This window comes from Lates calcarifer, linkage group LG23 (genome assembly GCF_001640805.2).
Source record: "Lates calcarifer isolate ASB-BC8 linkage group LG23, TLL_Latcal_v3, whole genome shotgun sequence".
Taxonomy (NCBI): Eukaryota; Metazoa; Chordata; class Actinopteri; family Centropomidae; genus Lates; species Lates calcarifer.
Window position 1 is genome coordinate 2,962,669 of NC_066855.1, and position 72,089 is coordinate 3,034,757.

General features: G+C 41.4%; 3 protein-coding genes across 6 annotated transcripts in view; 2 read left to right on the plus strand and 1 right to left on the minus strand.

Annotated features, from left to right (window-relative positions):
* Positions 1–2,927: 2,927 nt before the first annotated feature.
* Positions 2,928–33,898, plus strand: si:dkey-191m6.4 (rho GTPase-activating protein 22). 2 transcript variants are annotated; one of them, XM_018661164.1, is made up of 10 exons: positions 2,928–3,123; positions 10,390–10,589; positions 14,588–14,675; positions 24,504–24,632; positions 28,127–28,334; positions 28,426–28,558; positions 28,652–28,725; positions 28,869–28,990; positions 29,190–30,213; positions 30,814–33,898. In XM_018661164.1, the coding sequence occupies exons 1-10, from the start codon at positions 3,081–3,083 to the stop codon at positions 31,034–31,036; spliced, it is 2,244 nt and encodes a 747-aa protein (XP_018516680.1). In that variant the 5' UTR covers positions 2,928–3,080; the 3' UTR covers positions 31,037–33,898. The 2 variants fall into 2 exon arrangements, with proteins under 2 accessions (XP_018516680.1, XP_018516689.1); XM_018661173.2 differs by lacking the exons at positions 2,928–3,123; positions 10,390–10,589; positions 14,588–14,675 and adding an exon at positions 20,000–20,567.
* A 1,323-nt stretch (positions 33,899–35,221) lies between these two features.
* On the minus strand, positions 35,222–61,838 carry mapk8b (mitogen-activated protein kinase 8b). 3 transcript variants are annotated; one of them, XM_018661130.2, is made up of 12 exons: positions 61,547–61,838; positions 55,832–56,013; positions 53,654–53,783; positions 53,215–53,273; positions 51,607–51,745; positions 49,507–49,672; positions 48,395–48,466; positions 45,338–45,520; positions 43,754–43,878; positions 42,340–42,403; positions 41,332–41,409; positions 35,222–40,171 (listed from the first exon to the last, which is right to left on the minus strand). In XM_018661130.2, the coding sequence occupies exons 2-12, from the start codon at positions 55,951–55,953 to the stop codon at positions 39,951–39,953; spliced, it is 1,359 nt and encodes a 452-aa protein (XP_018516646.1). In that variant the 5' UTR covers positions 55,954–56,013; positions 61,547–61,838; the 3' UTR covers positions 35,222–39,950. The 3 variants fall into 3 exon arrangements, with proteins under 3 accessions (XP_018516646.1, XP_018516657.1, XP_018516627.1); XM_018661141.2 differs by lacking the exon at positions 48,395–48,466 and adding an exon at positions 47,359–47,430 and having other exon boundaries at positions 61,547–61,837; XM_018661111.2 differs by lacking the exon at positions 48,395–48,466 and adding an exon at positions 47,359–47,430 and having other exon boundaries at positions 40,028–40,176; positions 61,547–61,836.
* A 6,125-nt stretch (positions 61,839–67,963) lies between these two features.
* The window catches only part of frmpd2 (FERM and PDZ domain containing 2), an 11,275-nt gene continuing 7,149 nt past the window's right edge, over positions 67,964–72,089 (plus strand). The window contains 12 exon segments of the mRNA XM_051066548.1: positions 67,964–68,084; positions 68,382–68,545; positions 68,767–68,832; positions 68,923–69,075; positions 69,077–69,103; positions 69,237–69,312; positions 70,160–70,247; positions 70,548–70,698; positions 70,895–70,966; positions 71,092–71,266; positions 71,367–71,502; positions 71,610–71,748. Coding sequence (XP_050922505.1) covers positions 67,964–68,084; positions 68,382–68,545; positions 68,767–68,832; positions 68,923–69,075; positions 69,077–69,103; positions 69,237–69,312; positions 70,160–70,247; positions 70,548–70,698; positions 70,895–70,966; positions 71,092–71,266; positions 71,367–71,502; positions 71,610–71,748 — 1,368 coding nt within the window.

The following is a 72,089-nucleotide window of genomic DNA, read 5'->3' on the forward strand; positions in this document are numbered from 1 at the left end:
ACCAGAACTACTTCTTAAAATATGTCAAACCTTACCGTGACAACTGGTGCAAGATAATAATGAGACAAGGAGATAAACTACACAATATCATATACAATATCAATATCATATTAATACAAGACTTGAAAATGTTACCTTGTTTAGGGGAACATTATAAAAGTCATTCTGGGAGATGCAAGAAATCACCAACCTAGCTAGAAGTAGAAAACCAAAAGCAGATATCACAAACATGCAAATTACAAATCTCAGCACACAGCACTCCACCCTAACAGGGACTTATTCTGATACAGGCTGTCTCTTTCACATCAAGCTGGAGAGAACAGCCTGACGATTTCTGAAATAGACGTGGAAGCTTGAGTATACAGGAGTTATGGTGCCAGTGAAGTGTATACAGAGAGCAACCCGATGTTTATGGCTAAACAAAAACAGGAAAGCTATGCTCGAGTGCTGCTTCGGCGGTTTGCAGCACTGCCACTCGTCTTGCTGTGTGGCTTCAAAGTCTGCACTCTGACTCCCTGCTCCCTCCTTTTTCTCACCTTCCTGCCTCTTTTTCTTTAGTTAAACATCCCACTTTGTGATAACAGAACAGAATGATGATGGTTTTGGGGGAAACAACACCCAGAGCCACACCCAGAGTGGTGTGGCCACATCGCTTTCACCCCACCTCGGGCTTAAACCAAACACTGGCACTGAAGGTTTTTTTTATTGCTGTCTCATTTTGGCTTCTTGGTGTGTTTGTGTATGTGTGTGTCACTCCTCCCTCCTTCGCTCTGCTTCATCTCGGTTTCTTGTCAGTGTGTCCCTCCTCTTTCACTGTTTCATTTCAGCCTGTGTGACCCTATCTCTGTTTCTGTCAGCCTCATTTTGGATCCATTTTCTATGGCTCCGTGTGTGTGCATTAGATCTATCTGTGCAATTGCTGCTTCATTTTAGCTGCTTGTCGGCTTGTGTGTATATGTGCTTGTATGTTATCTGAGGGCACGCACACACACACACACACTCACACACACACCCCTCCACCCCCTTTTAGTCTCTTTCCCTCTTTGCTCTGTAATAAGAGCAGCTGTGGTTGACGCGAGGCCAGCTCTGATTCAATTGCAGTGCAGGACTTAAGGCTATTATCCTCTGTACACTGGAGGAGGAGGGAGGCCCGGCTGCTGTAGCACAGCTGCTACAGCAACGACAGGTCTGATGCTGCCTTCCAGAGGAGACTGAGGGTCGGAAATTCAGACTTCAGAAGGGTGGAAATGCTGAGAAACAAAGAAAAGGCGTGTTAGAAAGTCAAGCAAGTTTTTGGCAATAAAAATATAGCAATAAAAACAGGTGAAAATCTAAACTTGTAGAGGTGTAGTAACTGTTCCTGTTTTGTATCAAGTTGTTGAAATTCCTGTCTTTCAGATTTTCTGGTTTGTTCCTTTTTTCTGAAAACTATGTCTTGGTCTATTGCACTCTGTAGCACTTATGTGGTATAACGAACTCAATAATTAAGATTTTGAGCATCAGAATAGTTTTTTAAATTACAGGATACTGGTCAGAAAAATACAGCTAATTAGCTTTAGGTAAGGCTAGCTTTAACCTCACTCCAGCTAGACTTTAAGCAAACCATACATCCTGTTTTTTGTTTGTTTGTTTGTTTTTGTTCTCAGTTTTGTCCAATTAAGCAATTACTGCATTGTAGCAGAAAATTAGGCAATAGGCAGCAACAAAACGGCCAGGACAAACCGAACTAAAAACTGAACTCCAGCCTACATTTACTGATAAAATTAGCTAATGCTAACGTAACATTATTCAAAACTGTGTACGTTAATGCTAACATTACTTCATTCTAGCTATCGTTCATGTTTTTATCGGTAGAAGTAAGAACATATTTTAAAGTAGGCTGTCAACCATCTAAATCTATTACATCTATAATATATGTTCATTAATGTCTGACATTTTAGGGTGTAGAGTACACAACTGCAATAATGCTAACTGGACAAAAACAAACAAAACAAAAATTATACTACTACAAAAATGTAACTGATGAAAACTAGACTTAAATAAATGTATTGTTTATTTATTATATGTTGTGACTGAAACGAGCATAAATTTCTGTCACAAGACGACAAACAACTAAATCAAAATCAAAATGCACACATTTTTCCCCTTAGCTATAAATTTCTCTCTCTATCAGAGACACTGTAGTTCAAGGCAGCAGGGCAGCAGGTTTGTTAGAATCGTATTTTCTCCCCTGGTTTTTTCTGAGCTGCGCCACTGGAATGCCTGGAGGATGTAATTACGACCTACTGTACAAGTTGGGAATTTCCCACGTAGGACTCTGAATTGAAGGCAGCATTATTCTTAGAAAGCCAAAAGGGATGAAGACCAAAATGGATAAGTGAGGTGATTAAAGTGAAATAAGATGGGAATTGTTGCAAGAGATGTCGGGGAGAAAAGGAGATCAAACACTGATATAGCAAGATAGAGATAGTGGGAAGAAAAAGAAAGAGAAAGCAGAAGAAGGGAGGGGGAAATGAGTGATTAAGGGAAGGAGGTGGAGACAAGCTGAGGACCTCTACAGCTTAATTAGGTGCAGAAGGAGGAGACACCTGCCAGATGAGCACCCCCTCCCCTTCTCTCTGTTTCTCCTTCACACACATGCAAATCCTCATGAAAAAGCAGTCATTGCAACAAAAACAGAAGAACACTTAAAATCAGGCATCTGTTAGCTGGTGAGACCTGTGCTCTGCTGGTGGGAGACCTTCCCCAGAAACCTCCTCCTCCATCTACTCCAGGCGGATGTACCACTATGAATAATGTAACAAGGAGGGGTGGAGGCCATTGGGCGTGTGTGCACACAGAGAAAAAAAGGGGGTAGTTCCTCCTCCTCCTCCTTCACCACCCCCTTCTCTTTCCATTCTCCTCCCCTCCACCGTTCTCCCAACCCCCTAGCTGCCGGCCGCACTGCAGAAGGTCAGAGGGAGAAGAAGAAGAGGAAAGACACACACACACAGAGAGAGAGAGAGAGGCAGGAGGGAGAGACAGGGGTGGGGTGCGTGGATGTACACGAACATGCCGACAGGAGTGTGTGCGGACGAGCGATGACAGCAATGCTGAGCCCAAAGATCAGACAGACCAGGAGAGGTAGGACATGGTTTGCTTGCTCTGCCTTTACATCCACACTGCCTGCCAGCTGCATTAGCTGCCTGTTCATCCTAAACTCTGCAGTGACACATAATGTCACACCTGACAGGGACTGTGATGGGAGTGAGATCAGATCAGATCAGAGGACGTTACTGATGCAGAGACTCCTCCTGGACGCTGACCTGCACTACAATATATAGTGTTTTTTTTTATAGTGTCTTTTCTACTATAATTCAGATTTTACACAAAAATATGCAAACAGAAACACTTTTTCTCCACTCCATCTAATTCCCTGCTGCAGTCATGTATTTCTGAATGAAGCGGCTGATCTGCGCGTACATTAGCATTCTACTACAGCTGGCCGATGCCGCCAGTGTGAATTCTATTAAGAGGAGCGAGCAGCATCTCTAGTTTCATCACTGCGACGCTCTGCACTAACAGGCTGCCGTCAGCTGCTGCGTGTGTGTGCGCTCACACTCGTGCATGTACAGTATGTGTGTGTTAATGTGTGTCTGAGTGGATGGATGTATTAATATGTCCATTTGTGCAACTGTGTGTGTCCTTCCTTCCTTCCTTGACACTAATCTCCATGGCTGCAATTATACAGCTGGATTTGATTAAAATGAAATGAATAGTTCCCAAGAATGGGACAGTGATGTGTAAATCCTCTGCTGGGGGGGGCATGAAATTGGTGGCAAAGTGGATTTAATCTGCATTTGCATATATTAAGACAGCAGAACAGATTCAACTGGCTTGATGAGTAAGACTGGTTCACTGTGTACATTTTGTACATGAGCACTTAATTGATTACAACATCACGATTAAGCTGCATAAAATAATCTGAACAGACATGACCGTTTAAGTATAAGCAGCATTAAAGACCAGTTTCAAGCTCATTAAGTGAGAGAGGAGGTTTCACGTGGATTGACAGAAGACCCAAATACATAAAACAAAATTGATACCCTGTCTTGTTAAAATAAAGGAGGTGGGAAAACCACTCATCTTGCATTTCAGTTAAGACACTGGAAATTAAAGAGATTAAAGCGACACTGTGATTCTGCATGAGAAGCATTTTCCACATACCTTCTGCAAATTGGCGCTTCACTGCTGACGGCATCACATTTGTTGCATGAAGCCCATGAATAAACGGGTATGTGACAGATGTAGATGTGTAGTACGTACTCAGCCAGGGTCAGAGCAGGTCACCAAAGGGACACAACAGTAACCAGCGTGCCTGAGATACTGTGGAGGATTAGACTGCCTCTGAATGGCAAACTGGAATGTCAAAGAATACACTCAAAGTATAAACTGATAATATAAATGACATTGACTTATTTATTGATCTTTCATGGCTGCGACATTGATACTAGAAGGTCACTTGACAAGATAACTTGCTTAGCTATACTATATATGCTATAAGCCATGATTTATTTTATTTTGGAAGGTCAGGAACAAGCTAAACAGCTTAGCCACAATGTGCAGAAACTATGGCATATTTATTTTAGAAAGGACAGCAACAAGCTAACTAGCTTAGCTAAACTGTATAGAAGCTATGACTTGTTTTATTTTGGAAATGTTAGTAATAAGTTTAGGTACACTGTACGGAAGCTATTACTTATTTTAATTTGGAAAGATGAGTAACAACCTAACTAGTTTAGCTAAACTGTACCGAACCCATGACTTGTTTTGATTTGGAAACGTCAGTAACAAGCTAACTAGCTTATCTACACTATACAGAAGCTATGACTTCTTTTAATTTGGAAAGGTCAGAAAGAAGCTAACTAGCTTAGCTACAATGCAGAGGCTATGACTTCTTTTATTTTGGAAAGATTGGCAGTAAGCTTATAAACTAAACAGAAGCTATGACTTCAAAGGTCAGTAACAAGCTAACTAGCTTAGATATACTGTATATAAGCTGATTTGTTGGACTGTGGAAGGTTAGTTTGTCTTTTATCAGTCACTTTGTACCAGAACTCATGCTATCCAGCGCTTCATAAAAGAAAAAATCTTACTGCTTTGCCTCAGTAATTGTACAACCATCCACATATTAAAGCTGTAATAGGGGTTTGGCTGGCACCAGAAATCTAGCAGCAGCTTTAGTTGCCCACATATCAGCTGCTTCATTCTCTTGCTGTCTTTTTGATCTGTGTTACCATGGTTTTATGATCAAAGTCCTGCAACGTAGCAACACCCTGACATTCTGTCTTTTTTTGAGGCATATGAATGAACACCCCTCACAACTAGATACTGTGAGCAAGCTCATGCAGCATGGATGAAAAAAAAAATGCACACACTGACACACTCAGATAATGTGCACATGGAGATGATAACGTGCACAGAAATGCAGAGATATGCACACACCCCGCTGCTGCAGATCAGTTCCACTCCACTGCAGCTTTCACATACAGGCTGTATGTTACTGGCCACACCCCCAGCCTGTCAAGGAGGGCTGCCACACACACACACACACACACACACACACACATAATGGTTAACACATTAATCAAGAGTGATAGGCTAACTGGAAGTTACGCCATGATGCACCTGTAACTCTCAGCCATTTTCCTTGAACCATAAATCACTGCACAACAACAACCAAATTAATGAAATTGAATTCCTCCAACATGCTTGTGTGCACGCATGCTTCTGTGTGTGTGTGCGCGATTTAACCATCAGTGTACTATTGTCTAGCTATTGTGGAGTACCCGCTTCACCATGCTAATGGATGGGCTCCTCGGTGATGTGCATAAGAGCCATACATCCATTTCCCGCTGATGATAAATATACCAGACTATGTTAAGTGACATTATAGAGGCAGAGTGTGTGTTTAGGCATGTGTGTGTGCATCATGTGTCATGCCACTTGTGTTTTTGATTTCGGTCCGCAGACAACCATTTGTTCACATTGTAACATTACTTGCATACTTAGACATGACAGTGGCAAATCCAGCTTTTTATGGACACAACACTCACTCTGTGGCCTTTACGAGACTTATCTCTTTCATTTGTCTATTTTTAAAGGGTTAGTTTACCTAAGTTACACACAGTTTACCCTAACAGTATCTAGCTGTGCTGATCGTCTGCCCAGGTTTTGAGATTTTTATCTCTGGGATTTCACCCTCTTCTAAATACAGTGGAAGTGAATACAAGTTATACTCTACAACTCTCTCTTTGTGCAGCCCAATGTCCCTGAGAATTCCCGGTAAAAGTTACATTCAACTTGGATTATTCTGCAGCTCGTTATTTAGTGGTGGTGCAGTGAACAGTGTGTCGTTTATGCAGTGAGATAAAGATGAGGGTGCAGAGGTCAGGCTGGAGGAGGAGCGTGTTTTAATGTGGTTGACTGAGATTAAGAGAAGTGACATATGTAAATTTAGTTTGGTTTGTTTGTGAAGACAACTGCCACCATGAGCTGCTACTGGTCACAGCTCCCCCAGAGAAATTCACCCACGCCTCCTTACAAAAAAATGAAATATTGATATCATGTTAATAGTTACATACGGTACCAGTTCATCAGGTTGCATTTGTTGCCTTGGTTACAGACTTCCTCTCCACGTTCCTACGCTGGTATTTTGAGTGAGGCCAAAAAAAGACATAAACATAATTTTGGCTGAAAACTTTCTGTAAATATTTATATCATTGATATAAATTCCTTTCACCACGGTAATCGTTTTGAAAATCTGATCTGTGACAGTCCTAGGTGGCGCTAGAGGCTGTAGCTGATGAGCAAAGAAGCCTCGACTGTAGGAAAAAAAAGGCTCTCTAAGCTAGCTAACAGAGGATATTCAGAGGAGATTGAATAAAACTGAATGGTGCAACACAGCTAATGCTAATAGCTTCCTGTGTTGAAGTGAAAAAACTGCACACAGATTTACTTCACCCTCATGTTTGTTCAGTTTAAATCTGCGTTTAGTTTTGCTGTAAATCGGAGGTGAAGTATTACACACACACCCCTCCCACCAACACACACTCGTTCATGATATCATGTCTGACGTCATGGCTGAATGAGTAGCCAGCCCATCTGGTGTTCCTGGATATTCAGCTTCATGCTCAGAATTATTCATACATGGCCCTGAAGTAACACAACACAAGTGACCAATTTACATAGATTATCACCGGGGTACATCATGGTAAACACATGTGGGCGTATTGTACAGACAGGCGTGATGTCGAGCCCTATCATTAGAGTCAGCCCTTCCTTAACTGCTAGCTACTGTAAATGAACAAGCCACGATTACGCTCTCTATCTCAGTGAATTGCAGTGATTATGCATAAAAGCCCATTTTCAGTAAAGCAGCCTCTTTTTCAGCATTGTAGTTGATAGTTGTAGAAGTGACCACAGAGCAGCTCCACCCAAGCCAAGGAAGGTCTGAATCATTCTGAGCAGAAGGTCCAAATTGGCGCAGTGGGTAGTCGCGCTTGGCACACACACACACACACACACACACACACCACACACACACACACACACACACACACACTCAAAAATCAGTTATTGTGACTCAGGCGTGAATCATCGGCCAGTGTATGTTCCACTCAGCCTGTGATCCAGGCAGCTGATGTGTCGAACAGTGGCGCTCTTTTATGCTCAACACTGGCAAGAACAAGGAATCATGGAAAGACTCGAGGGACGTGATGGGGTGAGGAAAAACAGAGGGGTCAGGGAGGACGGGGAAGGTGAGTGCCACTTGTAGCTGTAGATGTGACAGAGTAAGAGCTGCTCAGAAGACCTGACACTTTACATTCATCATGTTTACATTCCCAAACAATCTCTACTTCTTGATTCATTGACAGGGAGAAACAGAAAGGACGGCAGAGGGGCTGACTGCCTGAGATGTCAATGATCACACAAGTGCAGTCTTAACCATAATGTCTTGTTTGGGGTGCCATTTTTAAGAGCTCATAAAACATACTGAACATTGTTTTGCCACCTCAGTAAATATGATTTCAGAGTTCAGCTGCAGAAAAAGACACATTACTTCCATTTGTCTCAGACTCCAGCTGTGCTTTGCAATGCTTAAAATTAACCTCAAAAACAAAACAATTATATATTTTTTAAATAGCCAACGAAAATGTGCCTCTAATCCAAGAGCTAATTTATTAGACAAAAACTGCTTTAATTAGCTGCCAGTGCTGAGAACAATGATCTTTTTCTGTGTGTGTGTGTGTGTGTGTGTGTGTGTGCACATGTGCCCTGTGTGCTCTCAGTAATGACAGAGCTTTGATTCAATGGGACCAGCAGTGCTGAACCTAAGGAGGGAGAGAAGAATTAGAGCGAGTCAAAGTAAGAGAAATGGAGGGAGACGAGGCAGGGGAGTGAAAATACAGAGCTGGAAAAGATTGGAATTAGCACAAGAGGGATAAATGAGAAAAAGCCGAGGTAGAGGAGTCAGAGGTTTACAGGGAGAGAGAGCAGGAGAGGGGAACAAAATAAAAAGGGAAGAATCGCTTGGTTTTCTCCGTCACAGGTTTTAATCTAAAAAAAAAAAAAAAAAGGGATTGGTTTTCTGTTTGGTTGATTGACGGATCCTTATCACATCACACTCAGCCACCATGTTTACTCAGATTAATTTTCTAGTTTTAAACATTTGGCAAGATGCCCCTGAGCCATCAAAAAGTTCAATTCAAAACCAGTGGAGGATGTCACGAACACTGCTCCCAATGTGCCAACTGGAAAACCAGGGAACCTGAATAATGTTTGGGCACTAGTAAGACACTTACACAAGATATTTAAGAATGAATATGAAATGGAAAACTACACATTAACGCAAAACTGAAACCAAATCCCACAAACAAGCTGATTATAAACTCAGGGAGTCCAGCAGGAATCACTCTGTAGAGTCCTCAGAAAACATTTAAAAATACTAAAGAACCAGACCTTTTCCCAACCAGGTGGTGGAGACCAAAACAGAGCTAAAAAAAAAAACAGTGTACTTAATCTGCCAGGTGAAAAACACAAATTTTACACTGGGACAAATTTTGAGTATTTATCTTATTTTCATTTATTTTCTGAGGCGACAGGTTTTACTTTAGGTATTACTTTCATGCATGAAACTTTACACAAAATTAGCTGTGAATTGTCTTGTAGTGCAGGTGATGCACAGTTAAAGGTGCCACTTTAAAGCTGCACCTTTTCTTTACATATACTCCATCCATTCTTCTCTCAGCACATCTCTGAGGATCAACAGGCTTTGCAGACTGCCTGTGCAGGCTGTGACATAAAATAAAAATGATGTGAACCATGTCCTTTAAGCTATATGTATGCCAGAGAGAGAGAAAGAGATAAGACAATAAAACAGAATAAACATTGATTTTCGTGCCCCTTCCCATTCATCCAGCCCCTTCTTCCCTCTGCGCCATCTGAACATTGATCGTGTGTGTGAGTGTGTGGCACACAACGCACACCAGCAGGGAGGATGTCTGCACAATTGATTTCTATAAATTATACATGATCATCAAATTGCATTGCCTTGTTTGCCTGACCAGAATAAAGCCCTCTGGTCTTTAATTCATCTGTGCAAAACCTTAAAGGGCGTGACAGACTTTATCCTCAATTTCTTTAAAAAAATGCAGAAGTCGTGTTTAAGAGTCAAATATGACACATGTATCTCTAATGGATTTTTTTCAAAGTTGATGTCATACAAGGACGATCTGATCCGGCTCAGCAGGGACGAACCTGATGTCACATTGCCATCTCTTCCCTTTTAAACCTGTCCTTGACTGAGCTCAGGTTACATACATTTGTTGAGAATGATTCAGTCAGCCAGCCAGTCACTCAGCCTGCCAGTCAGTCCCATGTGGTCCTATTATCTCAGCTCAAAAGCCTGAGCTATTCTATTGGCAGCACACAATAAGTCTCTTCCAAGGACCTCTGAAATCAAGGGGGGGATCCCTGTCACCTGAGGCTATGTGTACTGCCTCCCATCACAGCCTCTATTTTATCTGCTTTCTGTTATTATTTGTGCCTGCTGCCTCTCTGCGGTCCCTCTCCCGCTTCATCTAGAGGCGTAGAAGCCCGGGGGCAGAAGGTTGTGTGTGTTCATGACTGAGGAGCCTGGCAGAGAGAGTGTGTGTGCATACAGCATACACAATAAGGGGTAACGCAAGCTTCCATTAGGGAGAAAATGAAAAGACGTGAGCCACAGAAATGGGAGAAATATAGTAAATCAAGCAGAACACCCAGTTCAGTTTGATCTACCCCAGCCCTTTGCTTTCTGATCGCTTGTATCCACACAGAATAAAAATGCTCTAATGTGTGTGTTCGCAGCCAGGTCCAAGAGCATGGTGATGGGCGAGGTGTCGCGGGGCTCGTGCCGGCCGGCCTCCCCCAGCCTCCAGGAGGGGGCCCTGAAGGCCGGCTGGCTGAAGAAGCAGCGCAGCATCATGAAGAACTGGCAGCTGCGGTGGTTCGTGCTGCGCTCGGATCAGCTCTTCTTCTACAAAGACGAGGAGGAAACCAAGCCACAGGTAACGCTCACACACAGAGAGGACGGTGAAACTCAAAACTCAAACCGAGCTGACTCACTGTCCTTAGGCTCGTGTGATCACATTTATGCAATTAAACAAAGTGCTTTATCTTTGCCCCAGTGGTGCAGCTTCACCCTCTGAAGGACTGATGGGTTTTTTAGCTGGTGACTCAGATAGCACTAAAAACACAAGTATAGCTTAAGGCGAGGCTTAAAAAGAAGAGCAGGAAATGGAAATTTAAAGGATTATTTTATCTGATGAATAAGCGAGTGTAAAATCTGCAGCAGCTCTGAAGTTTTTATCTGTTTTAATCAATGTTATTCAAGGAGATAACATCTCCTTTAGGTCAAGGGAGAGTGTGAAAACATTTTGAGGTGGCTGGAGCTCAGGTGGTGGGGCAGGCTGGTCATTAATCATAGGCACTGGTTAGGATCCAGCGTCCTGGAGCAAGATCCCGAGCCCTGTTTAGTTCTCCGACCGCACTGTTCACAGTTAATTACTTCCTTCCAAATATCTTTTTCTTGTGGGGAAGAGGAGTCTGTGGTTGCAGCTCTGAAATTGGTGTCTTCAGCGAGTATTTAAAGCTCAGTAGCATTATCTCTTGCCTTCCATTCCTTTTCTGTGTATGTGGAAAGGCCCTGGTCCAAGATCTCAACAAATATCTCAACAGCTACTGAATGGACTGATATGAATTCAAAACAGACATTCATGATCCCCAGAGGATGACGCCTACTTAACGTCAATGAAATCTGACTCAGACATTTATATTCCCCTCAGGATATACTGTAATTACTTCAGCGATTCCTTGACTTTTCATTCGGCAACAGCACCAGTTCTCCTCTGTACACTTGGCAGGCTGTTGAGTCTTATGTTTCAGTTTTACTTTTGCTGCGATGGCAAAGACTTCCTGTATATTTGAGAAAACTCAACTGAGTAAGTGAGCTCTCTGGGTAGTAGCCATACACAGCACAGCCAAACCAACAGTAATCAAGTGATGGTGGTCATATAATGTTGGCTTTTAAATGTGCTATATGTATGTTTTTGCTACCGTTACGGGGCTAGCTTGTTAGCATGCTAACTTCAGTATGCAACACTATACACAGACATCTTTGATGTAACTGTTATTTCTTCATATTCTAATGATAATTGTAGTTAATTTTAGAATATTTAAAATTAAAATACTTACATATACTTACATATAGCACCATTAATAGACTGAATAATACCTGAATACCTAATAAAGCAGTGCCACCACACTGACATGTCAGTCAGTGGTGGAGCCCAACTTTAATCTCCTCCATGTGCAGACTAAAACAGGGCCCTCATTCATTTTTTTTGTCAGTGGTAACGATGACTCACAAGACATTTTAGTGCATCGGTAAAAACAGCGGCATGCGACGCCTGGTTTCCCTCTCCATTAGCGCAGCAACATAAAAATATTTACAAAGTAAATCTCTGATCGATCCCATCGCTTCTCTGATGAGACATGCACATCTCTTGTGGCCAGGTGCTGACTCACATTTTCCCATTAGAAGTCTGAAGTGATCACAAGCAGCAGTCTGGACTAACCACACACACACAATCATAGAAAGAACACAGTCACATAAAGCGTAATTATCATCTCTTTACATTCCTGGCTGAAATCCCGTCTTTTTTATTGATCTCTTCAGTTGTCACTCCACATGACTGCTGTTCATGTAATGTAGGCAGCAGCCGTCTGCCATCACTGTCTTTTAGTCCCTTGTATCACACACACACACACACACACACAAACACATAATCCACACAGAATGACGTCTTCTCCTCCTCGCAGTCTCCATTCTGTTGCGAACAAATGACTGAGGGCTCTGACAGACTGTCTTTAATCAGAGCCTGCCAATACTCATCCAGCCTGTATTGATTGTCAACTCCCGGTGGATTCAAACACACATGGCTGAATGCACACACACATACACACTTATACACAAACACACACACACGCACGTCCACCCCCCTCTGAGCACAGGATGTGTGAGAAAGTGTCATTCTGGCCTTTTTTCCCTTCCTCTCATCTTCTAATCGATTGGAAATTCGAGGCAGGGAGTGGTGATGTGGTTTGAGGGGAAGGAGGGGGTATAAGCAAATCATTGCAACAGAACAAGACCCCACCCCCCACCCCCACCCCACCGAGATGAAAGGATGTGATAATTGGTGGAAGGAAAGGCAAAACTGATGGAGGATCCATACAGGTTTTCCGTTCCCTTTCATCAAATCCACAACAGAACAAATGGACTTCAATTATCGAACAACAGATTTCTGTTGCTCCAAGACAAACACATGGGTGGTGGTGGTGATGGAGGGGATCATTAGTGCTCTGAATACAAAATGCAATGCATGTCAAACAATGTAGGAAAACCATGTACAGTAATTTATAAAGTGATAATTGTAAGCTCGCAGTGTGGACAGTGACGTCTCTTTCTTTGACCGATCGCCTGATGAATTTGTGGCTCATGCTAACTATATCTGGTCTTGTATGAATTCCAATATTCCACTTATTTTTTTTGTCTCTTCCACCTCATGTGTGGATGTAATGGCAAATGCAGCAAACAATAAACTACAACTAAACATTTGGGACACTGGCACAAAGATGGAGTCGAGGTTAAGCTGTAAAACTTTTTTCCCTCTGATTTTTATCACATTATTTGAGCATCTGTTTGCTGGTTCCCATGTTAATTTGAGTCAAACATTTATTGCTTGAGGCTGCGTCAAGACTTGTGTGTATGTATTTCTAACAAAGTCCCAGATTTCATTTTATAAAATCCTCCAGAACAAATTATGAGATATTGCACTTGGTATCTATGGTAACCCAAGGAAACAGTCAGGGAGAGAAAGCCTTGGGGGTTGCTGATTAAAAAGTGTTAGTGTTGCAGTGCACTTTGCTCATAGGAAGGTGGTTTTGAGCGATGACTCTGATGCAGTCAGCGGTTTACCGCTGCTGCTTCGACTGGAATCCAGTATTGGCACAGATTTATATGTGAGGAGTCAGCTGTCGAAGGAGCTGCTCAGAGCTTCATGGCATGTGTTTAACAATAGGAGGCTGAATTTAGGGCCTGTGCACATGGTACCAATCAATAACAGTGTGTAAAGTGTGTTTGGAACAATACACTGTCTGCTTTGGCACCGAAGGAAGACGGTGCCAAAGTGATGAAAGTGAGAACTGGTCTTCAGAGGCCCCCGGTTGGTGTTCTGGTCCAGGATGATAATTGGCATTTTTGAGCAAACCTGGCCACATGTGGTTATGGCTGGATGAAGGCTCAGTTTTACGACGACTGCAACAAAACATGAGCTCGACTTCAAAGTCACAGTGTTGACATGCTAAGACGCAGAAAAGGACAAACCATCCTACGCAGCCTGACTGCGTGATTTGTGTTCTCGGGTTACGTGTTGCCTTTTCTTATTCATTCATCCCCGGCCAGCTACTCGTGTGATTCCGAGCACATAGCACCCTTGGGAGCCCCCCCCCCCAAGTTCCTGCCCTGCCCCTGCGCTCCATCCATTCACCGGCTCCCACCCCTTCCATTTGTTGCCATGGCGACTAATGCTGGCGACAGCCCGGCCCTCCGGGTTGAGGCGGTTTGGCAGACTCCTCTCTGCCGCGTTTGATGGAGGATGCCAGTGCGCAGATTAACGGGGGCCGACCTGCAGACGCTGGCATCTCTTCACGGCTCACTTGGCTTAGGTTCTCAGGGCTAAATAGGTATTGATCTGGATAATGTATTCTGATAATCTGTGTGGGTCCCTGTTCAGTCCACAGGAGTAGCTGCTTAAAATTTTAGAGGGGTTAAGAGCTGGGTGATTGGAAGGAAGTAGGGAAGCGGGGATGAGAGGAAAGGAGGATGTAAGGTCAAAAATGTAGAAAAGAGATTGTAAGAAGGCAGAGATGGAGCATGGCAGCGAGTGAAGGGCAAAATTACATCATGCAATTTCAGTGTTTGAACGCCTCTCCATCTCTTTTTCAGGGCTGCATACCTCTGCAGGGATGCCAGGTGAACGAACTCACAGCGAACCCAGACGAACCGGGACGACATCTATTTGAGATTGTGCCGGGTAAGATCCACTAACTCCCCCTCTTCCTCCCAGATTCACTTCACGGTTCTCTTAAATACCCTCCAGTCTCACAAATACAGACTTCACCCATCTCCCCGCTCGCAGCTCGAGCCACTCTGGATGTAATATCCTGTTTTACAGCGAGTGACGTCAGATCGGCCACAGATCAGATACAGATGACGCTTAGGAAATCATATCAACTGCTGGCTTACATTTCAGTAATTTCATTCAGTGTGATTTTTGTACACACACTGCAAAAAATGAGATTCAGATCGCTGTGAATCCACTTTTATCCACATGCTCCCTTGCAGTTGCTACTGGCTGGATCTGTATGATCAATTTATTCTTTTGTGTTAACGTTCCTCTCATCTACTGCCTATACCACCATATATAGTTAGCTTGTTCCTACCCTCAGATATGAAACATAGCAGCAGGTGTACCAGACCTCTTTGTCTTGGTAATATTAATGCAGTTAAGGTTGTGCAACAGTCACGTTCTCTATGGTTACAATAATGAACACCTGGCTAAGGTTGTGGAACAGTCACAGATCTGTCATCGGTTTCACATCGGAAACCTACAGTTGTCTCGTGTCAAAGTCCAACCTCCTCCTGAGACAGACTTTGTCACATGTACTAAATCATCTGCAACACCTTAATTTTACAGTTTTCAAAGCAAGATTTCTTATTTTTTCCAGAAGACATATGGTAAAACATTTAAAAATCTTAAAGTGATGCGTTTTCATTGATGTTAGTGAATCCAATGTTCCTGTCATCCAGACCTGTCAACATACATCCTGGTGTAAATTGGAGGTTAAAATCAGTTGGAGACGATTTTGTATTAACCAGAAATGTAAAGTTTGGTCCACACCTCTTCTATGTTAAACATGAAAAGAAATCTCTAGTTGCTATTCCATATTTAGACAGCAGGGAGCACTATTAGCCAAGGATTAGTTGTTAAAGTGGTCCATCTCCTAATCTCACATCTCATGACCTCAGAGCTGGTGACACGTCTGGTACCAGCATCACATTTCAAACCCGTGGAGCGTGCAGGTCAATTCTTGCAACAAGCGGCATAAAATAAATAGAAAACAAAATGGCTGCTCCATTGTTCAGAGCTGCCTGTACATCTCAGGACTGTTAGTGAGCCGTCACGCTCCACATGTTGCACCCACAGCAGACGTACAGAAGCTTTGCCTGCGGCTGAGCCGTACGGTTAGATTGACCTCACACAGCCTTTCATGGTTTCACTCAATCAATACAACACTTATTCTCTTGAAGAGTGGATTTGTCAGTGTGCATTGAATGTAATGAAAACAATATATTGTGAGAACTGTGCAGTGTTAGTATGGTCTACGCTGAGAGATATATAGTCCATCCTTCTGGCTCTTTATATCAGTCTGTCATTCTGTGAGTGTTTGCTCGGAGGTCTCTCTTTGTGTTTAGAATGGCTGCCAGGCTTGTAAGTCTCTGTGTGTTTTGTTTATGGCCTGTCAACATAGCAGAGGGGTGTGAACCCCAATGAGCCTCTAACTTATAGCTTCTTGTGGACAGGCCTGCACCCTGGCAGCAGAATTGGAAGGGGAGGGAGGGAAAGACAGATAAAAAATAAAAATACAGACAGCTGGAGAAGAAGGTTGCCGTGTGGGAAAAACGTAAAGAGACAGGTAGAGGTGGAAAGAAACACTTGACATGAAGAGACAGTTGTGTGCAGATTAGATGTAACCTGAAGAAGACTAATGGGTTTAAATGTTAGATGAGATGAAATGTGGCTGCTCTTTACAGTGTGGATTCTTAGCTCAGATCAGCAGCAGGAGTCTGATTGTGTCTCAGCTACATTCTTCCTCTTTTCAATCCCTGTGTGTAACAACTTGATGCCGACTTCATCTTATGTTTACAGCATATCAGATTTGTTGGCTCCTGGGGGAGAAACACACGAGTTGCTACTCTTTCTGTGGTCTACAATCGGCTTAGAGTGATGAAGGCTTTATTCACTCCTGTTGTATGAAATCAATGTACTCGGAGATTTCAGACTTCACGCATTGTGTTCGATGTAATGCTTCAAGGAGCAAAGTGCTTCTTCAAGTTTTTAAAAGTCATCATGGTGTCCAGTCAGGTCTGCAGCTAGTTTCACTGAACAATACAACTTCAAACAGAGAGGCAATCACCTGATGCAGTAAAGGTTTGGAGAAGAAATCTAAAAAAATACAGATCAGCTGGCTCAATGAGCACTGATGCTGACGCAAGTCTCTAACTCTTGAAAGTTCAATAAACTAAGGATACAAGAATTAAGCAATGTGATTTAGGTTTTCTCATCTTTGACAGGGTTCAATCTACAGAAAAGAAACTATTTTCATAATCTATAAATCTTTTTCAAGTAAACAGGTTTTCTCAAAAGAGAGAGTTGTTCCTTTAACTGGTCTTCCATATAGTAAACTGAATAACTGGGGGGTTCTGGGCTGTTGGTCAGACAAAACAGGATGTCTGATGGCATCAGCTTAGGCTTGAGGAAACTGTTTTCTGATGTTTTACAGACCAAATGAGTGATAGCGTAATCAAGAAAATAATGTGCACAGTAGTCGATAATGAAAACGCACAAATTTGAAAAGAACACATTTTAGATAACTTCCTAATACCTTGACTAGTTAAAGAGTTCTAGCATTATTTTGGCAAGGCTGACCATCATATTAGGCTAAGCTCAGGGTGCTTGAGATACAAAAGGTTTAATGGTGCACCTTTTGTGTGTAGTGTGCTGTATACATAGGCCTGCAACAGGGGGTAATGTACAGTGGCTTTGCCCTTGCTACCACAGAAATGGTAGAAAACCACACATCTGACACATCTATTAGGACTCCAAGACTGATAAAACCTCACATTGAGGTCAAGCCAGCCCACAAATGAAGGTGGGTTTTTTTTTCTATCAAAGCTGATAAATCAGCTTTCTCTCGCTTTCAGCACTCCTTTGTCCACTGTAATAGTGGCCTTGTCCTTCAAAGGAGCCCAGGGACCTTGGCTGTTCATGTGGGTCATGTCATTGACTGATGGACTTTGCTTTTCTAAGACTGAGTGTGTGCATGTGAATTCAGCCACAGGGTAAGTCCACGGGTCATGTTTATTGTGGAGATATGGAGTGCCCTGCCCTGTTGTAAGAGGTAGATACAAGACAGATAGCAGCCACAAGATGCTGTAACCCCCCCCCCCACACACACACACACACACAGAGTAATAGTGCATTTCAGACTGGGGACCCAACATGAAATCATCATTCGGTACACGTCTTATGCACACAATCTCAAGGTTATAGCCACAATTAAACTCTCCTTAGGTACATTCATCCTGCAGAATCCCTCTTAAACATTTTTCAGTGGAAGCAGAAGGAACGCAAAACTAAAGCCGGTACTACTTGTAATTTCCTCTTGGCATTTAAGTAAAATAACAGCAGTAGTTCAGCATGCAAGCAATTAAGAATTGGACTCCCAGCGTGGGTTTTTTTATCAGTATGTGCTGCAGACAGAGTGAGCAGGGCGGCCAAACAAAGCCGATTCGACAGTCATGTGCCTGAGACTGAATTGAGCTTGTCTGAAAGCCTGTAGGCATGAAGGAAATGGGCAAATAATTGGATATTTTTAAATATTCTTTGTATTTAATGGCTGACTCAAGGCTATAAGCCCTCTGTTGTGGTAGTGTGAAGCAATTAAGCCATCTGGAAAACAGCACACGCAAAAAACACACTTGTGCCTGTGCGAACGTGACAGCTTCTGCTAATTCATTATTGTGTGCTAGCTCACACACTCACATCCCGTTCATGCATCTCCCACAAATGCCATTTTCCCAAGTTACACCAACAAACCCACATCAGAGTTCAGAGTACTGTTTTCTGACCTGAAATACAACAACACACTGCTACCTTTAACCTTTGACCTCTGTAACATGTTGGCCTTCCTTCAGTCTGATCTTTATTGTCGGAAGTTAGACAAGAAGATTGATACCGCTCTCATGTCTGTATGCTAAATATGAAGCCAGAATAGCTTAGCCTAGCATAAAGGCTGGAAATGGAAGGAGACAGCTTTGTGTACCAATTTAACAAATTAGATAACACATGCTAGTAAGTAAAATATAGAGGTAGTGTTTTTTCTAACTTTGGACAGAGTCACGCTACCTGTTCACCCTTACTTCCAGACTTTGTGCTAAAGTAAGCTAGCTCAAGCTTCAAATTTACTGTACCTCAAATACAAGTGGTATCAATCCTCGTCCCTAACTTTAAGACAATCCACAGATTCCCCAAAATGTCAGACTATTACTTTGCGTAATTTCTTGGTGTGCTCAATTTCCCTTAACCTTTGCATCGTCAAATGCTAAGGTTCAAGTATCTCTAAGACATTTATATTATTATAGTGCTGTAGAAACATTCAAACATGAAAATCTCTTTTCCAAAACACAGGTTCTCTTGAAGTTTTCGACTTTCTGCTCAGTATTTTGTTGACTGTGCAGGAGGAAACTGGTTCCTCTTGAAGGCTGATATTAGATTAAGTGATATGTTAAGATTATACACAAACACAAGACAGTCACGCTTTAACCACCCATCGGTAACATTACAAATATGGGACAGTGGGAAAATAAACATACAGCACTATAAATATAAAAAATTCCAAGAATGTTGTGTCGTATACACTAACTATGCTGTATGATATACACTGAAGTTGCTAGTGAATTTGTTAAACTACACAAAAATCACATAACACTATGAACCTCAATGGATTTACTTTATGAAGACATGAAACATCTCAAAATCTTTCAAAAAAATCCATCAAAAAGGTCAGCTTATGAAAAAATTCTGCTCCGTATTTAATTCAGTCTCTGTCTTGATTTGAGTTATTTCTGTACTTCCTCTAGATCACCTGTCAATCAGACAAACAAACCAGGACTGTAATTGTCTCTCTTGAACTTTTGATTGATAAACGTTTTATAGGTCGGCACAATTCTATTTTTGCTGCTTTTGTCAACAAACTAGTGTTTCTTCAGTTTATTCCCAACATCACTGCTTGTTGGAGCCATTCACACACAAGATAAAGATTTCTACTTGGACAGCTTCTGCTTATGATTGGATAACAGTCCGTTTAGATGAAGCTATGGGGATCGGACGGTACAGTCTTTGGCGGTGTTTGACGTGTTGTTTCATTTTGTATTTTGAGGAAAGCCTTCATGAACCGGTTACAGGTTGAATCGTTTTAGTTGTACTGTAGCAATCAGTAATGGAAAAGCAGATAATTAGATTTATGTAGAATATTTTGCTCATACAGGTCTATATGAGCCGCAATCCTGTCTGACTGAAGGAGGAATCCAAAGCCTGTACTGCCTGTATCTTACAAAGATTGATTGTCATTGTCTGTTTTCCCTGTGTGTGTGTGTGTGTGTACAAGTTTGTTTGGCAAAGATTGGAGGACAGCCCATCTCCCAGTTACTGCACACACACACTTTGAGAGAGGGAGAGAGGGACAGACAGAGAGAGAGGGAGCCTTGTTACACTCCTCCTCAGGGATTTGCTTCTCCCCAGGGGGGCTGAGGGAAAGGACCTGCTGCCCACACTGCTGAATGAGCGAGACAGGAAGAGAAGAGCGAATGAATGGATAAATAAACGAGTGAGGAGCAAGAAGTGGGACTCGTTTGACGGGTTTTGTCTCGGCTGGCATCGAGCATGCCTCACTGGCAGGTTCTGGCCGTCGGTGCTACCTGCGTACTGATCTGCTTCCAAGCGGACTTTGTGCCGGCAGAGAAGCCGCTTCTTCATGCCGCAGCTTTAGGCCAGAGCCAGTCCCAGCTCCAGCCTGCACCGCTCACTCAGACATGGGGCCGGTCTGCTGCAAGCCGGACAGACTGAAGAAACAACATCTCCAAGGTAACGGGAAACAGATGCTGGAGATTTTTTACAAGTGTAGTAGAGACTGAAGTGGAGGGCCTGAGTAGCTTTGAGACTGATGGGATTTACAGTATGCTTAGAACAGCCTCTTATTTATGGCTTTTTTTTGGATAGTATTCAGGTACTGACTCCTGTTCCTGCCCTAGTAGCTGATGCTTATTCGCAAGATACATTGCATATGGAGATTGTTACACATCTGAATAAAATCTGGTGTTAAAAGACCAAATTTTCCATGGATCAGTAAAACACAAAGTGATTTTATGTGCAGTGTTTTGCTGCAAAATGAGTTTGTAACCTATCTACTTCTGCAAAAAAAGAGTTGTCACCCATTCTACAGAAAAGTCAGGTACTGGTGTGATTGGCCGAATCCTCATTCATTTAGCTGCTTGAGTCTTACATCCTAAACAGCCAGTGGTTACTTTACTTGCCCGTTATTTTCACGAATTCACGAATAACTGGCTGATATAACATAGGCCGTGGTTCTATGTTGTTGTACTGTAACTGTGTCACACTTACACTACAAATATTGTGGCGGGAGCTTGTTTTGTCCACAGAAATGCATGCTGGATGAAAAACATGAGGTTACATCTTAAATGTGGCTGCAAGGTCAGGCAGTATTGTGTCTGTGGTTGTGAGTATTTCTGCACTCGCTGGGATGTTATCCACGCGTTCAGTGTTTATCAAAGGTATTTTTCCCCTTCTTATTGTTCTTGTTCATAACTTTTATACAATAATCACATGGCATTATCATGTGTTAAAACAGCTTGTTATACTAACTCAAAATATTCAGAGATTAATGCAAAATATTGATCGGATAAGATGGTGTGTATTTGACGGTCATGAGTGGAAGCTTCAGTAAACTGAGCGGTAATCCTGAAACACACGAGTAGCATTGACATTTGAATCCTCTCAGACACACAAAAGGAAAGCTGACCAAGCATGAGACTGAACATGTCTCAGCAACCAGCTGTGCTGACTGGTCCTCGGCAATGTTTGTGTAACTAATGCATTATTTTCTGCCAGTCTCTCCCTCTCTCGCCCTCACTTGTTCTCATTCTCTCATAAATACCAATAATAAGCAGCACAGAGGTCGTATAAAGTTAATCCCCAACCCATTCACAGAGACCAATCATCAGTCACATTATTAATAAAGGACGTAGCCTGAGGGACAATGCACACCAAAACACTCTGCAGAATATAAACTGCATGACTGTTTGTTGTGCCGGTAGCGCTTGAATGGACCCTGTTAAAATCTACATTCCAGCACTTAAGCTCATTAATTCACATTTTGTATCCTTTTGTTTAATCTGTACAGTTTGTGGTTTTACAGAGGCAGTATGCAGGGCTCAGTCCTGACTGGGCCAAGCTAGGCTAGCTACCTCCCCCAGCTTACAGTTTTTATGCTAAGCTAAGCTAACCATCTCCTCGCTCTGTCTTCACAACAGGCAGACACAAGAGTGGTATTGATCTTCTTGTGTCAAATTATTCTTTAAAGTAAGCGGCTGTAGAAAAAGCTAAAGCATCAAATTAAAGAGTATGAGGTGGCTGTTAGCCCGTGTTAGCTAACAGAGAAAAATTAGCCTCCTGGTTACTCTGCAGTTTGTTAATTAAACTTACGTGTTACAGTCAAGTCAATTTTATTTATATAGCACCAAATCACAACAAAAATTATCTCAGGGGACTTCATATAAAGCAGGTCTAGATGATCTATGTTTTGTTAGCTGACTTGCTAACGTTAGCCATTCAGAAATCATTCAGAAATCATCTGACGGCATTTAGTTAGTTGTTAATGGTCATAGCTCCAACATGTAGGCTGGCTGCCAATGAAGGTAATATATTAAGTAAGTAATAATTTTCTTTTCCTGTGGTGTAAGCAACTTATTCAATATAATTAATAGCATTTTTCTTGCACAACATTGTTTATAAGCTCAGGCTTATGTGTATATTATAGCAACACCTTATGGCTACTGATCCCTATCTAACAAATTTCAAATTTGTTCAAATAACAAGGTTAAAATTTAGTTAGTTAGTTCTCAAATCAGCTAAATAGAAGGGAAAACGTTCAGGCGACGTGCATTACCTCACCTGACTGCTCACTCATGCTTACCACAACTATCCCACCCCATATTGACATTTTAATAAGTTCAAGCAGTGGCATCAGCAAGAAAATGGCTCTTCCTGTGCGCTGTAAAACCTACATATGCCCCCCATCCCTTCTTTCCGCTCTTAATCTCCCATCAAGCAGTGTCTATGAGCCGTCTGACATTTAAGAACCAGAGCTATAATTATCAAGAATATATCTTCAATAAACAGACACTCAAAACGCAGCAGCTTTAAGTTCCCGTGCTATAAACATCCAACCTCCTTGCAGACTCAAATGTCAACCGCCATCAGATCGGCGTGTAGAAGAGCTAAAAATCAAATTCATCACTGGGACTTTGAGAAGACAACTTAACGTGCGTCTCTGTAAACCCTGCAGCCACTGTTATCTTAATTGGCTCCAAAAGGGACCTTTGTACTTACTGCTCATCCATCCAGGCTTAGATGTTCCAGCGGTTTTGGTGTCTATCAGCTATGTTGGGATTGATTTTAAGTGGCTGGGCGCGTGTGTGTGTCTTATCAGGTCATGATTCACTGAAGAGGAAGCACTGGATGTGCCCAGGCTCCTTAATGTCTGAGTCTCCTCTCTTTTTATGCACTCGTTTAATTTGCCTCTTCTCCTGAGGACAAGTTGAAGGACTCATTAAAATTCTACTGTACATTCATACACACACTACAACTATTCATCAATGGCACCAAAATATCAAACAATTATAAACCCTCAGCTCAGTATTCCAACACAGCGCACATGTGAGGACAGACTGCAGTGTGTTGTTCATCATGACAGTGTGAATTTGCAAAGCTGGGTGACAATGGCACTTAGCTTTATGGCACCACTGTTTAAATTTGGATTCCCCTCTCACAGCTAAATGACTGTGACAACAATGACTGTGACTGTGGCAACAACACCATCCAACACTAATGGCTCAGCCAAAAAGAAAACACATGACATTCTCTCCAGATTATTTAAATGCATGGCAGAAGGAAACGGTATCTACACAACAGTGGTGGATGATATATTTACTGTCTGTTGTGCTGATGTGGTCATCATGTGCCTTTTCAGTGTTGTAAAAGAAAAAGCAAGGATGTCCAGCATCCTTATCTAAAGCTAGAATCACTCTTTATGCATTATAATTCTTGTGTCTCTGAACTGTTTTGTTTCATCGTGTTGGTGTGCAGAAAATTTAAAAGCTGCTCTGGTCTCAATGTCAGCTAAATGCCTTACATGAAAATGTGAATTGGAGTTACTAGTTTTCAGAATTACAGGACAGGGAGATTAGAGTACAAACGCAGAGCAGTCAAAGTGTGCCATCTAGTGGTAAGAGGCACTTATAGCACATTGGTTTTAACCTGGTGTCAACCCCCATAGAAAACCAGCTGGGTGGGCATGAGATTATCTGCTTCTTTCTTCTTCCTCTGCCTTAAAACATTTATTATTGCACTAATGAAAAGCAATTTTACATTTCATTTCATTGTTGGTCACATCTTTTATCATACTAAAGGAATTTTTACTGTCCATATTCACCAAATCACTGTTGTCACTGCTGATTAATAGATTGACGAACCATCAAGCAAAGTAGCAAACTGCATTAAAACTACAAGCACAGATTAACAACATGGAGGCAAATATCCTGGAGCCTACTGCCATTTGCTAGCAAAAGAAAGAGAATGCCTTTCCTGTTGCATACAATAAAACATTAACACACACACACACACACACAGCTGTTTTACCATAAACCACATCATGTTTTGTCTTGCCTTTTGTACTTACCTCTATTTTTTGCCTCCTTTTCCATCCCTTGTTTGTCCCTGTAGGTGGAACAGGAGAGAAGGACCGGGCACCAATCAGCCATGAATCCTTCCTGCTCATGGCAAACTCCCAGACAGACATGGATGACTGGGTCAAGGCCATACGGCGGGTCATCTGGGCGCCGTTTGGAGGAGGTAAAGCCAAACCTTTGAACTGAAACATGAGAAACACGATCGCTTTTAAAAACACAGACAGAATCTCATCCTTGAACACATCTGACCTCATGAGAATGAGCAACAATTAAATCTCAAGGCATTTCTAAAGGGAAATCTGCACAAAGGAACAACAGGCTGGAACATATACTGGATATCAGTGATCAGTGAAACAACTCTTAAACTAACACAGTTCTGTCCCAGCCCTAGCCAGGAAATATTTGCATTTCTTTGCAGCAGTTCCTGCAACATGATATTGCTACTGAAATAGGAAAAGACCTCCCTGGTGTGTCTGCATTATACTGTATACGTTACAGACATGAGTCCAGTCGTGTGAAGTATCACCTACCTCCCTACTGTGTCTCATTTCTTTAGCCTGCAATTAATTCTCACCCTGATGATTCCTGGTGTCAAACTACTGTACCTGACTGGAGAAATGTGATCAGTTTGCTGTCAAGTCTATTCCAGTATAGTGCTGGTTTAAATTCAAAACTAGAGGACAGGGTGTTTCTCTTAGGTTTCTGTTTGTGGTGGCACCTGTTGAGGTGAGCTTGATGAGTAATAAAGTACAAGAATCAGAATGGCATATACTGCTTGTACGGAGTACAGTTTAGCCGAGTCAAGAGGAGTCAAGTCTTATTCCTCTTCTTCATGTAGTGTTGAGCCTGCGGTTAATTCTCACTGTGTCTGCACTGGTCCGGATGTCTAACTAGTGTACTTGACAGGAGGCCAGAAATATAACCAGGCCAGTCTGGGTGTGAACTGGGACATAAGGAGCAGCTGAACAGCATGGTGTTGGGTTACAAAGGAGCAGTGTATTAATAGGGGGATAAATGTAGAATAACACACCAATGATACAGTCTATGATGTCACTTAAACTTCATTTTTAATCAGCCAAGTAAAGCTCTGCTGGCAAGGCGAGGTTAGGGGTAATAACTCCTAGAGCTACATCTAATCATGATCAGTATTTTATCATTCATTGTGATCAATAAATGTGATAAATTCTGCAAATTCCAAAGTTTGAGGAAACTGTCTTGCACATTTACTTGAACTTTTGTACATTGTTTTTATTTTTCTGAATATGACATGGTTACGAAAGTATTTGTGGATTCTGGAAATAATCCTGAGATGTTGTTTTGGGGTTTTTCAAACAATTACATGTATTTGTTTTCAAAAACTTGTGACGTGATTATCTCACTGCCTCAAATATAATATAAACCACAGGGGCCACAAACAGGGATCAGGATAGCTGCATTTCAACAGGCTGTCAGGACAATAGAGTGGTGCAGGAATTAGTCCTAAAACCCGGAAATAACTTCCCTCGTCCCAAAGTCAATGGGTTTTTTGAATAGGTTTTTGGTTAGATGCCTAAAATAAGGTCTGTGGTTAACACGAGCTCGAGACATTTTCACGTTTTGTTCTACGACATAAAATAAGTCAGGAAATACCCCGTTTGTGATTTTTAAAGCTTTTACGTGTCTTTAAAAGGGAAGTTGCTAACAAGTAGCTAAATGAGACTACAGAGGTTGTCGACGTCATGACGCCGCATTCGAAAACCGACCTACTCACCTGTGCGCTTTTACAGCCTCGGTGTTTATACTCGTGCTCTTTCAGAAAGACTTCTGTAGAAGAGGCCAGAACTAAATCAAATGATAAGTTGGAAGCTTAGTGGAGACGTTGGAGTCATGAGACCGTGGTGTGGTTCGTTCATATATCAACTATAAACTGTGTTTAAGCTTCAGAAATCATAACAGTGGAGTGTATTTGTAAAGATTATCTTGCTGAACAAAACGTTTAAGTATCAGAAAGTTTTGTTGGTCACGGAGCTTATTTTTAGCACTAATCCAAGAGCCACTGAAATAATCGATTGGCATTTTGTAGTGGGAACAGAGTGATGCTAACTTCCGGGTTGTCCTACAAAAATACGTCGTCCTTGCGTCAGTCTGCGCTTCTTTTGGGGCTCTTCTGGCCCCTAGTGGCCAAAAAAACAAACAAACAAAAAAACAAAAACAAAGTCTGTACATAACCTGAAACACAGCTGGATGTGTTTATAGGCAGCTGTTTGTTCTTGAGTTTACCTTTACCAGCTCATGTTGTATTTGCTTATTTCCACTGCAAGTAAAAATAAATCGATTAATGCAAGTTTAAAATGTAGGACAGTACAAAAAAGTTGTGCTGAGTGAGTGGATGATCAATACTGGGCCAGCAGAGAGGAAGTTGGGACCCCCTAAATCCTACCTACGCCCCTGGTAATAGATGAAATACGTTTTTAAATTCTGTCCCAGGTCAGAAGCAATCAGCAACATTCATCTATTAAGTGTAGTAATCTATTACCCGCTCTGTTACCCCATTCTGCCTCGGTCATATTTCCCCCTGACCTCTCAGATTCTCAGGGTGGGGGGTGTCTGTCTCTCGGTTCTCGGTCCAGAATAGATCTGTCGCCAACTTACAGACCTGTCGTTAACAGCGGGACTGTGGTCACAGCGCTACTGACCCCCGTCTGCTGGTCACATTTCTCTGCTCCGTCAGCTGCCGCTCGCCTCAGCTCCTCCGTCCTTTTCCTCGACTGTAGTTCGTCTTCGCGGTGCAGCAGGACGTTGTAAATGCAGGGTTAATCTACCAGAGGAGTCAAATGCCTGAACCGGAATGGATGAAGTTGGTGAAATGTGGGTTTGGGATGTATGAGAAACGCTCTCTGCTGCTGTGTAGCTCCTGCTCCGTGAATTACTACGATTACTGTGAGCTGTCAGCCAGCTGTGACTGCTGCAGCCAGTCAACAGGTAACAAACAACAGAAATTAGTTAGCAGGTTAATCAGATTTAACTGTTCGTTTACTAACACAACTTAAATATGTAGGTTTTTTATTTCCTCCGTTTATGGACAGTTTCATGCAAAATTGGGGAATAACACTTACAAATAATACATACGTACTCAGTTTACAGTCACATCCCAACACGCTTTGACTTCCTCCGCAGCCATTTAAAATGCTGCATTAAGATGGTATCTGCCTGCTAAGGACAGGACAGTTTCTAATGGTGATCTCTGCTCTGAATGTGAAAACACTGGGCCATAACATTAAATAATGTTCAACGACTCTCGTATAAAAATAAACCAGAGGTAACACAAAATTGCTGTGAGAATGCCTTAGATAAAGTAAATAAAAAGAGCAATTATAACCTCTGACAGCTGGTAGGTGATCGCAATGTTTTTAATGTTTTGTCGTAAATGTCTTGAAAAATTTGTCAATTTGACAAGAATTCATCAAACTGACTTGAGGGAGACAGAATATTTGTGTGTCAGCTTCATTATTAGAGGTCTGTTGTTGCTAATGAACAAAAAAACAATCTGTATAAAATGTAAATTGTAATTCTGAGATCTTTATACTTGGTCCAGAATACAGACCGGCCCACTACAATGCATTGATTAAACTATTAAACGCATTAAAGATATTTAATGTTTCCTCCTTCTTTCACCAGGGATATTTGGCCAGCGTCTAGAGGACACTGTACAGTATGAGAAGAAGTTTGGCCCCCGACTGGCACCCCTGCTGGTGGAGCAGTGTGTGGACTTCATCAGGGAGAGGGGTCTGGACGAGGAGGGTCTCTTTAGAATGCCGGGGCAGGCCAACCTGGTCAAAGAGCTGCAGGAGGCCTTCGACTGTGGTGACAAGCCTCTGTTTGACAGGTAGAGCAAAGGGAGTGTGACACAGATACACCAGCTTTTTCAGTGTCAAATGAACATCCAGTAGAAAGTGTTTTTCTCTACTCACTTGCAGTAACACAGACGTCCACACGGTGGCATCCTTGCTGAAGTTGTACCTGCGAGAGCTGCCTGAACCAGTCATTCCCTTCTCCAAATATGAAGACTTTCTAACCTGTGCACAGCTTTTGGCCAAAGATGAGGAGGAGGTATGAGCATTAACCCCCCTGTGTTTGTGTGTGCATGTACTGTATGTGTGTGTATTATTGTGTATCTAACTGTTACAATCTGTCTCTTATCAGGGGGTCCAGGAGCTTGGAAATCAAGTTAGCACTCTACCTCTACCTAACTACAATCTCCTCAAGTACATATGCAAGTAAGTCCCCTGCCTTTTCTGTCTTTTGATGTTCTAGCTATCATGATCAACCTAATCTATCAGAGTCCAGGAACAAAAGTTAATTGGTCTTCAAGAGTGATGACTGCTGCTGCTCTAGTACTTAACTCTGTATCTGGCTTTAGATTCCTTGATGAGGTCCAGTCTCACTGCAGTGAGAACAAGATGAGCGTCCAGAACCTTGCCACAGTATTTGGACCAAATATCCTTCGACCCAAGATGGAGGACCCAGTCACTATCATGGAAGGTATGGACAATGTTCACTGACTTCATAGTAATAAGATCCCGTAACATAATCTTAAAAGCACATACCACCATGTTACTTTAACTAATAACACCTAGCAGTATTGACAAAGATATGAATTAAATATACGGAATGTGCAGGATAAAAACTTTAAGTTGTACATTGAAGCACTGAATGTCTGAATGTGATCCATTTTGTCCAGGCACCTCTCTGGTCCAGCACTTGATGACAGTCCTCATAAGGGAACACAACCGTTTGTACTCAGGGAGGGACCAGGAGGGACTCACCATACCCCAAACAGAACTCCCTGTCCAGGGGCATCAGCTACAACATCGCAGCCTGGGAGCCTGGATCTCAGAGGAGGACCTTCAGAGCTGCCCAGTCTCAAACCCTGACCAAGAACTGCACAGCAGTGCCTCGTCTCTGGATGCCAAACTGTGTGCAGCCGTCACACCCACTCAGACCCCGAACCCAAACCCTGGACCAAAACTGGGGTCTTCATCAGGGAAGGGAGAGACAGTGGTCAGCCCGAGCAAACAAGCCAAGGCCATGCCTTCCTGGAAGTATTCATTCAAAAGTTCCTCTGCGCCACGTTCTCAGCCACAAGCTAAGCAAAGTGGCGGCTCTGTGGCAGATACAACTAGTGTATCTTCTGGTGGGGGAGGAAGTGGAGGCGGAGGTAACTGGCTCATGAATGGTTTGTCCTCCTTGAGGGGACACCGGCGCACCTCTTCAGGTGAGCGGTCTGCCCGTGACCGCGACTCCACCGGCTCCTCGCAGAGACTGTCTACCTACGACAACGTCACCTCCTCCTCCAGCATGGGGAGTGTACCAAGTGTATCCAGCACACCGTGGTCCACCTCCTCCTGCGAGATCTCCGTTCCTGACTCTGGAAGTGAGCCTTCGCCGAACCAGAACTGTGGAATGCGGAGTGAAAGTGGGGAAAAGGCAGAGTGGATGGAGAGCCAGAGGGAGGTTGACAGAGGAAGGGATGGAGGGATGATGACTGACCCGAGCTCTGAGCAGGACAGCTGCGAGGCAATGGAGCTGTGCAGCAGCAGTGCAGCCTGCAGTGAGAATGGAAACATGGCCACGGCAGCTGTTGTGCCGTCTATTATCATGTCTGAGGATGGAGATGGGGTAAATTTAACGCTGAGCAGTCTGGTAGAAGGATTGAAGGACGAGTTGAGGAAACAGAAGACCACCTACGAGGCAAGGATACAAAAGTAAGTCTATGTACCAGTAAGTCTATGTATATTCAACTATTCACTATATGCAACTGAATAGTATCTTTTTATTAGACCCTCTGGTTTCTAAGTCAAAGCTGAGATAACCCTAATTACTTCATCACCTTAGTGACCCCCTTTAGATCCACAATCATTATACAACTTTGTCAGTATAGAGTATCACTCCTCTTGGCACATAATTATTGGTACAGCTAGGAGTCAACAATGCCAAACATTTTCACATCCAACATAGAGGGGTTGTAAACAGTAGAAGCTGCATTAGTTAAAACTTGTTTGTGGCAGTGTGTAGCATTGCAGTTACTTTGGTCCAGGTTTTTAGATATCCACCGTTGGCTCTAGACAATACACAGACTGCAGCATGAACTGTGTTTTAAACTGTGTTCTATTCAGATATTTCAAATCCAGGGCCAACATGACAGAAACTATCTTAATGATTAGGTTCTATGTGACAAAAACGTGCCTGGTACAGCTTTAAGTTTTGTCCTCATACTACAAAATCATTTCATAACTGTAACCAAAGAGTAAAGATGAATGTCAATGACCTTTGCTTTCTGTCTGTGTTGTGCTGCATCTCCTCAGACTGGAAGAGTCCAGTGCTGCTCTTTGTGCACAGATGGAGCGTTTGGAACAGGAGATGGAGCAGGAAAGGAAGAAGCAACGCATGCTGGAGATCAAACTACGAAACTCCGAACGGGCAAGAGAGGATGCAGAGAACCGCAATCGGCTCCTGGAGAAGGAGATGGAGGATTTCTTTTCTACGCTGGGGGATCTGGCCCTGGGTGCGAGAACTAGCGACATTTGATACGCCAAGGCCATTCATCTGTCTGTGGCTGAAACTGTGGCTGTCATCAGGGTTTATTTTTCGTGGGTTGGGTGTCTTTTAATGTCCTCCTCAGTGCATCAGGGCGTTCCTTCAAAAGAAGAACAAAACAAGATAATAAAGGAACCGGCCATACCTGTGCACATTCAGGACAAACTCAAAGGAAACTGAAATATGGAGATGATACAGAAAGTTCTGAAGAAAGTAAATATCAAACTGAGACTGACTGACTGTGTGGCCACTTTCAGAATCATCTCCATTAAGCACCAGGGATGTTTTGACTTGCGTATGCATGAAACTGAACATTAAGACAATATTCCTGTGGTTACACTAGTTGTAATGAGTCCAGGGTTTGTCTTGTGAACGGCAGTATATTAACAGTTCTGATGCCCCTATGTGACTGGTGGAACATGTAATTTCTCTGACATTCTCTGTACTGGAGAGCACTGACTTCTTCAACCACTACTTTACAAGGACACTAAGTGAATAGATTTTGTGCTGAAACTGTAAGACCTGTTGGAGACGTAAATGTTGAATGCAGACAGCTGACTGATACTTATCTTTATCTGATATTTATCTTGAAAGAATAGTTAGACATTTTGGGAAATGTGCTTTTTTGCCAAGAATTAGATGAGAAGTTTGACACCACTCTCATGTCTGTATGGCAAATATGAAGCTACAGCTAGCAGCCAGTTAGCATAGCTTAACACAAAGACAGAAAACATGGGGGGAAAGCTATTCTGGCTGTGTCCAAATTTAAAGTAATCTGCTCACTAACACAAAGTAATCTGCTTATGTAAAAAATACAAGGCTGCAGTTTCACAGGAAGTTTCAGTCTTAATGCTAACCTAAGCTAGCTGGTTCTAGCTTCATGTTTAGTGACATTAGCATTGTATCAATCTTGTTATCTAACTCTTGCCAATAAAACAAAAAATGTATTCCTAAATGTCCTCCCAAACAGTTTACCCAAATTACAACAAAAACATATTTTTTCACCAGTGGTAGTTGGCTAGCAATTAGCTTTCTCTTTGGCTCGACTTGCAGATACAAAAGAGTTCTGTAAATTATCCAGAGTAACAGGTTTACTGTTTCTGAAAATAGATGTGGCAAAATTTCTAACTTTTTAAATGTTGTTAATGCTGTAAACGGCAGTAATTAATTTAAATTATGTCAATTTTTTTGATTGGAATCTCAAAAGAATATCTTAAATCCTAGGCAAAGTAAACCAAAGCTATTAGCATGGCAAGACACCATTAGGGTTTTAGAAAATATGGGGACTTTTTTGTAATTTGGGAAAACTGACTCTTGCATTTATCCTCCTGTCCTGTCTTTGTACCACAGACATTTCTTGCTGTTTAACTGTAGAGTTCAATTTGTATATCATAACACAAAAGCAGGTTCAGAAAACTAGTTTTTCCAAATAATTCCTTTTGGTAACACAGCAAAACTGAAGCAGTAATAGGTGGGACCTCTACTATAGCTGCCTCTGAACTCCTCTTTGTCCTCAGGCCCTTCCAGTGCCTCTCTCTTGTCACCATCTACATGGTTTCCATGTCCATTTGATGGCAAAGTCTCAGTCTTTGGTTCACTCCGAACCTCACAGATGTCAATATACCTTTAATGTACAGATTACAAACAGGGACAATGAAAACAGTTATTCAAGCATTTTCAACTTAGTGCATGCTGCCTCATACACAGGACAACGTGGCTCCTTAGGTAAAGACCATTTACGGTGCACAGTAAATACCAAAGCTGGACCGCCTCAGCTGTTCGCTCACTAAAGATCAGAATGGCCTGCCTGGAAGCCATGTTGATTTTGGCACATGAAGCTGAACACTGCCCTCAAAAAAACAATGGAATTTCCTGGTCGTGCCTTCAGGGAAGTGTTTTTAAATAGGAAAAATGTAGTGTTGCTTGCTTGTCCAGAGATGTAGTGCATATATTTGCCCATAGTACACACGGTGGCTGCATTGTTGTTTTCTTTTTTTTTTAATATGGCAACAAACTGCTGAAGATAAATAACTTGATCTCCCTAGAAGGTGCCAATTCTTGTGAAAGTGAATTGTGAATTGAATGGAAGTTTTGAATTAAGAATGTATACTTGTAGTGAATGTAATGTGTTGTTGATGAAACCAGCACGATGAAAAAAAAATGGAAACGATTAACAGAGGGGAAAAATTTTAACTTCTTCCAGTTCTTCAAACCACATTTCTGACCCCGTCGTCTTATTCTGACTCCAGCTCTTGGAAATGCTGAACAGACCCACATCACGGTAGCTGTGACGTGCTTTATAGATCTGGTCCATTGCATTAATTTATTTATGTTTCCAAAATGAAGAGTTGCAGATGTCTGTTTTGTGCGAATTGCATGTGGTTACATTGCTGAAAATGTCTTTGTAAGCCTCTTATCACCAATCAGAAGAATGTCCGGAAGTGGTTTAAGTGACACTTAATTCTGTAAGGACCCTACAGACTGTATAATTATCAGAGAAAATGTGCTTTCGGTTGGACAATGTGACTGTATTTCTTTTCTTTTTACATTTTATCAAGAAACATAAAGCCAATGGTATAACACTATCCTCTTGAATTGCACAGGTTTACAAGGTAATTGTCTTTAAAGGCTTTATGCCTATTAACTACCACTTCCACAGTCCACAACATGATGGTCTAAATCTATAGCAGGCTCTTTGATTCCAACAGAGGCATTTTTTTCCTCTTCTGTATGTCTCATGACTAAGGCTGAATGTTTCTTATTTCTCTGCTGATCATCTATGGTGCTTATTTATTATGGATTTCCACTATTGTAATGAATGGACATGTATGGGAATAAAGGTGACAAAGATCATCTGTAAGACATGAGTGAACTTGGGAGTATCTGGTCTAATCTGACAAATTATTCTGCCTTTTCACAAATTTTCATTTAATGAGGTGATAGAAGCAGAAAACACACTTTTTTTAAGGCTCCTTTAAAATGTCAAGAAATAAGTTTTCCACAACACCCAGTACACTGGTCAAATCCCATTAAAACACTCCAACTCTTGGAATCCAAAACCAATAATGTATTGATTGTACTAAATATTTCTTGTGTAGCCACAGCCTGATACAGTCCAGATCATAAGTCTAGACAGTTACACATTTTTGCTCTTCAGGCTGTCCTTCAGCAGATTGAATGAAGCAAGAATCTAACAGGGAGATATCAAAATCAACAGTTGGGTACATTCTAAAAAGCAGATGTACACAGAAAATGGCAAATGACCTGGTAGACTGAGGAGCACAAGTCTGGTCGATGAAGAAAATGACTGTACAGCAAGTCAAGAATGCTCTCCAGGATGTGGGCGAACGTGTTTTGTTGTCAACAATTGAGAGAAGACTTCATGACCAAAACGTCAGGGGATTCACCACAGGATTAAAAGTTCTGGTAAGACAGAAAAGACAAAACAGAAAGACCAGGTTGCAGTTCACAAAAACTTACAAAAAGAAACCGGTAGAAACCTGGAACGAAAATCAACCTTTATCAAAATGATGGAAAGAGGAAAGTGCAGAGCAAAGCATACTACCTGATCTGCCAAACGTGGTGGTTCAGTTAAGGCCTGGACATGTATGGTTGCCAATGAAACTGATGATTTTATTGCTGCTGGAAACAACAGATGAATGCAGAGGTATACAGAAGGCTTCTACGTGATCAGAAGTCAAATGCATCAGAACTCAATCAGACATCTCATCATTCAGCAGACAACAATCTTAAACACACAACCAAAGCAACCAAAGAGCTTTTAGGGGCAGAAAGGTGGAATACCCTCGACTGGTTGGAGTCAGACAAGCAATCTCAATATGACTGAGCTGCATTCCTTTTGCCGAAGACCAGACTAAAAGCAGAGAGGTCCAGGAGAGAATCACCAGGGAAGATACAAAGCGTCTGCTGATGTCTAGGGGTCAAAGACTAAAGGCAGATATTGACTGCAAAACATTTTTCAAAAATAGGCATTCTGTAAGCATTGAAAGGGCTGTATCTCTCTCCCACACATTCTTTCTATAAAGCTGAGACATGACACTTTAATATGGTATCAGTGAAGTGTGAAGGTCCACATACCTACAGTCTGGACTGTTTATCAGAGAGGACGTATTTCCAGCCATGTGTTACAACAGAAAGAAGACATACAACAACAAATCAAAGTGTATTTCTTTTATTTGCAGTACATGTTTTTTTATTTTTTAATATTTTTTTTTAAGAGGTGGCATCATCAGATCCCAGTGCGTGTATTCTAGTAGTGCACTTCTTCGTTGGTTGCGGTTTTTGGGACGCGCAGATCCAGGAATTCTTAAAACTACTTGCATGGCTGGATTCACTAGCAAACATTACAAACCAGCACCATACATATAATGATTTCTTGTAGGTATTTACTCATCTTTTTTGTGTTTATTAACATTATTGTCCTTACTACATCGCAAACAAAATCTATCGGCCATGTTCTGACTCAAAGAACTTCCTGTCTCTAAACCAAACCCTGGCCAACAGTTTTGTTTGGTGGGTAAGACTGATTACGTAACATTATGACTATAAACAAGTCACAGAAATAAAAATCGATCTTATTCATAAAAAAGGAAAATATGGATTGACAGTACCAAACATTTTCTTTACCTTCAGGAGACAGCTAACAAAGGCTAGGCCCATCACATACTACTAGCACAGTTTGCTGAAGGTATTGCACATTTAGTTTAAAAACATAAAACAAACAAAAAAAAGAACAAAAAATACATATAACAATTCTCTTACTTCTAGGTGAAGTATACATAATGTACAAAACTAGAAGTCTGTTGAAACCGACAAATAGTACACTTTCAAATAAATAAATAATGGAATCTGTTATTCACACGTCTTCGATAGCTAATTCTGCAGGCGACTAAATATATGCAAGAACTGGCAGAAATTCAGCGTGAGGTAGTTCATCAAAGCCGACTTAAATCAGAATGACATTGTTTGGAGAGATGCAGTAATAAAAAAAAAAATAAAATAAAAAAGCAACAACAACCTAAGAAGAAAAAGAAGATAAACAAAAGGAAACAAAAACTCAAATCACAGCCCCTAATGTTGGGCTAGAAAATTAAGAGCACTTTAGACGACAAAGTGATTTTTCTGATTGATTCTCTTTTGCAAATTTGACAAATGGGCTAATATGAAAAATGGATACGTCACTGTTTTTCTCCCTGCTATTGCTTCCTTCTTACAGATGTGACATTGTTTCAGTCTTAGTTTTTACTTCTCATCTGTCAAAATATTACTGTACATTTACTACTGGACAGTTTCATTTTTTTACTGCTGTAATTTACAATAACTGACTGCAGACTGTCATTATTGTTGCACTGTATTAACAAGGCTCTACAGCTGCTAGCACTGCACCTTGCTAGCAAACCCCTAATGTTCAATAACTACCAAACAAATTCTTTTTCAATTCTGGTGACTGAGAAGAGAGCAGGAGCCTTTGCACCAGCTGTTCATGAGCCCAGTTATGAAGTATACCAAGTTTACAAAATGGAGGTTGACACATCAAAGAATAAAAAAGGGTTGCACCACAAAAAATTTTAGAAAAATCATTAGTACATATTCAAACCCAGCAACTGCCAGGTTTAACAGTTGTGTAGCTAACTGCTAATGCTAACATTAGCTTGCTAATATATTAACTGATATGAAGCTACTTTAACTGACAGAGCTAACATTAGCTTACAAACATAAATTGTTATCATGCTACTGTAACTGACCGAGATAACATTAGCTTGCTAATACATGAACTTGTTACCTAACTGATAAAGCTAACGTTAGCTTGCATATGTAATAAATATAGACTGTTGACTAGCTAGTGATAAAACTAACTGTTTGCCTTTTATGATTACCCGTTTACACTGAAGAGTAAAAGAGGTAATTGATATGGTTGATGTTCCTGTCTGACATTTGATAAAATGCTGTTTAATAATGATATAAACTGGGAAACTTTTGTCGCAAATAATGTTAGACTAAGTGACCAAATAAAACTAACTGGGTTAAAAAGATATTTCCCACTTATCCTACACTACTAATCAATTCTGAAACATGCATACTTCAAATATGCATATATAAATAAAAAGTAATATCTACATTTACAAAGCACTAGCAGTTTCTTTTATGGGCAAAGACAAGTTGTAAAAGGTGCAACTTGATTTTGTAAATGACTAGTGTGTTAAGGACTTAAGAAGGACAGACACACTTCGTAATGGATCTACGAATAGCTGGTGCAAGTCCAGAACCTGAAACAGAGTTTAGTCCCACATATCTGGCAGACAATAATAAGTTGCCTAAGCAGAGCTCAGCACAGAGCTGCAACGTGTGCTTCAGTCTGAAGACAACCTTTTCTTGCCACTTTGCTTTGAACTGACTAGATAAACGTCCGTGTCAAAGACCAAGACAGGTTCCAGACAGACACATTGTCTGTGTTACACATTGAGACAACATCCACCAACACCTGCTCATGATCCGTGACAGAGCAGAATATATCCAGACTCTGCCTCTAGCAGAAAGGAGGTTTAATTCAAACATTTCTAGCAGGCAGACTGGCTGCATGAAACCTCAATAGATGGCACAGTAAACTAAAATACAGAACATCATCACCTCCTTTGTTTTATTCATTTATGACTATGACGTTCAATGACAACTTGCCTGGAAAGATTTAAGTTAATACGTCTAATTCAAACTTTTAGTAATTTAAAAATGAATTAGCCAGAAACACTGTGGTTGTTTGGCTCTGCCTCTCAGAAGTGTGTTTGTGACTAAAGCAGTCAGTCTGCCTTTTAACAGTAATTATTATCCAAAACCCTTCACAAAATACTGACAATAACGCAGGGTTCACTCGTAGTTTGCTCCAGTAGCTGACCTTTAAAACTTTCAGTTCTTGTTTCTCTCTCACAGTCATCATATTGAATTAGTACTCAAAAAAAGCCGAAAAACTGTTATTAACCTATATTTCGGTTGCTGTCACTGCAAAGAAATACTTCTTTTTACTTTGATGAAAGACCTTGATAAAACTGCCTTTTCTTCTGAAATGACTCAAACACATGCTTAAGCATCTCACCGCATACATCATCATCTTCTTACCCTGCAAGACACCACAGTCTCCTGCCCGAAGGGTCAAAATCAAAACAAGTAGAAAAATATACAATACATTTGTGAGAACTACAACCCCATCATACGTTATTGGTTTGATATGGACACTTCTGCTGTTACCCAGACACCTTAAAAATCTACACAGAATGAATACACTTCCTCCCACAGCGTACTCAGGAATGAATGACAAACAACAGGCACTTTTCCTTTCAAAAACAAATCAGAAACACTTAAAAAGGGCACTATTATTGCATACAGTAAGAATAATTTGTTTCTTTTGACTCTGCTTGTTTGTGCTGCTGTTTATAACATACTAAGTTTTAGGTTCTTTTATTCACAATTCCAGGCATGTCTGGTATGCAAAGTGTTTGGCCAAAAAAGAAAAAAAAAAAAAAAAAAATCACTTTTGAATTCCCAAATTCACAAAAGTACATTACTAATAACAGGATCTAGTAGTAGGAAGCAGAAATCTTTTCACACTGTTCCATCAGGCTGCAGAATCGCTATCCCTCCGAGACACCGAACATCAACACATTCACGTGCGTTCTCAATAACACAATTCCCTACTTGACTGAACCACATTCTACTTTACACCGTCACCGATATCACAACCTCGCACAACTCTACGTCTCGAAAAAAAACCCTCCCCAAGCACGACAAAAAACATTCTAAAGTCCTGAACCGTGAACAATACCTCACTGTCAAAGCAAGCCAGAGGAGAACGTGAAAGAGCTCCATGCATCCAGTCCTCCAAAGCAAAACCACCACTCCAGTTCCATAATGTCACACTGCCTGTTGCAGACAAGAGAAGAGGTACTTTAAAGCACTTAAAAATACAGAAGACAGTCATCAAAATGTTCCAAGTTATCTTGCGGGACCTCACTGTGCCATTATCAATCCCATAGCTTAAGTGTAGATCGTAAAATGACTCATATGGTGGAAGAAAACTTTCAGTACTTTGAAATTTTGACTGAACAGGAAGTGAAGAATGAGCAAATTATAAAGCTTTCATTAAGGTGAAATTTACAATGTAGGCTGTAGTAGTGACTCACAAGAAAAAAAATATTTTTACAAATCAATCTAAATGACCTCGGTCAAAATAAATGGATATGTCATATGCATTTAAACAATATCCATGTCATGTGAAATAAAACAAGTAAGGGGAGTACTAAGACCATACATTTGTCAATTAAATTATGTTTCAATGGCTCACTGCAAACTCATGTCGAAGATAAAACTACATCTAAGATAAAATCTGTACAAACTCAATCTACATTTATATGGCAAGTTGTAAAAGCAAGTGAAAACAAATGACTTTCAACAGAAAAATAGATCACATTAAAACATTTTACAGATATTTCTTTAAATTCTCACTGTCGGTTAATACAAACCGGAACATAGTGAAATCATAAAAATTCTCTTATCATCATCTTAGGTTTCTGAAAAATTAAGAAATGCCACAATAAATTACAGCTAGGACTCAAATGAAAATAAATCCTAATTTAAAAAAAAGACTATAACTGTCATAAAAAAAGAAAGAGATCTGTCCTTTCAGAAATGTTTCTCAAACAGCTAGCTGGCTAATCGCTACACTACTGAAGACAAGCACACAGAGGAGGTGGGAGGAGGCAGATGCAAGAGGGGTGGGGGTTGAGAGCCAGTGTCGGGCTGGTGGTCTCAGAGGTGACCAGGGGCCGTGGCCCAGCTCAGGACCAGGCCCAGCCCCAGGACCAGAACCAGAACCAGGAGGAGGTGTAGATGATAGTCATCTGCAGCAGCCCAGGGGACCTGTGGCCGTAGCAGCAGCAGCAGCAGCGGCGGCGGCGGCGGCGGCGTTGGCGGCGTTGCTGGCCGTCTCCAGGCTGCTGTCGGTGTCAGTCAGAGTCGGGTCAGTGGACATGGAGGAGACATCGGTGGCGGAGGCGGAGGAGGACGTGGAGGGGTGGTGCTGGTGGTGCTGGTGGGGGCTGCTGCTCACTGCTGCACCTGTGCTATGAAAAACAGGAGAGGGCCTGTGGTCAGCCATCGAATGTCACCATGTTACTGTAGCTGGGTTTAATGAAGTCTGGGTAATGCAGGAGCTTTTTTACACATGATACATGTAATGTTATAATGTGTTTCAAATTCCAGTGTATAAGATTAAAAAACAGCAGCACTACTGCCTACATTACGTGCTGGATAAATGCTCTGCAGTGAACTTATTATTATTCTTATTCTTCTTAATAATCCTGTGCCACTTGTAAATTTATGCCAAACTTAAGTAGAGTCATTACAGAACATGTATTAAGTGTGTAACTAGACAAATCACTGTGCTAATTCAGTCACTCTCCTGCACACAGTCTGACTCCATTAGAGGAATTACTGAAATTAAGGATGTAAATACTAGGCATGGGCCAGTTACTGGTTTCAAGGTGAACCGTGATTTTAACGCAACAATATACCAACCCTCCCTAAGCTTAACACACACGTTTACCAATGTTCCAAGCATTCAGTGTCATTTTAAAATAAAATAGACTGTGATCAGTGGAAAAAAACTGTTGTTTTTCTTACCAGGCATTTTAAAATAACTCATTTAAATATTGTATGAAGATGAACTCAAGCCTTTACCTCAATAGAAAACAGGGTTAGGTAATGCAGACTTTAACACACACAGTCTACACTCACTGAGCACTTACATCTGTGTATCCATGTAATTATCAGCAGTGAAATACATAAAATGATGCAGGTACAGGTGATGACTGCTGACCTGCCTGGGGTGTACCCCACCTCTCACCCAGTGTCAGCTGGGATTGGCTGCAGCCCCCCTGCAACCCTCAGAGGACAAATGATAAAGACGATAGATGGATGGCGGAGGTCTGGGGCTTCACATTAAACATCAGGACGGAGAAAAAGTGACTCTGGCATGACTGTTGGTGCCAGACGAGCTGGTTGGAGTATTTCTGAAACTGAGTACTGTTGAACTGAGGCTGCTCAGAAAGCAAAAGGAGGCTGTGCCCAGCTCGAGCATGGTGTTTTCTAATAAAGTGCTCTGTGAGTCTGTGTGCACAGACATGTTGTGTTCACAACACCATCTCTGAGAGGTAAAAGCTCACTTACATATGCAGGCTCACACACTCACACACACACACACAAGAAACTCCACTAACCTATGGACGCTGGCTGTCCCCTGATGACGCCGTTCTTTGTCCTTTCTTCCCAGTCCAACACTTCTTTATATATCAACTCTGCAACAAACAGAGAACAATCATTTGGTTCAGTGAGGAGAGGAGAACAAACAGAGACGGGTGAGTGCTGTAAAAAAGCCTCAATCCCAGACTTAAACTGTTAGAGGGAAGAAATAGAAGAGTAGAGATTATAGGAATATGCCTGCTGCATCTCATCTTTAAGTCAGTCTCCTAAACAGTTTGTACCTGTTAATTATCATTTTTAAACAACTGGTGTGATCTGATTTTATCGGAATATTAATCCGTTTCACTCTCACCTCGCAAAATAAATACAAGCCCATTTTTACAGGATAATTTCATATTCGAGGAGAGAAACGTGATGATATGTGTGGAATCAGGAAACACCAACATGTCTCACTCCAGGTGTGAATCTCCTGCTTTCATTATCACTCTGTCAGCACTGAAGAGAGCGTCTACACAGAGGACACACCTCTTCACCTCTGTGTACCCCCAATCCAATTCCTCTGCTGTTTCCCAAACACAAGTTTGCTGTCGATTCATTTCTCTTACACTGCTGATATATATTATGCTGCAGGCTTATGCTACATCTTCCACTGAAACCCAGTAATAATGACAACTAGTTTCCAATTTTCACCTGTTTATCAGACGTTTATCAGCTGCTAAAAATACACAATCTATGCTTTTATTTAATCACAGCTGAATGGTTTATCTATATGAAAATACCACAGATTGAGGTGTAGTGTATTTGCACGAGAGACAGGAAACCAAGAAGAGATGTCCATTATGGCATTTATGAAATCAGACAGACTGTGCAGAGGAAACATTCACCTCAGTTTGAGAATGAAGATTAAATGTCCCACAGGCTGCGCGGCACGAACACAGAGCAACCTTATGCAACACACTGCAAAAAGCTAAGCACTTATGACAGCTTATCCGAAGAGGAGAGGAGAGACAGAGGATCTTTCATACCTTTCCACTCCTCCACTGTGTGCTCCCTCTCATCCAGCTGCTTGTCTGTGATCACTGGTGGTGGCTGTAAAAAGACAGACAGACACACTGTTTTATATATTTCAGTTGTCTCTCCACACTGTCGCTCTAAACATGAAGTTTACAAACAACACAGTGAGGTAAATGATCTCTGGGCTCAGAGACAGCAAAGTAACGATCCCAAAATATTTCAGGACAAAATATACCTCACATTCCTCCTGAGAATATGACTTAACTTTTACTTGTGTGCACACGATTGAATTTTATCTTTTCCTTTGTCTTCCTGCCTAAATGCATCGACCTACGTTTTTACCAGGGCTGTTTATCATTATCAATTAATCTGCCCATTATTTTTCTCATTCTGTTTTGGCTATAAAATATCATCATTATTAGTTTTATGTGTTTGTTTTATGAACTTTTCACTCATCATTGTGAATCTGAATTCAGTGCGGCAGCTGAAGACAGTGATGAACAGAAATCGAACGACAGAGGGCAAACTCAGCTGCTGCAGCTCCCAGCTCAGGCTGAAACTGACTCAGCTAACGATGGCATGAGATAGAAAACCGCTGCATTAAACCTTCCTCACATTAAAACCCATTTAATGCTGATTTTTTTCTGCTTTGCTGTGCATAAACCCTTCCAGCAAAATACCACAAACTACTAAATTCAAATTTACAGCACTGACAGAGTTGGAATAAACTACCCTAAAGCCAGTCGTGAGAGAGAGAGTTATCCGTCCTCCCCAGAGTCACTGAGATTTGATGTATTTGTGCAGTGTCAGAGCAAACTCTGTGTACAAATCTGCACTTTTCAAGGCTGAACTGTCAGTTCTGAGGAATCGTTTCATGCCACAGAGGAGAGGGGAGGAAAGAAAGCAACAATTCACTTCATCTCCCAATCCGCCTGATCACAGGCAAAATCAATTTGCTCTGGCTGAGTCATTGTGTTTCCAAGGAGAGCACAAGGGATTGTCACCAAACATGAAGCCTCAACTTTAGAAACATTCTCAGACTTTGTGAGGACCGTGGACATCCCAGCACAAACACACAATCTGCACGCAGAGAACATTTTCAGAGAGACGAGGTTAACTTTGTAGTCTTCAGACCCTAAAATGGAGTTTTTGTTTTTGAGGCATGGGCTCTTCTCATACTGCATCTCAACAGGAAACTCAGAGGGTGCACATCATCTCGTTACTTTCTACCTCTGTGGTTAGAAATAATGAAAGTGTGATCAACCTGTTTTTGCACTTATCAGAGTCTACTAACATTAGGATCAAAACAGTTGAGGGTTTGTTTGCTTATGTCGCAAGGTAACAGAAACTCAGATCTGATCAAACCAGGCTGCAACGGTTTGTCTATTATCTTTTAATGCAGTAATAAAAAATACTAGTACACACCGCCTCCACTTCAGTAGGGTCGTACCACACGTTGATGTACGGGTGCTGGAGAGCCTCGTCCACTGAGATCCGTTTTGAAGCATCGATTACCAGCATCTTGGATAGTAGGTCTCGGGCTTGACTCGCTGAAAATAAATAGTGGCAGAAAATTTAATGAGAATGGTAAATGTTCAGCTTTCAAATGAACTGTTTTCCATTCTGCAATTTGTTCCGGTTGGAAGCGTCTGGCTTCGTTGATGTGATGCATTTCCTGTTGAAGCAGGACGCTGGGACGGGGCACAATACAGGGAGGAACCATTCAGAGGTGTGAATGAGTTAAGTATCTTTGAGGGAGGAAATGACAACAATTCAAAAACTGAATAGTTTGACTGGTTTTAACTAACTGCCACACGTTGATGTCACTGATAAGATCAGTAATTACTTATTTAAAGGTGCCTTCTGGAGTTTCCCCCATAAAAACAGATACTGTGTGTTTACATGCAGTATATCCTGCTAAAATGCTTTGTGTGCATCCTTGACACCTAACAAAGGCCTTGCATGTTAGTGTGCACCCTCATGAATGATATAATTATAACAGGAACCCAGCAACAACAACACTGTAACACTAGTAGCATTACTAGTGGTTGAAGACTCCACAGAGTGTCCTTAAGTCTTTGCCTTTTCACAAGAAAAATCTGATCAGAAACATTAACCGAGTCATTTTGTGTCTGTATTTTGGTTTTTCGAGAGCTTCCACCTTGATTATTACATGTTCTGTGTGAAAGCTTCGCTGCTGTGAACTATCAAAGCTCCAATACGTGCATTTTACCAGGAGTACTTCAGGGGAATACACTTGTTGTCACATATTCCTGCCTGTGTAAATTAATGAGGACAGAAAAGGATGAGCTCCTTTTTTTTCTCTTCTTGCGACATCTTGCAACAGCTCGGCAGGCGCTTGCTGCGAGTGTTCCTGTCATCTTCTCTCCATTTACACATGAAGACACGCTTGAGGTAAATTCCTCTTCACAGTAAACAACTCGGTCCTGAACTGTCAGCTTCCGTAATAAGTGCTTAATCGAAAACAGCCACTGAAAATTTATGTGTCACTTGGGCTTTGCTGTCAGCAGATGTTTGTAACATTGCGAGCCATACAGTACAACACAAGCTGATGTTATATGAAGGAAAGTTTTTATTTCTGCTTTATAAGTGTGTGGATATATACTCAGAGTCGATCATGGACCCATTATATTAATCCTCCTTTCACAAAAACAACCATTTAAAAAGTCACTTATGATAAATTCTACATCAGCTAAAACAGAGCTGGCTTTAAAATAGTCTTTTGAGCAAATTTCAGCAGTAAAATTGAAGCCTATTGTGGAATTAAACTCAAAACACTGATTGCTTCATTATTCCTGGCAACTTCTGGTATGTGATAAAACAGCAATTTGAATTTTCCAAATGGTTCCCCTGCAGGCTGGACAATAGCTGCACCTGTAACAGAGCAACTCTACACCAAAATGGTTTTAACTCTTGCCAGGCACTGTGCTTCAGCAAGCCTTTATAAGGCATAACATTGGCATAATAGAGAAACTACACCGTCTTTACCTTTCAGTTTGTTGTGTTCAGAGTCTGCAGGAAACAGGACGTCAGGGAAGAGCTTCTCAAAGCTGTAGCCGGCGTATCGTGGCCGGTTCTCCACGTAAGTCCTCACTGACTGGTTGAGTTTCATCAGGAACTCCTGAGATGGTGTCCCCAGCTGCTCGATCACCTTATTCCACTGGTCGATATCTTATGGTTAAAGTATTAAGAAAAGCCCTCGGCTGGGTTTGGACAAAAGGAGCGGCCATTCCAGAGTTGGATTAGGTCATTATGGGGAATATTTGGAACTCAGAGAGCTGTTTTGAGCTGCTGTGTCTTGCTCTGCATTGTTCTGACTTGTTCCTGAAACTATTTTGTAACTCCAAGTGTGCTGAAAATGTCAAATCTCTTACTGGGCACAGGATGTAGAAAAGGCACAGCTGCTTTACCGTGAGGGATTAAGATTATCGACTGTGTTATTGGATGACCTGGGAGGAATTTCTCGACACAAACAGCTGTGAAAGGTCTGTCTAAATCTCATTCAAACCTGTGGAAAATCAGTCAGGATGGACTGTGTGGGAAACATACACTATGAATTGTGTTGCAAAGATTATTTCAAACATCTGCACTGTATAATACTCAAACGGTCCAGATGCTGGAAACATGTATGCAACTTTTTTTTCTGGAGGACAATAAGACACACATAAATACAGATGTAACATGTACATATCTATCTGGAGGACACAAAGAAATTCTTGTTCACATCTTTGTTCATCCATAGCAATAAATGAGAGGCCTAGCCTAGTTGGAAAAACAACTGAGTCAGTCTGAACTTTGTAGGTGGGATTATCTTCTTGTGCCAGAGCCAGAGCAGAAAAAAAGCTATTTAGGTTGTTGAAAAAAGACTTACAGAAATAACAACTCTGAAATTGACATACTTCTTCAATCATGAAGAAAAACATTAAGCTAACTGCTCCTAGCTACTACATTTTCTGTGTTAGGCTAGACGTAGCCTGATTAGCTGTTTAAAGTTAACCAGTTTTTTTGAAAACTTAATGAATAAATACAATAACAACATTACTAAATGAATGCTGTCACCATTAAACGGCACAAATATTTTCATGATAACATAGTAGTCAAATATAGGGATAGATTATTAGCTATTTACTGTTTCTACGCTGTTTCTTACTCATGAGTTAAAAAGTTAAAGTTTCGCCATTTCAAGCTAGCGGTTCTTCTTGGTCATACAAAGTACTTTACCCAGTGACAGTTATTTTCATTAAAGTCTAAAAACATCCTTTCTTCCTCTTGTCCTTTGTCTTTATAAAACAATTAACACAGCTAGAATTATCAAGCTAATGCTATATTAACTTTAGCTAACCAAAGTTAACCATTAGCATATCACAATGTTGAGCAACTATTAGCTTCATAAGGCAAAGTAATTCATCAGTAATATGTAGATAGATTTAATATATAAGTTTCCCAAATATTTATATACACAACAAAGTTTCAGTGCTACTGGTTACGCAGCACAGACACTATTAGCAATAACAAAAACTCTTAATGCTGTGCTAATTGACTCATTAACAAGAAACTGCTAAAATGAACTTTCAGGAAATCATGCGAACCAACTTAAACTATCTCGATATCACCAACATAATGATAAAGAACTACTAACATTGGGGTTGTTCATGCACAAAAAAGGAAAGAATGTCGGTGTAACTGACTACTTTAAAGATGGCTGCACTTGATGTAGGCATCATTAGTGTTAATTACACCTGTGCTTTACCTGCTACAGGCTGTCATGCCTTGCCATGAAAAAAGTTGTATTCTTCCTTCACTCATTAAACACCTACAGCAGCTCAGAAAGTGTTCTCTCTAACACTTAAAACAGAGGCTGCAGCGGTAATAACAATAATCGTAATAGTTATAATATTTAATTTAAGAGACTACAGGCCTCCCATTGTGTCCAAAGACATGAACAAGATGTCAGACAAAGGATGAGACAAAATTTTGGGGGTTTGGATGAAGGTTCAACTCAAGGATACGATCAGTGCCTGGAAACAACACACTACCCCGGACCATTTCAGCCATGATGCAGCCAACAGACCAGACATCAACTGAAAAATGAAATGACAACCACCAAATTAGCATGCAGGGCTTAAAAACAAAAAAACAAACACAAATCAACAGAACAAAAGGGTAAAAATAAAAATAATAATAAAAAAAACATGATGTACATGCTAGGTGATGTATGTGACAAAAATGAATTGCATGCAGTTGAGCGCACTCTCAAACCTGGGTCAGCGTCCCACAAGGCAAAGGAAAATTATTACTATTATTATTATTACTATTCTTTTTGGCCACAGTTAACTGCATATTTCTGTCGAAACAGCAATATTACCATCCAAAGAGGAAATGTTTAATATACCTTCTACATCAGCTGGAGTGAACAGTTATCTTAGAAAAGTGAGACTCTAACTTTCAAGGTCATCTGAAAATGTTTTTTTTTGTTTTGTTTTTGTTTTTTTTTGCAGAAATGCATTTTAAACACCCTCTGTATCCTCACTGAAATACATGTGAAATTATTATTTGCCTGAAATTATTATTTTTGAGCTTTTTTGTCACACCCATGTGTGTGACATTGCAGACTGAGAGACTCAAATATTTGGAACAAGCAATTAATCTTTTTGTGTGACTGCAGCCATGGCATCTACAAAGACATATGGTAAGCAGTTTAAGGACAGAAGAGGGTATTTTTTGCAGTTCAGTTTTCTGCTATGAAAGAGCAAACTACTAAATTCTATTTCAGGTTTTCCATGTGACTGTCATGGAGCTTGAAGCAACAGTGTTGCTGCTAAGGTGAGTGAGGAGGGAGCTGCGTGAGTTTGTGTATCAGTAGGAAGAGCAGGTGGGTGGATGCAAGTGGAGGTGTCAGGCAAATCCGAGAAATAGAATTTCCATAGTTGCTCACAGGATGCGATCTCCGTGCGATCCATTTGATGAAAAATAATGGTTTGAAAAGACTTGTGCTGTTTGTTTCACAACTAATGCCAGACACTGCTGCAAGCAGCTCAAGGATACAATCCCTTCCTGGAAAAAGGATTTTGTGGCGAACCATTTCTGCCATAATGCAGCCCACAGCCCAAATATCCACTACATATGCGCAGCATAAAAGGAGGGAGAAGAGAATAAGCAAAAAAAATGCAACAAGTCAGCAGGAAAAATTAGTGTCAATGTTTTTGGTCAAAAGAACTAAAGATGAAGAGCATTAGTATTTAAAGGTTTTGTTATGATGGAGCATCATTTCTATGAATCCACCTCATGATGCCTGTACTACGAAATTTTATCTAAAAATTTAAATTTGCATAAGTGGCTTGATACCTGAAAGTCTAATTATTTGCTAAGCTAATGGAGCCCCACTCACGTGTCTGTCAAAAGAGTAGTTAAATATTTTGCGGACTATGCTTCCTTGCCATTAACTAGATGGTTGGACTGATATCACCTGCATGTCTGTTCAGTAAGTACAAAGCTACAGCCAGGAAACAGTTAGCTTAGCTTGGCTAAGACTCAAAACAGGTGGAAACAGCTAGCCTGGCTCTGTCTGACACCTCTGCTACCTTTGAACTGAGCCAGGCTAGCTGTTTCCCTGCCTTTATGCTAAGCTAAGCTAGGCTAAGTATATATCTGACTCTGGCTTCTGACAGACAGATATGAGAGTAGTATCAGTCTTCCAATCTAACTCTCAGTGACTAAGCATATTTCCCAAAATGCTGAACTACTCCTTTAGGGTTGTCTTGTATAAACTGTGATAGGATCCAAGCAGGAGCGCTATGTGAAACTGCTGAAGCATGCACAAGTGCCTGTATCCATACTTCTTTTTTTTTTTAGCCAGGCTGTATCGAGCTCAGGACGGGCAACCTCTTAATAAAACATCAAACACATGCTGCTGGGCAGTGGAGTCCCCAGACAGGAAGTTTCCCACAAAGCACTGATGCCCGACATGCCAGCTTCCCCCAAGTGTGACCTTTACGGGAACAGGGAGAGTGTGTGTGTGTGAGAGTGAGAGAGAGAGTGTGTGTGTGTGTTGGGGAGGTGCTGTTGAAACATCTCAAAAAAGGGGAGGGCCATGCAGCAGGCCAGGCAGCAGCTCCTCATTGGCCAGTCGCTGTCAAGAAGCCGCTTCCTCCACTCACCGTTGGCCTGGTAGCCCATGCCCAGGATGACCTCAGGCGCGCGGTAGTAGCGGGTGACCACGTAGGGCGTCATGAGGAGACCAGTGGCGGCCGTCCTGGCCAGGCCGAAGTCCAGGATCTTTAGAGTGCAGTCAGACTTCACCACAATGTTACTGGGCTTCAGATCCTGGAAGGAAAACATGACACAGTTACAAATCTGATTTAGACTAGATTTTTGCCTTACGTGCTGCACTGCTTCATGTCGATCACATGACACCTACAGGAAGAAACTAAAGCCTCCAACAAGACATAAGACATGCACTGAGCTACAACTCTAATTAGCACTGGCAGCCTCCTTTCAATCATCTTAACTTTGCTGCTGGATGGAAAAAAAGAGCTTTTGAAATAGTTTGACTTGTAGAGAAAGTGTTTCCCCTCTTCTGAAGCTGATGCTGACAAACTAACCTCGCTCTCTTGCTCTTCACATTTCCAGCACATGACACACCCCGTCATAAACAAGGATCATTGCCTGTGGCTATGATCTACAAATGGCTATCTGCCAGTTGATTTATTACAACAACTAATTTGCCAGCCATGACAGGATTGTCTAATTAGTTTTCAGTGTAATTTACATAGCTACAACTACACTGGAGAATCATGCACTGACAACTACAACACCCCTACATCAAAGTGGCCAACAAAGTCAAGGAGGCTGTTCACTAGCAAACAACACAACACTCATCTCAGGAAGACGCATTAGAAGTGCATGAGTATCATCACTTCCTGACAATGAGACTATCAAACTAAAGTACATTCGATTGTGCTTGACCGCTCTGATGGGAAGGAAAACCAATTCTAGAGCGAGTGCTCTGCAGTTGTGAGCGTCTTAAAGAGGACTGGAGAGCTTTCATCATCCAGACAATGCCCACAAAAAAAACAAGGGAGCCAAATCTTTGAGAGACCGTGACTCATGTTGCATCTGTTCACCTTCTGAAAGCTTTGCGTGCCGAGCCGCGCCGTGCCGCGCAGGAGCTGGTTAGCTCCGCCTGTGGCTCAATTAGTTCTGGCTGGCAGAGCAAGAGGAGCTCCGCTAATCTACTGCTGCTTCTTTCACTGAGGGTGATTGACAGAGTGCTGTCAGTGTGTGTGTGTGTCAGTGACTGTGTGTGTGTGTGTATACAAGATGGATCCTTTGTGTATCATTGCTGGTGCTTCAGGGTGTGTGTATGTGTGTGTGTGTGTGTGTCATACAGGCTCTGATGTTTCAAGGTGAGTATGAGCACTTGAGTATGTGTCTACCTGTTGGTATATATGTTGTTTTAGTCATTTTTTTAAAGGAAGAATATCAAATATTTGTAGTTTCTGGCCTCTCCTATGTGAGGATTTGATGTTTTTCTTTGTCCCATATGACAGGAAACTGAATATCTTTGGATTTTGGATTGTTGGTTAAACAAAAGAAGACATATGAAGACATGATGTTGGTCTGTGGGAAGTTGCTTTAAAAAAAAAATCAGCAGATTAATCAATAATTAAAATAATCTTGAGTTGCAGCACTACTTTATATCTCCTTTACTTCATCCGTAAAAGAATGAAATGTAAAAATGACAGGTTGTGGTTTTACAAGACGTTACAGGCCTGACTACTTCTTGGCTAGAAGCAGTGACTCTCAGCCAAGAAAGGAAGTCTGTGCACCCAACCAAAAAAAAAAGAAAAAGAAAAAACAGTCAAATCTTCTCACTCATTTCTCATCAAGAAAGCAAATAAGCATATTTCCTAAAATGTCGAACTATTCCTTTAAGTCCAAACTCTGAACTTTTAAAAATGGATGGATGGATATGTTATACACGATAAGTTAGTTGCCACTGAGTTGGCTTATACCAACTTTTCAATGCCATCTGTAACGTTTTTCTGCTGCCAACCACATTAGTAATTTTATTAACATATCATTGGTGGCAGCCTTGTTATTTTCTGATTCCTCAAAATGTCTGAAGCCAAAACATCCACACCTGCTCGGTCGGAAAAAATTTAATTTACAGGTGCATATTGGTTTGGTCTAATATCTGGAGCTGATCCAAGCAAACTGCTCTGTGGGCATATATACGGTCCATTAGTGAGCCTCACCCTGTGTATGATGCCTGCGGCGTGTAGGTGTTTGATTCCGCACAGCATCTGGTAGAGTAGGTAGGACAGTCTCTCATGGTCCAGCTCCATCTGAATCACCTGGCAGAGGTTGGCATCCATCAGCTCCATCACTAAATACCTGCAGGGAAAACCACAGAGGTTAAAACAAACAGGTAGGCGGACAAACCTGCACAGAAAATCCCACATACACCAGCTTTTCACCAAGTATTTTACATTGGCTGGTAATTATTTCATACAGGATGTGACCTATTTTCATGTAACAGTGTGATACAACTGACACACATTACAAATGCCATGTAATATAATCCAAAGTGGTCAGCAGTTGTCTGACTTCTTAGTGTCCAGATAGCTCTGAATCTTCATGCCACTGAACTGAGGACAGGCTTAAGTTTCTCTGCTGTGTCAGTAACGAACATTATATTATGTTATCAAACATTAACTAAAATTACTCCAAGCAAAAAAGAAAAGTAAACTACATGTTGGACTGGCTTCCTCACCCACACAGCACTTGTTTTGCATGGCATTTAGAAAGTGACAGTGAGGGTTCTCCTTTCCTAAACAGTGATGATGTTATGTTATCTGGCAGCTGTTACATCATCAGTTCCTTCAATCCTCCCACATGGAGTAAGGAAATTGTGACAGATTTTATTTTATTTTTTTATAAAAAGCAACACCTTGCTGTCACAGTGTGCAGTTTACACTGTAAAAAGTAGATAGATACTTGTACATACTTGTAATACACCGACTGAAAATGGGTATAATGCACCATCATATAATGTTTTTGTTAAAATTTGAATGCAAGTACACATTGACACATATGTACATGCTGAAAACCATATTGTTTTTAAACTTCTATGGTGCACTGTCATGAACTCTGCAATACAACTATGCATCCAAGTATACAAACACACAGACGAATGGAGCATTCTTCTTCATCCTCTAACTGTGTGTTTGCCCTGCAACCCTCTGGCTATGATTTGTCCAGTTTCCTTTTTAGCTCCAATCAAGCAGACACAGCACTGTAGACACACACACAGACACACACACAGGGCTTCTAGAGGATGGCATTAATCATGTTTGTTCCAGTCATACTCTGTGAAACCATCGCTTCCCCCCACATTTGGGTCTAGTATTCCCCTCTCTGCGATTCTACAGCCAGTTTACATTTACGTGGACATGCTGTCGACTTCGAAAAACACATCCAGGATGCTGCTAAATATACACAGTCCACACAAATGTAGAATTCATGAATGTCGGGAGATATACAGGGGTAGGGCTTAGGTATTTGGAGAGACTGAGGAATCTGCACTCCACAAAAACCATCAGAGAGATAGTAGTTTGTATGTTGTACACTGTGTTATGATACCCAACCTCAATATCAAATATGATCAACTGGGCCTAAAAAAGTCAAAAATATCAATATCTTCACTTGCAGTAAGGCAGGATAACACATAGACCAGAGACCGAGCGAAGCTGCACAACCCCCTAAAAGTCAGAAAAGATCATCTAAGCCCCCAGCATGCCATATCCTGTATTGATTTTACAAACATGCAGCGAGCAGATGTTATTTGGCTCAGTTATACTCACACATCTTGGAATTCTTCCAGTGTCTTCTGCGGTGTGAACACGTTTAATAGGCCGATTATCTGCAGAAATTAAAACAACACATTAATTAATCTGCCGGTGCGGAGGAGAGATGAAGACACTGTGATGAATGGCACTTCTTTATCCCTGAAACCATCACCTGAAAGGCTCAGACTGCAGCAGCACTGAGCATCAATAATGAATAACAACAGGACATTGACTAATTCAAAACACTACACAAAAAACACGACATTGCAAAGAATTTATGAATTGTAAACTCTAAAACAACCTGGTGCATTTAAAGCCAGATGGAAGCCTGTTAGTTTCACAGATGAAACTATACAATCCCTAATGGAAGAGTTGATATCCAGAAAGGTTTAAAAAAATAATAATAATTAAAAAAAACAAAAAACAAGTAAGGACAGAAAAGTCGAGCTCTTACGTTCTTGTGGTTGACACATTTCATGAGCACCAGTTCCCTGTAGGCCCGTTTTGCGTGAGTTTGATTCTGAAAGGGCCGGCTCAGCTTCTTGATGGCAACGTTCCTCTCCAAGTTGTGGTCATACGCTGAACTGAGGGGGGGGGGGGAGCAACAACTCAGTCAACAGTAATGAATGTCAAATAAAACCATAAGAATACCAAAACCTTCTCTGATGACCACAGGAATATTTCTCACACACACACGTTGCATTGTTTCAACATTTAACCAGTGGTTCCCACTGGTTTTTTCATTCGTCCACTATGAACTGCCAAGTAAAACATTTTCAGGTCTTCAACACAGGATCTTTAAGTTGTTGAAAATGATAGAGGACATTACTGAAGTCCAGTTCTTCTAACTGTGTCTTTCTGTTGTGTAGTGCTGGGCAGGTAACTTTTCAGAGCTGTTTTTCTGAAAACATCTGTCTGCAGCACCAGGAAACAGAAACATCACAGGCTGTAAAAACCTAAACAATGAGCTGAAAGATGCTTAAAAGCTCAGTAGAGCTGAGGGGAACTGCAGTCTGGTGATAATTTTCTGTGGGTTCGTCACCACAATCAACCCCTTTTACATTCAAGTAGTCATGTGATACACTGTTAATATAAAATATTGATTAAAGAACCAAGATGTTTGTGTGTTGACCCATTTCTGAAGGCACGTTTTGAGAACGTACTTTTTTTAGTTTTGTTGTACCAGACGGCATTATACTGAAGGATGCTGTTAATATTTTGTCCACTTTATAAACCTCTATGGTGGGAGTCTGTCTGTGTCTGTCCATTTAAAATGTCTGGTTATATACTGCTAGTACTTCATGGCAATAATGGATTTACACTCTGTTGCACCAGTGTTAGTGTTTAAATCACTGGGGAATTAGGAAGGAGACATTTCAGTCTGTTTGTTGTATCTGTAAATTAAGTTTCCAGGAAACTGATTTAAAAAAAAAAAAAAAAGGAGATACTGTTCACATACAGCGACAAAACTCTGATCCAACTCATGCTGTTCTGGAAGGAACAAAAATATACTTATAACATCCTTCAGATGGAGCAGAAGCTTTACACTGTACGAGGGGTTTCTATTTTTCTAACCGTCCAGCTCCTGTTTAAAAATATTGTTATAAAAGACAGTCGGACAGCGAGCTCTGCTGTGTGTGATGTACTTTTGACTAAAATGCACTCAACATCATCAGAGTCTGGATCATCATCTCCATCCTCCGACCAGCCAGCCAGAACAGCTGGTGGTCAAACTGGGTGGACAGTGTTTAGCAGATGTCAAATTTTTGATGTCGGATGTTGACCATTCAATTCACCAGTGTGTCTGATGGTGCTGTTTACATTTCTTCAAGTCCCAAAAAAAAAAAAAAAGTTTTTTTTTTTCTTGTGAGTAACATTATTCTACAAAAATCTTCTAGAGGATTCTGCACAAAGCTGAAGTAAGAGAAGCAGGGTAGATGTTGATATTTTAAGGACAGCAATTCCTCACATAACAAGCTGAAGTCTTGACTGATGTTCATGTGCATCACTTTCTCGGTGTTCCCACCTGGTATGACGACCAGAGACGGCTAACGACAGCAGAGGACTTAGATGAGTTCATCTCACTCAGCTCGTGTTACAAGAACTGGATCTAGATTACTTTCTGGATTTCCCCCTTTGGACATTAATTAAAAATCTGATGCTCCAATCAACCCACTACTGGAATGATGGCTATGAAAACAATGCAATTATGGCACAACTACTGATGTTATAGAATATCATCATGATCGTCACATACAGGACACTCACCCCTCCCCTAATCCTCTCACGTCTACAGAAATCCACAGGGAACACAAAACCACGCTGCACTGTCAACAAATACTGCATTATGCATTGATTTCTGAGTTGTATGCAACTGCTCATCTAACATCTGATGTCATCAACTTTCAGAGCCAACAGCTGGCGAAGTCCGAGCACTGCATCAGGAGCTTGGGTCAAATGTTTTCCCATCTGACAGCCTCTTAGAGGAAGGTTTAATGAAGTTAACAATTAAAAAGAGGAGGTGAAGGTTACTGAGTCTTAATAGAAGAGGTGAAAACTGCAGTAACCTGATTTACAATGAAATTTCAAGTGATATTTGTATTTTTTGTTTGTTTTTTTTCCTTTGACTTACCAGACAATTCCCTGTGCTCCCGATCCGATAGGTCTGAGGTTCTGGTAGCGCTTTAAAACCATAAAAGTTGAATCGCCCACATCTATACTGTAGTACTCCTTTTCACGCTTGTTCCGGTTCATGGTGAAGGCCGTGGACAAACACTGTGACTGGGCATCCAAGTGGAGCTCACCTCTCAAGACCTGCAGAGTGTGAAGAGAAAGACGACTTTTGTCATTTTCTTTCGCACATTTTCAACCTTTGTTTTCACACTTTCCATCCAGCAGCTAATAAAAAAAATACACTGGACCGAGATATAAACGCACTTCATATGACTTTTATAGCACATAAACATCTTGTCATTTTGTAAAACTTATGGGAACCATTCTTCTTGTCAACGTAGGACATCTTTCATTCTTCTCATGATGGGTGAACAGATCCTGTTTACACATCAAGCCAAAGAGTTGGGACCACAGCCAGTGAAGCTCTGTCAAACTGCTCAGACAGTAGATCTGTCCATCACACAGCATAGCTCATTACCTCATCACCGCATTCAGTTAATTGAATATAAACACTCCCATGGTTAGGATTATAAATAGAATTGTGGATTTGTTGAGACATACTAATTCGTGCAATGGTTAAATCTCATCTCGCTGCCTCTTTCATCCAATTACAGCCTTGATTCACCACCAAAAGAATTCATTAATATCAGAAACTCAAACCAGCCATGCTTCTTAAAGTGTGCTTCGTCAGTTATAATGACTACGAAGCCTCTGAAATACATCATATAGCCCAGAGGAGCTGTGCATACAGTGCATGAAACCCAAAGGTCAGAGCGACGGAGCGATGATCCAGGCATTCAGAGACACAGAGGAAGCAGGAAGCCGGGGTTTGACGCCGGGTATAAAGACGACTAAATCATTAGTGGAATTTGGAACATTGTGGTGAGGAGGTCGGCTTTGTGATGATAGCTGTACGTTCCACGGACCGTGACCTGACCTCTGGATGTCTCCTGTCTACCGCCGGCCCACCCCCAACCTTTCAGTATCAGTTAGCCTTTCTTCCTCTTCCCTTCGCTCTCCTCTCCACTACACTCTTTGTTCTATTCTTGGTTTTGTGCTGCCCTTCAAGACCTTTGCTCTTTTCTTCTGTTCTGCCTTCTCTTTCACCTGGCAGGGCCGCAGTTGCAACCACCCGAGTTCAAGTCGGATCTGATTCAGGAGACCGGGTCCAGTTGGGTTCAGACCAGGAGAGAGAAGGTTTCAAGTGTAAGACAAAGACAGCAGAGAGTGATCTTTATACTGGATACAAATACTGCAGCCGTGTCTTCCCCTGTGCCTCCACTTCTCCTCTGTTTCATCCTGTTTTTCCTCATCTTTGTCTCCCCTCCTCTCTCCTGCCGTCTTCCCTTTGACTCTGATCAAAACGTCGTCTTCTCTCTCCTTTCTGGAGAACCTTGTCGACAGTCTGCAGCTGAGCCAGCGGTGCAAACAGTACAGGGAAGGATAAAAGGTTCACAAAAGAGCCTGAACTCGGTTATTTTATCTGGCAGCGAAGAGACATGCTGCCAAATGTTTGGCAAAAAAAGACGTAACCCAAGCAAACACTCACACACTCGCATGTGTGGAAACATAAATAAACACATTTATGAGTTGTCTACATTCAGACAAACAAATTGAGTCACCTTATTTTAACCTGCACCCAGTCTTATCCCCAACCAGTCATCCTCTGAGATGCTTCACCTGACTCCCTCCAGTTATCTCTGCTACACCTGACCACATCCTACCTGACTCCAACCTGAAGGGGGAACGGACTTTGTTAAACACAGGACCGGTTTGTGCCAGTCAGGCATGATTTTCACTCCATCTGAATGGTACACACACACACAACCAACATGAATTGAGAGCTATGTGCGGCATATAAACAAAATACCATCTGTACTAACAGCATTGCAAATAATAGTCAATAATAGTCTTTCAATAAAAAGAAAAGAGGGGCGGTGTATTTTGGCTGTTACTGCAGTGCATTGCGTGCCAAACCACTGACTCCTGCCCTTTGCCCACTGAGCTGCAAATGAAACTGTTCTTCATGAGAGTCACAGTCTAACAGGTAAAAGCAGAGAGTGTTATTCATTCAGGTTAACTGCATTAGCAGCCACTCTGCTCTGACATTAGCACAGGGAAAAGCCACTTTTATCCAAATCACTGTACAGACACACGGCTTTTGAAACAGAAACAGACTATGTACCAACTTAATTTCTTTGCCCCACCAGAGTGGGTTGTAGATTTGTAAAGTGCTGCAGTGTGTATTGGTCAGCATTTCTGAATCAACTCAGAGCTGCAGACGGTAATAATCACAATCCTTGTGTGAACTGTATTCTTCTCTCTCTGAACACAAATGGAAACATTTCTCTAGTGTCTTCGCAAAAACTTACAAGCCGTGAAGAGATTGAATTAAAGTTGAAAGTATCACCTGCTGCACCACCTGCTGCCTTTTGATCATCAAGTCACGGAGATTAAACCTCATACCGAACACCTCATATGTCTCCTGCGCTCCATGTAGCCGTGTTCCCTCCGCCTTTAATTCGTTTGTCAAAAAAAAAAAATATATCCCTGCACAATCAAACAGAGCACAGCCTCAGACTTATCACTGCAGCAGACTGATTAAACGTGCACAGAGAAATTCCTCAAATTTATTTAAGTTTCAGGTTTTGCAGCTTCTGAGTAATGTTTATTATGTAATACTTCCTCTACCAGTCACCAAAGTAAGGGAATTTCACTAATGGGCTCAATGCAGGGTGCAACAATGGATCTTTTTTGTCATAATTTAGACCAAACAGAGCAATGTCTTGTCATGTGATCACTTGCCTGTAGCGAAGATGCTACAGTGACTTTGATAAATAATGTTCTGATGTTTCTTTATCTCCATGTTATTCAGTCAGATGTTTCCCCATTCAATTTAATTAACTCCTGCTCTTTTATCAGTACCCACACTCCACAGAAAATAACTTGAACCCTCCTTATGCTGATGCACCAAGCAGCAAAAAATGCCAGCTTCATTTATCAGAGGTGCACGGCTGCACAGAGATTCAAATGAACACACGAGCACTGCTAACATGCTTTTCAGAAAATGTCGTTTGGTAAATCAAATATAGGCCACACTGGAGGAGAGAGAGCGCCTGTACTCGTGCTGTAACAAGTACACGCAGGTCCATCTAAACCCAGCAGAATATGTCTAAACTGATGGCGCACGGTGTGACATGATATTCCCTCCCATGTGAAGACAGAGCTGCATATATCGGGGTTACTGTGAGACCGGAGGATCCGTGGCCGCATGTTCAAACGGGGCTGAGCGATATGACAGAGCGTGTCAGGGCTGTCAGCCCAATTCAGCTGCTAGAACACGGAGAATTGGTGCATGTGTGGCCCCGCATCGCACTTTCATTACACAGCACACCGATAAATAAAACTGAGTGGTGCCGTGCGTTCCGCATGTTTGTACATTATTGCTACAGCAATATTTTATCTATCTGATGATCATGTGACACTGTCAGGGGTCAAAGGTCATTCAGATCTACTAGTAACCCTTCAGAAATGCTGCAGCTCTAACATATAAGAACAGCTGCATCACAGATTGTTGCCTTCCACTGACAAAATGGCTGTGAGCTAAATAATACCTCTGACAACCAGACAGATAACTATGTCAAAAAGTGTCAAAAGCAGCTTTTTCTTTTTCTTTTTTTTTTCCAGCAAGCAAAGACACATTAGCCTTGGCAGTCCTGTCCGGATTTACACTGCCCTCTCCCCCTACAGCTGTCCATCACGCCGTCTCTGCTGGGAGCTGATCTGTCTCTCACTGGCTCGTACAGGTCTGCTCCTCTTTCACTTCCAAAGCAGTCTCTCGGCCATGCAGATTTCTCACGAACATCAAACAGATTTTGTATTATCTGGGCAACCACGATTGAGTCCACTGGCTATTTAGGACAGTTAAGATTTTATCAGCGAAACCACTCGCATTCAGCCAAAGTCACGGCTGCTGATAAGAGCCCATAAGGGCACGCTCTATGCCAAACTCTGGCACCAGTAAAGGCCATAAAGCACATTTCTTATTTTTGCCCAATTTATTAAACAACATAGATTCTCTGACAAATATTCCACTGTGTAAATCTGGTCAACACCACTTCTTGTGCAGCTTCATGAGGTGCGAACATGAAACATGCACAAGGATACAAAAACAACAAATGAAACATCACATCTGAACATGATCCAAAGGTGTGGAAAGACACCGGGGAGTGATGATTCTTTCTCAAGGAAACTGCCCTTGCATTCACCCATGCTGCTTTCATTTCTATTATCTGTGTCTTGGCCGCCAGGTTAGAGTAGGTCAACCAACACATGCCGCAGTGTAGTTTGTTTTTCCATCAAGTAATAACTCCACCTACTAAGGCAAATCATGGTATACGCCCGTGGGTACTATAAACTGATCTGTCAATGAAGTTTGGATACAAAGAGCCACACTGTCCGTTCTATTTTAGCATGAAAGGGCTGAGAAATCACACAGTGTTTCAGTTATTGAGAAAAATGAGCATGACCTCATATTCACAATCAGCACGCCCAAATATCCATCAGTATCAACCAACAGGGCCTTCAGATATGATATCATGTGTTAGCCAGGACTCATAATAATCCCATCTCTGCAGGCCACCTTTCACGTTTGGTGCAGGAATCAGGTTTCTTGGTGCTTTTGGCTGACCATCGCTGTTTTCTTGGCAGGTTGTTCAGTAAACCTCGCAAGCAATGTGCAGTGCAGTCTGGGAGCTGCATCACCCAAACATGACTACAGGAACATGTAATTTAGATGCATGCATACAATGTCAGCCTCACCCACCTTTGACCAGACACTTCTGACAAACCACACAGAGTTGTTATTATCACTTCTGAATTACAAAACTTCACATCTGATCTCTTGGCTTGATAAGGTAGCTTACATTACTACAGAGGTAGATACTGTTTCCCAACCCTCTGACTGCAGCAACAGAGATAAACCAAACTGCAACATTATGCAACTGCCAAGGAACGATATAAGGATATTCACACTTTATTTGCAAGTCAGTGAGGCGTTAGCATCTGTAAAAATCACGTATAAAAACACACAAACAGAGAGACTGCAGCATAGTGTACAGCCAGATATTGATATCCTATCTGTCCTGTGCTGTTATTGAATAAATACAGATTCTGCTACAGCAGTTTACTCACCTTCCGAGCTAATGCTATGCATATATGTATGTAAATGTAGGATTATTTCACAGCAATAAACATCACCAACAGATGCTAGCTTAAAAAAACATGGTGTACTCAGAGTGGTTTCTGTTTACATGCAGGATGTTATTGTCTTTAAGTAGCAGCAGCGTTTTAGCTGTACCTATCACTAGTTGTGTGACTGGCAACACCACCCGGTTCACAGTTTACAGTGTAAGCAGTGCTAATGTGTGTAGCACCGACACAGGTTACAGTAGTGTGCCTCCCAGTGTAGCCACTCAGTCTGGTTGCCTTCCACCAGTTAGGCCGGACCTGTCCTGCCCGCTCCGGTGCTCACCGTGTATGTTGTAGTAACACCTATTCACAGTAACGTGTGTGACCCAAATTCTGGCTGTTCCCATCCCCCCCAACGGTTGACAATAACACGTCAAACATGTCTTAAAGGGAGGGGAGGAAAAAATCCATATGTCGAGCTCACCCCTCTCCGGTTAATTCCAACGGTTTCGACCCGCAGTCGCCGCTCGCCGCCCGTTGGAGACACAACCCGTCCGTTCTGGGAGAAAAACGACACTTTAATCCCTCTTTTTTTCCTTCCTCCGGATATACTTCCGTTTCCCCCTCACACTAGCAGGCCGGGATCACCGCAAAATACATGTGTAGCTCCCAGCGTAACCTAATCTTTGTGCTTCCGTGACACAAGCAGTTTCTGCCATTTCATACCGACGTCGTCGGAAGCTTGCGATGTTTCCTCGGCTGCACAATGAGCAGCGGGGGGACGTTCAAGACCGCCTGCGCGTTCCCGGCAGCCGCTGCGGGAAGGCGGAAGCGACGGTTTCGCAACGTTTTGAAATGGCATTGCACAAAACAAGAAAATACTAATATTTTACACATATTCATGAGTGTATTTTCAAAAATATATATATATAGATAATGTACATATATAATGTTTGAATAAACACATGTATACAAACGATATGTAACTATTTTGCAACTGAAATAGCATTTAAGATATATTTTTTTTTGTGTAGCTTGCTCATGTAGTTTTGTAAAATCTTCATATCAGCCAGTCAATGTTGTCAAATAAATCTAAGAGGGTTAAAAAGTACAACATTTGCTTTTGACATGTAGCGAAGTAGAAGAATAATATAGCATAAAATAACATTAATGGTGTTTCACCTAATGTTAGCGGTTACTGGTAAAACTGTGTTTGGTTTAGACAAACTTCGTAAACTGTTACTACTCTGAACATCTGGACACATCTGATTTTACTAAAAAAAAAAGAGTCCCTTCCTAAGTGAAAAATAAATGTGAAAATGTCACACAGATACCTATCCTGTGTGTTAGCCATTTTGTTCATTTAATTTTAGCTTCAAAGCTAAGTGGTGAATACGTTTGCCAAATGTCCAAATCCAAAACTTTTACACGTACGTCTAGGTGAGCAAGAAGGTAAGACACCTGGTCCAAAAAAAGCAATAATGTTGTGTATCTGGTTATTTAACACTGTTCCACATTAACATTGAAACTCATCAAATGCTTTAAGGAACACATAGTGATCAATTTTCTCTCCCATAATTCCTTGGTAACAAAGTTTTCATGTAAATTCTTCATGCACTAGTTTTCCTCTCCTCTGTTGCCACTGCTCCTGCTGTTCTTAATAACAGTGAGCCATGGTCAGCACGACAACACAAGATATTCATTTGTTTTTAGGACAGTGTCATCATTTGCTTTTGTTTTTGAGGATTCAGCACCCATTTATACATACTGCGGTTGAGTGTGCTGAATCATTTTCTAAGTCATCATTACAAATAACATTTTTATTATTGTATTCAGGTCACGGGCGTCACCGACAGACACAGTATGAGCCCTCAGCAAAGGCCAGGAACATGGACAACCAACAGTCTGCTCACAGAATCAAACAAAGACAGTGTTTGCTCTCTAATCCAGGATCTGCTTGACTTTAATGACATGATCAGTACAGGAGATTATGATGGGAAGCTCTGAGGTCCAGACACAGGTTCAAGTTTGCGCACCATCCTAGCAAAGGTGACAAGAACTTATATTACCACCAGCTTTTTCATCTCTTATGCCAGCAGAGATTCCAGGAGATATTCTTAAGAAGAAGACTCCTGATTGTTCCCCATCTCTAGTGGCAGCAACACAATTGCATCATGTGATCACGTGTCCACACTTGAGAGCTTTGATGGCGATGGTCAATGATGCAACAAAGATAAATGTAAAAACTGATGAAAATCCTTGGTATGACTGTTTGCCTACAGGCTCACTCAGCTTTCCTCCAGTGGATGACAGATACCAAGCATTTTAAAATCTAGCAGGGGGCAGGCTAATGTTTTGTTTTCAGAGCAGAAAGGTGGTGAGAAAGAGGAACATTAGGACAAATATCCAGAGGAATCGTTCACTGAAATCCCTCAAAGTTTCTTAAGGTCAGTGATTCCAGATTTTGTTGGGTTGTGTTGTCAAGACATTTCGCCACACGACTTGAGATATGCAGCAGAACCAGCCATCAATACTGATCTTCCTGAAGGGAATTACACGGGAACTGACTGAATGGTATGTATGAGACGAAACACAACAATCACACAGTCGTGCAGAGATGCGGGTGTTCAGCCAGGGTTGTGAAATTACTTCCTGATACTCAGTTTTTCTTTGGAAGTGATGGCTTGTATCCACAGTAACACACCCTCACCCTGTCATCCCTGCCAGCACCAGACTGATCGAGGCTGATATGTGCACTTCAGGAGGAGGAAACAGTGGGAATATTTCTTCTGCAGAAAATAAAAACTGTTCACATTGAGGTTTGTAATATGTTTAATCACCCTCATTTTATTGTGGCAGCTGCATCCTATCTCTATGGCTAAATATAACAGCACAAGTGTGTTGTGTATGTGCAGAATATGTAAAGCAAAGTATAATAAAGACATTTATTTACATTTAAAATAAACAACAGACGTAGTCCTGGGATGTAAAATAGTGCCACAGTGGCATTATAATTTTCTTTAGGATGCAGTTTAATTCAGTGTTGTACACAGTGCATAGCCAAATAACACTTTAATTATCAGACATACTAATTAAGTTCACTAATAATTACTGTGTGGGAACTTCCTAAATAAAGGCAACATGGCAATTCACAAAGCAATTAATGTGTCTTACTACTGTAGCTCTGCTTCCACCTGGTGGTCTGAAATGAATACAAGCTGTCTCCCTGCTGCCACAGTAATTTAATATACAGTTTTCAGTGTTCTTGTAGATGGCTTTGTTTTTTGTCTCTAAACCACCAAACCATTGTACTGAATGAATCAATAGATTATATTTCACAAGCAGTCAAATGTATCTGAGCTTAGACTTGGACACAGGTGGTGGTGGTGAGGGATGGAGGCCGAGGCTGGGACGTCTTCAGGAGAGGGAAACGACTGATCAGAGGGTAGAGTGGAGATGGTCAGACATCCACGTTAGAGGTGGACCACACAACGTCACAGTGCTGAAACGAATGTCAGCAGAGAGAGAGGGGACACTTTTAGAGTTTGACAGCTTACAAGCGCTCAGGGTGAGGACATCAGGTTGTGATTGGATGAAATGAGCTGGTGGGGCTTAGACATAGTGGGAAAACTGTGCTTGTGACTCAGAGAGCATGCACAGACAGACTGAACATTAGCTTCATACACCAGAGTTATCAAAATAAGCATTCATTAAAGAGCAGAATAATCAGTCAGTGGTATATTACATTACATTACTGGACTATTACACAATAGGTAAGCACATAAAAGATGATGTATTGCAAGTTTATATTACACAACAGGGCCTAGTTATACCTGAAACACACTACTTACATATAACATCACATCAAGATCCATTCCCCAAAACAATATTTTTACCACTGACAATTTTTAAAATTTCACTTTGAGATTTAACATCATACTTTTAAATTTTATAACCATCAAAAATTTAAATGCATGTAATCTAATTAAGTAATGGGTCTCTCTTTGTTAACATCATACAGAGTACAGTCCTGACCTGCTCTGTATGAAAAGTGACTTGAGATTCTGTTGTGACGTGGCGCTATGTAAATAAAACTGAATTGAATTGATATGTATGAGCCAATCAGCTGTGTGTTAATCTGTGTAAGGCCATAACAGAAAGTGGGACAATTAATGTGTCACTTGTGGTTGAAACATCAGATTAACACAGTGTTGCCTACAATGGATTGGCCCTTTGCTGCCCCATCTGCCGTAGGCTTGCCCGGCAAATCCAATTATGTTCTTATGTTCCCCAGTCTAAAAATAGTTGAAAAAGACGGAAAACGCAGAAAGAACACGTCATTAGTCGGCAGCACAGAGGAAATTATGTTATGGAGCTGATGTGTCCGTTCTGTGGAGACGATTGATCTGTCATGTGTGATAAGCAGCCATGACGGACAGAAACACTCCGACCGGGGAGAGGTGGGTGGAATGGCAGCAGGGGAATGCGTGAGAGGAAGGATTAGAGCTGTGGATGTCTGAAGGAACATAGGGAGAATCTCCTCAGATACTGGATGAAATAAGGTAGGCCACATAATGTGTCCAAACCGAGTTATAATGATTCTAGTGTGAACATTACTCATCAAACCACCTATGGGCCTAGAAAGGTGCATTTACAAGCTCATTGCTGACTCCAGTGATTACATGTTAGCACTGATCAGGATGCTGTTTGTTCTCTACGTCAGCTGCTGTTTCCCTCTGGAATCAACACTGCAGTGGTTAGTTTCCAGGACAGGGTGATATCAAGCAAAACTTCAAACTCATACAGAGTGAGTTAGACGGAGGATGTTGGTGAAAAAACAGCCTGAGCCTTCAGTTTTGCTGTTTCTCTGCAACTGAGTCAACATGTGTTAAGGGGGGTGGCAGTGGGATGAGTCACTCTGATACGAACGCTTTGACCTGCTAAATTTAAGAGTTTTTATAATCAGAATTTCTAAGTTAGTATTTTAAAGGTCCCACTCCATATGTGATCACAAACACATTAATATAATATTTATTATTTCATCCACTATGTAGACACCTCGTCCGAGATTATCTTACTTGAATTGAATCAAAGTACACATAACCAGATTAACAACCAGCTTTGTTATTTGGCAATCTCCCACATTTACTGCAACATGTCTGGTTTCTCTTGGGCATTAGTGAAAACAGTCCATTTAAATGAAGATGGATTAACGTGAATAAAAGAACATCATCAAGGTAGAAAACAATAACCAACAACATTCTTCCATTTTCTTCCTCTTATCCCCTAATAAGAGAAGGAATAAGATGATTATAAGATGCTTCCTGGAAGCTACGAAACGAACATCCGGACGCTAATCTGATTGTAAAACAAATAATGAAAACTCAGGTGACTGGGGTTACTGAGAGCCACTGTTATGTTGTATAATCTGGTCATCCACAGTAGCCTTTGTCTAATGCCACCGGTGTTGTTAGTTGTAGCAAAAAAATACCAGAAACTTCAACGATTCTGTACTTTATCCACCATCTACCTTCTGTCATTATGAAAGAATGGCCTCTTCTTCCTGTTTTGTGCAATGCAGCGATGCCACAAAGTCTCTGTCTGATCTGGATGCTCCTTGTGAAATGTAGAGCAAAGATAGATGGAGCCCAACATGATACACTGTGTGGTGATTATTATTCATAAATAAATCCTAATACAGAAGCATTTGCCCAACTGATTATTTCCATTTCAACACAATTTCTTATTTAAAGGGGAAGCTGATAAATACATCAGCACAAAAAAGCCAATAATGAAAGGAATTCTCTCTGGATCTCTCTGATCTAAATGTTTCCCGTTTTTTGTTTTTCAGTTACTTTTAAGTTATGAAACACTGAAACACACATGTGTACTAGCATCTTGGTTATGATAAGTATTTGGAGTATCCTGGTTACATTTTTCTCATGTAAACTGTTTATCCTGGTTCCAGAAATCTGAATAAGACCTTATACTGGTTTTGAGAAACTTGGATACACTACCTGGAGTACCAGGATACTGCAGCATGTAAAGGTCTTATCCAGGTTTTTGAACCATTTTATAGTGGCTGTTGATGTGGTGAAAAAAATAAATTAAATATCAAAAGATAAAATATACAACAATTCTAAATGTTCTTTTTTCTGGTAGGAGCTTTTGACTATATCATCGCTGCTCACGTTAAGAGCTAAGCCGCCATATTTGGGACACAGCCTACAGGGGTGTAAGAAATGTGCATGAATACTCAGTTTAACCTGAACTCATGAGGTAGTGGCATCACTGTACTGGATGTTTTCAATTACTGCAATCCTCTCAAGTTAATTTACCATTTCAGAAATCCCTCAACGTAAGTGCTTTAAAACTGCTCAACAACTGACTTCACTGAACAAGTTTATACAGTATATAGAATCCCAAAATGAAAGAATATAATCAATCAAACAAAAATGACACACAACGTCTAAGTATCTTGTGTTAAAACTAAAAACTAAAACCACGGCCTCTTGGAGAGTTTTAGTCAAAACAAAAAGGAAGTTCCACTGATGCTGTCAGACCTCTGCATTCTGTGTGTTTTTCTTTATCAAACTAGACGTTTACATCATGTTATTTTGACAGAGACAGTATGACAGCAGTCAGGAGAAGTCTTGGATTTGTTTCCAATTAGATCTAATTCCACAAATGCCTAAGCTTGTCTGTCTGAAACTCTAACCTCTGACCTCTAAAGTTTTGCTGTGTCCGACGTACAGCTCAGTAGGATTCTAGCCCGTGACGACATTCTCGCTATGAACCCTCTCTTCTAAACTAAATCTTTTCTGATGCAGAAGTACAACAGTACAGTCTAATGATCTACAGCTCTCAGTAGATGTTGTGTGTGTGTGTGTGTCCTGGCAGGATGGGAACGTTCGTGACCCTGGCAGAAGTGTTGGAGGCCCGGGGTTCACCACTGGATGAGGATGAGGTTTGGTGTCTGCTGCTCGCCACCGCTGAGGCCTTAATGGACATCTCCAAAAAAAGTAATCAAAACACCACCACCTGTTACCTGGCTGCAGGGTTGGGTTAAAAGGCAACGTTCAAGAGCATCCAAACAGAAAGAGTTTAAAATGTTTTGCTATCTATGAACCTTTGTATTCATATTGCCATTTGCTTCTTAACCTCTTCATCTCTCTAAACTCTTCTCCTTTTCGCTCTAGTGATCTTAATTCAAGACGACACGCTGCCCACTTTTTAATGCTAATGTAATACTTGCCTTCACCAGGCCAATCTAGCATGTTTTTACAACCCTAATTGGTAAATGTCTGCTCTTGGTTCAGGTTCAGGCAACATGTGCAGTGTGCTGAGCCCCGGCTCGGTGCTACTGTCAGCCAACGGGAGTCTGGCCTTCAAGAGCTGTGCACGTTACGAAGACGTGGCCACCTTCACGGCTCCTGAGGTGCAGCAGGCTCATGCTGCCTGCACCAGGACTGCAGCTGAAAAGGTCAGGACACCCAATATAACATATGGAGACCCATTGGGAAATTATCATGATGTAGACAAGTAGCCCAAAACCTGGGGGTCAGGGTCCCCAGAAGTTGTTGCAAGATAAATCTGAAGGGTCATGAGATGATTTATAGGATAGAAAAAAACATAAATGCATAATGTACTAAACCTACAGTGGGGTCACTGTCTGAATTATTTCCTTGTTTTTCCTTCTATCAGATGGTTGTGTACTCACTGGGGATGACTCTTTACTGGTGTGTTGATTATCATCTACCTCAGAATCAGGTAGCGTCCTCCCTCTCGTCTTCTATCTCTCACTCAAACTCCTTCTTGCATATTCTTAATACTCATCTGTTTTCCTTGCTGCCCTTGCAGCCGGTCCATTTGAGTTCTGCGCTGGAGAGTTTGCTTCTTAGCATGTGTGAGGACGTGGTGGTGAGAAGGACAGACCTCCTGACGGTGCTGGAGACCTGTCAGCTTCACCACAAGGCCGCGATGCTGCCTCCTGTCGAACGTCTCGTGAGGCATCCTGGTTGAAGATGTCTACAGAAACTCAGTGAGTGTGCAGCTGAGAGGGTGGTAGGTTGATTGGTTTGGTTTGGTTACTTGAAGTCATGTTTGGTTTTGGACAGTTAGTAGCACCTACTCTGCACTCTTGCTCCTTGAGCTGGACAATGATTCCTTTGCAGGTTGATCATGTGTCAATGGCTGAAAATGGATCCCAGCTAACAGACCGCAGTCAGATGGTCAGGGACAGATTACACAGTAAGAAACTGATTTGTTTGTCAGATTTTGGGAATGCACTTACTTGCTTTCGTGCTGAGAGTTTAAAGAGAAGATGAACACCATTCTCTAGCTTGTGCACTAAATATGAAGCTACCACCAGCAACTGCTTATCTTAGCATAAACAAGAAGACAAGCTGGCATGGGTTTCTCTAAAGAAAACAAAACCTGCATGCTAGCAGGAACTAATCCCCCATAAGCATGTCGCTATTACACTTTGGTTTTTTGGGGGTTGTCTGTCCATACGTCCTCTGCACATACATCTCCTTCTAATGAACACAATCTCAGAGGAACGCCTTGAAAGAATTTCTTCACATTTGGCACAAACACTGACTCAGATTTTGGTGGTCACTGGTCAAAGATCAAGGTCACTGTGACCTCATGTCTCTCCCATTCTTGTCGAGGTGATATATCAAGAATTGCCTGGAGGTAAAAAAAATAATTCCATCTGGCACAAATTTCCTCTTGGACTCAAGGATGAACTAATTAGAGTTGGGTGGTCAGAGATCAAGGCTGTAACTCAAGGAATCACACAACAAAAATGTAAAAATTTTGTAGATGCCTTGAACCTTGCCTGTACCTTGAAGATTGTATACATCCTACTGTGCTGTTGGGTTGAAGACCCAAGTCCTTGGATGTAAACTGCAGCTTGACTGATGGTAATTATAGTTTTACTAAGCTAAACTAACCAACTGCAGGTTGTAGCTTCATGTTTACCACACAGACCTGAGAATGGAATCAGTCTTCTCATTTAACTCTTGGCAAGAAATGGAGTAGGTGTAATATTAGCATGTGGACATGAATGTTACATACCAATTTGTTTTTCCAGGGGGCTCTTTTAGTAACTCCACATGGGCACTGAAGAAGAAGATTTCTAGAACCTTCTCAGGAGCATCTTATCCATCTGAGACCGCAGGGTATGAAGTCTGTGTCCAGACATATTTTACACATCTCATAACAGACATTATTAGAGCATAATACTGTCAAAATTGTCATAAATCAGTTTTCACGATTTAAGTCAAAGCACAAATAAACCAAATTTAAATAGCTTCAATGCTAAATCTGATGCAGAGAAAGAGACAGAGACTGTACAGGGAGGACAAACCTCCCCCAAAGCATTCGATTAAAATATATATTGTCCGGTTGCAAGCCGTCGTTTCATGACTGACAGATCATGACTCCCATCAGATTGAGAATGGAAAACTCATTTTTCCCAGGATCCCCTCCGGAGGTCGACACAGAGAGAGTTATGGCAGCTGGCAGCAGCTGAGCCGCAGCCCCTGCAGTCCGTACATGGATGGTAATCGAAACGCCAACTCAAGATCCCAGTTTGAGTCCACAATGAGTCTGAATGACAAGAAAGCCAAGGTGAGCCAAATGATTATATTATGTGATCTAATTTAATATGCTGGGATGCACACGTAGGTTCATATTACACAGTGATGACATTGAGAGTTACATGAAATTAGATTTTTCAGCTGGTAACTATTGTAGTAAGACCCACATTATGCATTTCTCTGCAGTTCTTCCTCTTACACATAAATAATGCACCTCTCTGTTACAGGACATGGGCCCTGAGTTTATTAGAATGTCAGATGAGCCGCTCGTTGTCTTGGAGCTGCCTGGATCCATCGTGGTGAGTTCGTGAAAACAGAAACTCAATTAAGAATTTTTGGTGCCTTACCATGGCCATTTTATAGATAACTCCAAAAATAATAGACCAGAAAGTCTTTCTTCAAATGTGCGTTCTCTCTTTGGCAGTCAAAGAAAGGGAAATCTCCAACCACCCAGAGAGAGCTGAGTGTGGTGATGCCAAACGGTCAGAGCATCCTGGTCAAATGTGAGGTGAAATCCAGAGGAGGAGATGTCTTTGACATGATTGTGGCTCACTCCAACCTGATGGAACATTTCTACTTTGGCCTTGCTTACATTGACGGTAAAAAATTAGCATCATCTGACTGTTTACTTGCCTGATATATTAACTCTTGTGTGGTAGCGTTCATTATTATTCCATGTGATGTGCCCATTCTTTTCAGATAATGAGTTTTTCTTTGTGGACAACGACACCAAGATTTCCAAGGTTGCTCCAGATAGCTGGAAGAAAGTGCCTACAGCCACCTTTGTCCTTTTCTTCAGGGTCAAATTCTTTGTCAATGACATTTCTCTTCTTTTGTAAGTTTCCTTCTCATCTTATTACCAAAAACAAAAGTGGTTACAAATGCCACATGTCTCGTAAAGTCATCTAGAATTGTTCAAATGTGTGCGGTCCTCTCCATCAGGCACAAACAGACCCGACATCAGTATTACCTCCAGCTCAGGAGAGACCTTTTGGAGGACAGGCTATCCTGCCATGAGGAGACAGCTCTGTACCTGGGAGCTCTGGCCCTGCAGACGGAATATGGAGACTGCATGCCTGAGGTAGTGCCCTTAAAACTATTCTAAGTAAACCTCTATTTTCAAAGGAATAGTGTAGTGAAATCCTCAAATCCAAACTCCTCAAAGTTTGGCCAAAGTTAGCATTCCCATCTGTTTACTTATCAAGAGCTTTACCCATTGTTGCGTTTACAAGACAAGAGGTTAGAGTATGCACTCTGGGCATTGCTACTTCTTCATCCTCTTATGTTGGACTGAGGGCAGACTGGATGCTACTGTGACTCACATAAAAATGGTACTATGAGACTGGATGGCCTGGGACTTGCGGGTTAGCATGCTAACTCCAGAAGTGATAGAAATAAAGGCAGTTCCATTGTCATAGGATG

Coding starts and splice junctions, on each gene's coding strand:
- si:dkey-191m6.4 (XM_018661164.1), top strand. CDS start 3,081: ATGACAGCAATGCTGAGCCCAAAGATCAGACAGACCAGGAGAG. Junction 10,590..14,587: donor AGGAGGAAACCAAGCCACAG/GTAACGCTCACA, acceptor TCTCTTTTTCAG/GGCTGCATACCTCTGCAGGG. Junction 24,633..28,126: donor CTGGGCGCCGTTTGGAGGAG/GTAAAGCCAAAC, acceptor TTCTTTCACCAG/GGATATTTGGCCAGCGTCTA.
- mapk8b (XM_018661130.2), bottom strand. CDS start 55,953: ATGAACCGGAACAAGCGTGAAAAGGAGTACTACAGTATAGATGTGGGC. Junction 53,274..53,653: donor AATGTGTCAACCACAAGAAC/GTAAGAGCTCGA, acceptor TAATTTCTGCAG/ATAATCGGCCTATTAAACGT. Junction 41,410..42,339: donor CACAGTGGAGGAGTGGAAAG/GTATGAAAGATC, acceptor TGTTTGTTGCAG/AGTTGATATATAAAGAAGTG.